The sequence below is a fragment of the Triturus cristatus genome, chromosome 1_2 (genome assembly GCF_964204655.1).
Source record: "Triturus cristatus chromosome 1_2, aTriCri1.1, whole genome shotgun sequence".
NCBI lineage: Eukaryota > Metazoa > Chordata > Amphibia > Caudata > Salamandridae > Triturus > Triturus cristatus.
The window spans coordinates 634,533,386-634,605,474 of record NC_140580.1 but is presented as its reverse complement, the minus strand read 5'-3'; positions in this window follow the sequence as shown (position 1 = coordinate 634,605,474).

Sequence of the window (72,089 nt, the reverse complement as noted above, 5' to 3'; positions counted from 1 at the left end):
TGTACGTTTGGGTGTTTGTTTATTCCTCGGTGTATGTTGTTTAGGTGAGTGTTGGCATTTGTGTTCTCTGGGTGTTGTTTTGAATGCATGTGTGTGTGAATGGGTGTGCCGTTGAGGTGCTGGGTGTGGTTGTGGTACATGTGGATGTGGTGGTGCATGTGGGTGTGGTGTCTGTGGGTATGCTGGTGGTGGTGCATGTGTGTCAGGTGGTGGGGTGTCTGGGTGTGCTGGTGGTGGTACATGTGGGTGTGATGGTAGTGTGGTGGTGGTGGGTGTGGTGTCTGTATGTTCTTTGTGTGTGTGTGCCTGTGTTTGTGGGTGTGTTTGTGTTTATGTATGGTTGTGCTGCTTGTGTGTGATGGAGTGGGTGCATGCAAAGGTGTGAGCATGCTTGGGACAGGGCTGCAAATAGGGAACTGGGACGGGGAAGGCCCAAGGTTAGAATGTTGGGAGGTTACAGTCAGGGAGGAGGCTAGACCTTGAAAAGGCCTCTGTAGAACATACATAACACTGTGAATGCCTTCTTGGTAAGCTACCATTTGCTGCATTAGGCCCTGGTTGGCATTCAGGAGTGCAGTCTGGCCTACAGTCATGTTCAATAGGGCGTCAATAGCCTTCTCATTCAGAGCAGCCGGAGGCAGGGGCAGGGGGTGAGGTAGCTGCAGTGAAGGACATGCCACCCCTTTTAGGGGGGTGGGTTTGGCCAACTGGAGGGAGCAAGAGGGAGGGAGGGTGGAGATGCGTATCTGGGTGGCGGACAAGGATGTAGTTGTTAGAGTTCTGGTAGGGTCTGCCACGACTAGGTAATGCTTGCTTGTGGAGGCCTCCAAAGAGGATCATGTTGAGCTGGAGGCCTCTATTAGATTCCCCTCACCCTCCATGGCACTGGGTCCCTCGGTGTTGGTGGTCTCAGCCCCCGAACCACAATGCCAGCTGTGTCCCTGCCTACATGACCAAAGTCTCCTTTGCCTGCTGCTGAATGTGCTGTAACGACATATACCATCGTTTTATTGTCTCTTGTCTCTCTGTAAATAGAACTGATCATGAACTTTGCACACAAAACATTTTCCAAGTTTTCATATTTCACCTGCCTCACGCTCTCAAACTTTAGTCCTACATTATCACAAGCTCATGCATGTAGGCAACCTTTTCAGAAACCATTTGGTCACAGTTTTGTTATTACCCTTGATAGCTCCTATATCATGTGTGATGTTGTCTCTTGTTAATTTTTAAATGTCTACAGAAACTGCTTAACACTTCAGAATGGTTTGGCTTTTTAATTTAGAATAGTGAACTTGCATCACCGAAAAGGATGCAAACCCAAAAAATATTTGTACAGTGTATTTAAAAGTCCAAGATTCTGTATCATTTACATTCACAAAAACTAAAATATGAATCAATGTGTGTAAACAAATACTACAATGTTGTATCAATATTTGTATAAACTGAAAGCCTGTTTCCCTTGGGCATTTCACAATGGCAACACTTACTTAAAGTGATGAAAGTATATTTCTAATGTAAAAAATATTATATGGATTCTTCACTGAAGTTGTTAATCAATATTTCACGCTCTATGTCAATACCTATGCTGTTGAAGAAATTAAGTAAAAAATGTTTGCATAGTAAATATTCCATACTCTGATTCATATAGAATTTTTTAACTTTAAAGATTCAAATGTTAATCACAATATGCAACATGTGACACCTTGATGCATTCTACATTTGCCTAATGATTTGGGCCAGATTGTGAGTTTTCCAGATGGGATACTCCTACATATATATGATTGAACATTCAATCTGCAAAAGTCCCTTTAAGTATTCAATTTTTCTCCATCAGTTATTTATCACCTGGACATAACAAAGGACACTGAAAAATTGTTTTGTGTGTGTGCTACTTTATCACCAATATGTACACATTCCTATATGTATTGTTCCTAAAATTGTATGCCTCTCACACGTATTTTCCAAAAATCAGACTGGCTTACATGCACACTTGTGAAGGAGTAAGACATCATGCAAATCTGTCACTTTTAACATGAATGCAATAGTATTTTGTAATAAAAACATGTTTGGGATATGTTTTGAAACTAAAATGCAGCCATTTAATCTGATGTTACTAGACATTTTGGCTCACTTGCTCACTCAAGTTTGTGTATGAAACCAACATACCAATAACGTTTGGAACATCCACAGTATCATGATTGCATTTTATGCTCTGTCACCTGTAATAGGGCTAACCTTACATAATTTACAACAGTGAAGGAGTATCACACCTGACACAATAAAGACTAGTGGCCTGTTTGGTACAACTCTCTCTTATAACATTAAACAAACTCTGTGTATTTGTTGTTTAGGCAGGCATGTGTCTGCTGAAACCAGTCCTCTGGTGAACAGAAATCAGGAGGTATCCTTTCCCCAAATTCATATACAAAACACATCATCATACACCTTGTGCTAAACCTACACCTTTTGTTGTAACCTGTTGACTGCCCTTATCCCTTATCATTCCCAAAATTAAATAATCCAGGCCAGTGACATCAACAAGCCCAGGGGGCTCAAACATTTTCTTTAATGAGAGCAACTTCTCATCAGTGAATATCATTTTGAAATACTGAAGGCTAAACAACGTGTGCATTGTAACCAAAAAAACCCCCACGCCCAGCTACATTGACTTGAAGCATAATGTCCACAGAGCCAGATACTATTGTTTGAACTAAATTCCATGAATACAGGCATTATGAATGGGCTGCCATGTGTGTCAATGAGAGCGTGCTCTTTAGGGAGGTATGAACATATGTGCATATGAAAGGAAAATATTTGTATGGGTGACTTAGAGCCTGTGAAATGTAAACTGTTTGTGAAATCAATAACTATATTTTTCTTCTATTTACAAGCATTCAGAAGCATCATTGTGTTCCCAGCTTCAATTTAGAGTTGAAAAGGACATTTTCTAAGAGTCCAATACCTTAGTCTTTCAGTTGCTGACCCCTGTGACTCAGCCGCAGCTTAGCTGACAAAACTGACTGAGCCCTGATCATTGTCAGGCCCTGCTATCTGCAGCCTTATCATTATGATGTCACATGAACACAGCCTACCCTTAACTATGAAAATAAATTATGACCTTGTGCTTATTTGAAAAATAACGCAAGGCTGTGAGCTACTCTGAAGGTGCCTGTGAACTACTGGTGACTCTCAAATGACTGGTTGGATACACCTGATCTAAGCTGAGTAATATGTAGGATAATACACTTAACAAACACTATTTTGATTTGGTATGTAAAAATTATACATATGAACAGTTGTAAACGAGATATAATATGTTTTCTATTTTTACATGATGTGAAATTGTTACATTTCTCATTAAATACATTCATATACAGATATATGTGCATATATGTATATTTATATATACATATGCCCGCACACAACTTGTCCGCTTTCAATTTCAAAACAGGTTCCAGCACGCTCGGGCTTGCTTTAAAGGAAGACTTTATTGTGGCTACTGGTTATATATATTTATATCACAAAATACACACCAAATAAAATATAGACCTTAAAACACACAGCCCATACTAATGTTGTTGTTTTCTCTTATCCTAAAGTGCATAAAAAAAATCACATCATCATTTCTTTATGTAATGTAAAAAATAAATGACACTTCACTTCAATACCTACACTTCACTCAGGAATTCAAAGGGATATTCTAGCCTGTGTATTAAAAAAAAAGATTTACAAAAACATATTGAACATGTACCTGTGCCTCTGTACAGAGGCAGACCTCGGTTGCCAGGAAATACAACTCCTCTGGCAAGAAGGCTAGGGCCCTGACACACTTCCTGACATTGTGGCTCCCAGAGGTCGGAAACAGCAGTTAATGTTGAGGAGGTCATGATGGCTGCAGTGTTAGGAAGCAAGTGAACTTTATTTGGAATGCTGTGTACATATGCACGACGTATGCTATAGTCAACAGTGACTGACACATTCAGTGGTTGTCATACATTGCTTTCACATGTGTTAATCTATAGCTGGGTCCATCTACAAGTTTCATACCCACTAGGCAGTCAACGTTTGCTGTGGTTGACTTATTCCAAATTTCCTGACAGCAAGGTCAGGTGGCCGCCATTCTAGATGGTTTGTTAATGTTTAGAGGGTCACCATTACTAAAAATGGTGGCTACTTTGTTTACACAAACAAAAGGCTAACGTTACTGACAGAGCAGAGATTACATCAAAATAATTTTATGGCAAAGAAATGATTCATGAAAACTTCTATGAAAACCACTGCAAACATGTGCAAGTTATTTGTTTTGAAAAGTGACACAAATATACTGAGTATAGTTACTGCATCGTAAAACCATGCAGAATAAAGATTGAAAAGGCCCCAACACTATTTAGCCTATTTATCTATGGCGCAGTGGAAGGTTTGAAGGCATGTAAACATGATGCCCCTAGAGTAGTGGGAATACCAACCCGAATACTTATGTTTGCATACGACACTCTGTTAATCTCTCGAGCCCCTATGGGTCTCCAATCCAAACTGAACACTTTTGTTAATTTCTGCAGGCAAAGAGGGCTAGAATTGAATTTGTCGAAGTCCAAAGTTATGATGATTATCCCCCCACAAAAGATGCAGAGGTATAGTGACTGTGGAGGGTTTTCCCCCTAGAGGTAGTCCATCATTTCGACTACCTTGGGGTGAGGCTAAGTGACTCCCAAGCATGGGGCCCCCAATTGGAAAAAAGCAATCCATCCTCCATCAGAAAGCCTCGGCCATAGCGAGGCGCTACAAGGCAGCATCTGGAAGACCCATCTCCCCAGTTTTAACAATTTACAAAGCCTCGGACGTGGCATCAGCATTATATGGAGCAGAGATCTGGGACTATGCCGTTGGAGAAAGACTAACAAAAGTAGAAAACAGATTTATTAAAACGCTTTATAAACTTCCCCTAAGCTCCCCTGCCACCCCTGTGCAACTTGATCTGACTCTCAATCCTATTCATCTAACAGCCGTCTTAAAACCTCTGCTATACTAGGTTAGACTGGTCCACGCACAAACTGATAGCCTACAGAGAGTGTGTGAAAGACCTCCTGTTCTGGATAGAAATTTGAACACACCGTGGCTGAAACATATACAAGACACAGCACACTTAATAGGCATGAGTGAGTTATGGTCAGCCCCTGATTTAATAGAAAAAGGTGATGCCCAAAGGGTAAAACAGTACTATTAGGAGGCAGTCTTAGCTCAACCGTGGGAAGTGCACCAAATGAACACCCTTACAGGCAAGTTTTTGAACCACAAGTGCATACCAGGGCTTGAACTATAAATGAACAGGATGCACACATACCAATCTAAATGCTTGTATATCCAATAAAGGTGCAGGGTTCTGCCCCTGAGATCACACACTTTTAAATGGCTAACGCATCTCCCAAGATCAACTCCTGTCCAAACTGCCCAAGTATGGAGGAAAGAGAGTCCCATTTTATGCTATTTTGCCCCCTCTATAGCAACCCACATGAAAAATGGCTAAAGGCGGCCTACAATCTCATGGGTGTGAGACATTATTGGGAAGCGGAGAGACTATTTAAGAGTGACACTGGAGAACTTTTAGCTTTTGCGGTCTCACAGTACGTGCATAATGCCTGGGCACTTAGAAGGAAGCCTATTCTTCATCTTGCAGTATGACAGAGATGTTGATAAGTATTAGTCTGGGCAGGATATCCTGTCCTTTCGTTGGAAATGCCTTATATCTCCTATTGATTGGTTTACCTTTCCACCTATTTAAACACATGTTAATGAAATGATGCTTCTCCTCTTCCTTTTCTCTGTCGAGTCCCCAATGATTGCCACTTTGCACACTTCCCCTGTTGTAATTATATGAATTTTCTCTGAGGAGTGGTCATAGCAGTGAACAAATTGTAAAATCGGTTGCCCTCCCAGATTTTGAATCCATTCATCCAGATGATGTTCTCGCCTCCCTTTTTATTGTTGACACATTGACTTTTAACTTGTTTTTATATTATGACAAATGTATCATGATGTTTTATGTTTTTATATCGTACAATTTCACAATGTATCAACGAGCACTTACGTTGTATTGATTGATTGCGTTTTATGGGCTGTGCCTGAAAAAAACGGTTTAATAATAATAAAGAAAGATTTGAAATATGTTACTTGTTTAACTAACTAAAATGTGATTTTTAATAAAGAAGTTATATTCTATTCATTTACATATGTTAGAAAAATGTAGAAGGGAAAAATCTAACGTCATCGAATTTATTCCTAATCAATTTGATATTTATTGTGAGTGTGAAATTAACAAAGACTAAATGGAAAACAATATGAATTTGGCTTTCATGGGAAAAGTAACCAAAACGTTATTTCATGTAATAACGTGTGCACCGAAAATGACAAAAGAAAAGTAGGTGTTACACAGTCATACTTAACTGTACTTAAATTAAACTTCTTTAGCATGTATTTTACATATGTATTAATAGATTAACACGTAAATGAAAAGTTTAGAAAAATAATTTGTTATATGTACATGTTAGTACCATATACTTACACTTATTCATTTCAATGATACTGTAATGATTATTAATGTATTAATGATATATTTGAACATATATGCTTCCTTTCCCTTTTAATGTGTGATTCATAATTAACATGAACTTGTCGTATATTAGCTTAAATTCATGTAGTCCACATTCCTTCAGTGAAGTCATGGACTGGTGTTTCCAAAGTGTATGAGAATATTTAGCTGTATTGCTAGTAGTAGTGAAATAATAATTGTTTCCTTCGCTATCACCTGTAATGAGCAGTGCACTTGCTACAATTTTTGCTACACTCTTGAACAGCTGCCTGGGAAAGTGCCCTTTTGAACTTTTATGCTTTTTCTCTCAATGTGCTATTGTTCCATGTGTCGCATGATTGAATAACTTAAGGAACTGCGTAATCGATCCACCTATTTTTCTGGATTTGTTTCTTCTTTACTGCCACATCACACCCATCCTATACAAACGGACCAATAGACTGAGTGGTCTGACATATTGTAGTGATGCCTATCTTAAGAGATTCTTAAAAGGCTGATGTTAACGCTAAGGCTGGACTGACGTGATGCAGATCGATCATTGCGGAATGAGGGGTCCCTGTCATGTTGCTGTGACTCTAGCTGTTGCGGCGGCAGACTAAGACAGATTACTGTCTTGATGGACTGAACTGGCTACTTGGAACTTTGCTGAACTCGCCTATGAGTTTTTGAGAAAGACACACCTGGCTGACTTTTCACACTAATGCATATACTGTATGTGCTTGGGGTCTACCTCGACTGAGGGAGATTGCCCTACTTACTCTCCTTATATTCCCTGAATCCAGAAGCTTTGGTATATTTCATTACATCTTTTACTATTTGAATTATAATCTAAATGCCACTTGTATTTGAATGTAAATGTTTTCCATCTTTTATCTGATAAACAAACATTTACTACTTGATCTGACTCTGCTGTTCTGTTTCATCATTACTTGTGAGGGAGCATTATTTCCGGGTTACCCTATTACTAGAGACAAAGGTGAGAAAGAAGCTTCTCATTATCAAATTATGATGCTATTATGTCTCTTAGCTATAACTGAATTCTTGGTTTGTATGATCCTTGCTCGCCTATGCTTCTTTAGGAGATTTGGGTTTGTGGTGTTCGTATTATATATCTATGGCATTTGTTTGATTCTATATCAATTTAATTTCAAGTTTGCAGACATAGTTATCCTTTTCCTGGTACTCTTTGGGTAACTGTTCATTCCCTGAATATCCAACCCCTTTCAGCACAGAGCAAGATCCATTAGAGGAACAATTATTGGTAAGAGAGTAAAGAGTAAAAAGGGCCCAGTAAACGCTACAGCGTTACTCAATAATTAAAAAAACAACTTTTAAATGTATTGCTTTATTGTGGTTTAATACGATAGTTGTGCAATGTTGTTTGCACTTTGAAAATAATATTTACACACAATTTATTGAAAATCAATAGACATGTACAAAATGATAATTGTGAAAAATATATATATACATTTTACATGTTGTGTTAAGATATGTTTGGAAACCATATATATTATTTTAAAAACATGACATTTGTATCATGTATCTAAACAAAATGTACATATTTTAAAGTGTTGTCATTTTGTTATGCAGACATATGAACCGAGAGAGAGTGACGAGATGACAGCCTCGGGTTTACTCATATCTAGACCTTGTCAACATGGAAGAACAGGACAAAATCAAGACATTCAGATTGAATTCATAAACTGACAAATCTTCTACCTCACAATAGAAATCCGACATCTACTACACCAACTGTCAAACTCATGGCAGTGCTTCATTTTGTGACCACAAGATCATTACAATACACTGTGGCATTATCTGGTGGAATGTCACAACCAACTGTCAGTGGTGTTCTACAAGAAGTTCTGTTTTCAATGACAAGGCACATCAACAGCTTCACCCAGTTTCCACAACATGAAGATTTTGCAAATGTGAAGGGCGATTTCTATGGTTTGGGTCATCTACGACATGTAGTTGGAGCATTGATGACATAGATATTGCCTTAGTGCCACCACATGCCAGGGAACAAATCTTCTTGAATCAGAAGCACTTCCATTCAATCAATGTGCATGTTGTTTGCTTACCTGATTTGTACCTCAAAAGTGTCTGTGCGCCTTTCCCAGGATCAGTCCATCATTCCTTTGTACTACGGAACAGCAGCATACCTCTGCAATTGTCACACCTTGGACCTGATAGGGCCTGGCTTGTTGGTAAGTACATCTGACATAATATTGTTTGGGTAATTTCTAGGTGAATAATCAGAAATTGTTTTACATATTTTGGCTCTTTTCTTTTTTTTCCATTTAGGAGACTCAGCTTACCCTAACTGACTATAGTTGCTGACACCGCTGAGAAATCCAACAATGCCAGGAGATGTCCACTTCAGTGAGGCCCATGGAAGAACACAGAGGCCAGTGGAGTCGGCTTTTGGGCTCCTAATAGCCAGATTCTGCTGTCTGGATAAGATTAGTGGAGCCCTACTCTACTCACCCGATAAGGTGTGCCAAATCACCATGGCCTGCTACATATTGCACAACATAGCCCTGTGACCGAACACCCCATACATCATGGAGGATGGCGACCATGAAGAGTCACTGGGTGAGGATGTTGAAATGGCAAATTAAGATGATAGTGGTGAAGAGGAAAGAGCTGACTTAGGTCAAGATGTTATAAACAACTTATTGACGTGAGTGGAAGTATACATTTACTTATTATGACATTTAGGTTAAACCAACTTTTAATCTCATGAGGAGAACAGTCTGTGCTGGACATTTTTCAGAAAGGGCAAGTTGACGAAATCCAGATGAAAGATGTTTGTTGATCAAAGTGTTGACACATTGACTACTGGGTTCATTTTGAATGTTTCTCTTTGATTGTTCTTAGCAACTGTGTCCTCAAAGTGATCATTTATAATGCGTCTAATGTGTAATGTAATTAAAATGAAGCTTTTTATTTTGATCAGTTTTACGATCCTTCACCGTGTCATCTTCATTCGGACATTTCAAAGTTGTGACATTTGCAGTTATATGCTGCTGTTGTGAAGTACAAAGGGACCAGCTTGCACAGTAATTGAATGGAAGTTTTGAAGATTGCATTGGAATTTTTTTCTGTTGAGTGTTGCCACCAAGCCAATATGTGCTGCTTGAATTGCTGTAACCACATGTGGCAGTCAAGAAAAAGCATATTAATCTCTCTTCACATTGCCAAAATATTCATATTGTATTAAGTGTACGAAGCTGTTGCTGTATCCCATTATTTATGGAAGGACTCTTTGTAGCACACCACTTAAAGTTGGTGGAGACATTCCCCCAGGTATAGGAACAGTTTTTTGGAAAAATCCACCACATTGAGTGCTGTCATGATTTTAGACTCTTGGTGTTATTGTTGTGCAATTCCTATCGTGAGGCAGACGATCTGGCTTCAGCTGATGACATAACTCAATAATAATTTTCCCATAGAATCTCATTATTTTTATTACATTTTAATAAAATACTAGTTGATGAGTTTTTGTTATTTGTATTTTGTTGTCGTAGTTTAAAATAGAGTGAAACATTACCTACTTGCAAATCAATTATGATTTAACTCATATTTTCTTTTTTACATTTTAAAATGTATGATGGAAGGGAAATTATCAATGAATAGAGCAAAGTAATGCAACACCAGTCTTTGACTTAATTAGTTTTGCTTCTATTAAACAAAACCAAATAAACGAACACAGGATGAAAACCTAAAAGCAAACAATATTAGAAAAGAATCAATCTTGGTGAATGAAACCTGTATTGAAGAGCCAAAATAGTTTGAAGTTCAATGTCCAAAATACCACTGGCATCAGAAAGGTAAATGTGTCCAGAAAGTAGTACACAATGTGAATGGTAGTTACACACTGGAGGAAATTAGGTTCTGACTCTCTTGATGGTGGTGGGGGGTGGTAGTGTCTTGCCATCCTTGCCTGGTAGTCTGTATAAACATGTACTCTTGCAGGGGCTGGTGGATCCACAGTTTCTGATATTGAGAAGAGTACTGGTGTTTCCTCTTTTCGCAGGGCCTCCCTTTCTGTAGCTGAGGCAGATGCATTTGGGCCAGATGAAGTAGAACCACTGAAAAGGGAAGATGGTGTTGGTAAAGTCCTACACATATGGGTGTAAATATCCTGCAGCACCCCAGCCAGGGAGCCCAAATTGGACTTGTGATTCTCCTTCTCTACATTGTGCGCTTTCTGCAACTGCTTCATGTCCCAGAGCTCTGTAAGGGCCTGGCCCATTATGTCTTGGAACTGATGGAGGGATTCCAAAACTTGGTTTATGGTGGCCTGGGTGACAGTGATCTCAGTAGCCTCATTATGCTAGCCCACAGAATTCCTCCCACGAATCCTAACCCCACTTACCATGTGCCCTTGACGTAGTATGCCCCATCCCACTGGTTCCTGGTTGAACTGGAGGTGGTGGTGTTGTCTCAACAGCAACCAGGACTGGAGTGCACAAGATCGGTGTGATGTTGCTTAGGGCACAGAAAGTGGTGGTATTAACTGAGGTGTTGTAACAGCTGAGGGGGGTATTGGTGTGGGCTGAGTGAGACTCACTGAAGCCATCTGCCCAGGCAGACCAGATGGACCAAGCTGCTCCTCTTCATCTGGACTTTCAGGAGCGGAGTCCTCCCTGGAGGCTTGATCCTCGGCTGGAGTGGAGGTATCCAGAGTGATAGATGTGATAGAACGGTTCGGAAGATGAACCGGTGTTGACACGTACTTGTATCAGGACCCCTGAGGAAGGGTCTTGATATCGACCCGAAATGCATTGGGTTGTGAATTCAACATGATGTAATGTTTATGGAACCGACTTTTCAGCATTTCCTATGATTAAGGAATGAAGATCAAGAATAAGTATTCCATGAAAGCAACGAAGATTTACTATTGTTGAGCAGGATTTATTGAGCGTATAACATTTCCCGCTTCGTTGTGAAGGACACTGACATGCTGAAGGGTGCTGAGAGGAGCCGCCATACCGGGAGGAACTGCGGGGGCAAGCGGGCATCGCTGCTGGTGTTGACCGGCTGGTGCACGGGACTCCACAGACCAGGAGTCCGTGCGTGGCTTCAGCTGCGCTGCGGTCCCGCCCACCCGCCCACCTTCCGTGAAATAAGCTCGCGGATCCCGCTGGCGCGGGTCCCGCTTCGTTGTGAAGGACACTGACACGCTGAAGGGTGCTGAGAGGAGCCGCCATACCGGGAGGAACTGCGGGGGCAAGCGGGCGTCGCTGCTGGTGTTGACCGGCTGGTGCACGGGACTCCACAGACCAGGAGTCCGTGCGTGGCTTCAGCTGCGCTGCGGTCCCGCCCACCCGCCCATTGGGCCACGCCTATATCATACAACTTGGTAGCCGCTGCGCGGGACGCGCCGGACGAAGCCCGGACCAAGGGCGGGCCCGTTTGAGCCCGTTAGAGGCCGAGTAAGGTCGGGTCGGGCCCACCCTCTGCGAAGAAGTCAGGAGGTCATTACCAAGGTCAGTTACGTCTATCTAATCATTTAATTGTAGTTCGCAGCCAAAGTGATTTGTAAACGATGACTGCTATTCCTGAAACGAGACGGAAGTCCCTGGTTGGCACACTAGATCAATTTCTTGTAAGAGTATCATCCATCTTGGACAAAGAGATTGACTACACTGAAAAACGCTTGTCGTTGGGCTCTCTTACAGACAAACGTTCCTCTTTGGGACATCTCACTCATGTACATTCCCCGGTGCGTAATACGGAACAGAGACTAGATAATGATGTAAGTATTATGCTGGTTGCATCGGGAAATGATGATTCTTCCCCCCAGAGAAACTCAACTCATTGCACCCCAGACTCTGAAGGAGTTAATCTTAATACCAGATTAAAAATGGGTCAATCAAAGTCATTGCGAACAACTGGTGTTACTGAGAGTGTAAAGACTCGATCTACTACGACCCTTAAAGCAAAAATACCTCCTCTAAACAACAAGGAAAGTACGAAAATTCAGAGACCTAAAAGGAAACGCAGAGAACCGTCAAATGCTGGCCTAACTGCAAAGGCAAGGAGAATCACTCCCGTGGACAATCCCGAAAAGTCCCCCACCCACCCAGGAGTAGTCTTGGCGGATGGAAAGGAGGGTGACCTAACACCATCTTTATTAGCCCCACCCAAGGATCTGCATAATGTGGGAGATGACTTTTGGGGGAAAATGGAGGCAATATTTTATAAAACTTGCCAACCAATTTATGACAGACTGGATGGGATTGAAAATAGATTGACTTGTTTGGAGCTGCTGTATTCGTCAGCACAGTCCCGGCAGACAAATGTTAGCAAATGTCAGGCATGTGACAAATCATCAGCTATGCCCCTTAATAAAAGTGTTACTATTACTAATGCTGCACCCACCACTACTCCATCTATAATAAAAACCAACCCGCAAGTGTCGGGCCAGGTAACCCGGGATACCACCAAGACCATTACAATAGGTAACATAGCAAGTGGGGGGAATGGACTGGCAGTAGTAAGCAGTAGCCCAGTATCAAAACAACCAGGAAGGGAAGCATTTAGTACCCCGGTGACAAGAAAATTCCCAAACATACACCTCCCTCTAGAGTCTAGACCCTACGTGATAGTACTGGCAGGGGTTAAGCCCTTGGGCCCAGATACTAGGGAGGATTATAGGGAATTGAAGAATAAATGTGTATACTGGTTAAATTGCATCCGCCCCTTGTCCCAGAATGTCTCAACAGAAATTCTCTTTGTGCGTCGAGTTAATTGGGTAGGCCCAAAGAAGAAAACAATAGAAGGTGATTGTATTATAATTAACTTCAGAGATACCAGGGCAGTGGAGCACATCTGTCAATGGCAAAACCTTAATTCTCGTACTCCAATTCTTTCTCTGCCATTGTCCTTCTTCTATTGTGATTACCAACAACCCAACCTAGTGGGTTGTGGCCCAGAAATCCCAGAGAACCTAATGTGCAGTATAAGGCAACTGGGTCCTCTGGACTGGAAGACTGTGATTGACGATCAAACCCTTACCGCAAAAAGAATAATATAAGTAAACCAGTTATAATCTCCGCGGAAAAACGGGTAGCACGTACTACCTCAAAAGAGGAGGGTAAGGTTGGAAATAGTCTTTCCAAGGAAATAATACTGGACCAGCACCTGATGGGGGTAAAACACCGACCAACAACTGGGCCCGGGGTAATATTCCCGTTAAGTTCCACCACAGCCTTAGATGGCTCTGATGGGAAAGTTGACTTTGGTGCTATAACTAACGTGAGAACCCCTATTAGTAACAATTTGATTCAACTAGAAAGAGAAAGCCCAAGCTCACCACGACAGAGTTTAAGACTAGACAAGGGAGACTACACTGAGAGTGGCCTATTGACCATAATTTCCTGGAATATAGCAGGTCTAGGCCCAAAAATTGTAGACCCTGACTGGCTGGGTTTTATATCCAAATTGGACATATGTCTCTTCCAAGAGACATGGTTATTAGATCCCCTTGTATGCAATGGATTTCTCAACTTCCATATTCCAGCCCTAAAAAGCATAAGAGGTCGCCCGTCTGGCGGGCTAACTATATGGTTAAAGCAAGACTTAGGATGTCGAGTGACCCAAAGACTTAGCACCAGTGATGATATCTTATCTGTAAAGATTGTCCCAAAGTCTGGGATTAATCTAGACATTTTTAATGTCTATGCACGAGGTCTACCGGGGGGAAAAAGGTCTCCAGTTGTACAATTACTGGAAGAAACAATCGATTCCCTGCCCCCCAACACCCTGCCTATTATAGCAGGTGATTTTAACACATCGTTTGAACCACTGCACTTTGATGACATATCACAGCTTACTGAAGAAGAAGATGTTAATTGGGGAATCCCACCACTTGAGATTGCACCAGCAAAAAGGTGGACGGAGGCCGCAATTCAGTTAAATGGCCTTTGCTTAGGTAATCACATGAGAGCAGGGAATGGCAGAAGTCTGTCCGATAAACAAGGTGCAAATACTTTCGACAATGGTCGTAGGGCAAATAGAATCGATTATTTACTGATCCACATTCAACTCTGGCCCCACTTTAATGACATGAAGGTAGTTAATCGGCAAGAGAGCGACCATCATCCATTAGTTTCATCATTTAATACGTCCTTGCTTGGCCATACATTACCGCCGCAAGTCACGTATGAGTCTGAGCATCTCCTGTCTAATAACACTCGCTACCTAAAATGGGACCGGATTGCTGAGGATCCAAAGACCCTACTAGCAATAAATGGAGAAGTTATTTCTGCACTAGAAGTATTGGGTGTACCGGCAAAGGGCCAAAACCTCTGCCACTTAGTGGCAGAAATTCACACCAGGCTTTTCGCGGGCCTGCGAAAATACTTTTTTAAATCCGCCTCCGGTAGAAATCCTAAACTTCACAAAAAAGAGGGTTGGTACAACAACGAGTGCAGGAAAGCCCGGGCAGAACTTGGCAGTGCACTCAAACAGAAAGACACATCACTTGTAAGGTCTGCTAGGTCACGCTATGGGAAGACATTGAAGGAGGCAAAGGCAACTTGGGATACTGAAATGTGGAAGGATCTACTCGATGCTTCCCGGAATAAGAATAGCAAAGTTTTCTGGGACACATACAAATGGGACAGGGGTGGCATAGCAGAGCGACCACAAAACAACGTGGCGCAGAATGCTTGGGTTGATCACTTCAAACCCCAGTACGCCGCACCGTGTGAAAATAGCCTTTTTGAGACCTTCCCATTTGTATTTTACGCTGAGGCCATATTTTCATTAAAAGATGTAGATAGAGCCTTGGACAAAGTGGTCGGGGGAAAAGCCCCTGGCATGGACGGAATCCCTGCAGACATGTTTGTTAATGGCAGAAGTCTCTGGTCTTGTTACATTATGCAACTTGCAAATGCAATTGCTCAGGGAGCAGATATCCTGTGCTCATGGAAGGGTGCTGAAATCGTCCCAGTATACAAAAAGGGGGACAAAACAATTGCAAGTAATTATAGGCCAATTAGTCTAATTGACTCGATCCAAAAGATCATAGGCCGCATGTTCCTCTATAAAATCCAAATTTGGATTGACGATTATGACATCTTGAGCCCAATGCAGGCAGGGTTCCGTTCCCGGATAAGTACAATTGACCAAGTCTTCCGTTTTGTCAACTTATATTGGAAGACGGTGGTCTTGGGGAAAGGTGCCCTTTACGCAGTATTCGTGGACCTAAAAGCAGCCTTTGATTTGGTTCCAAGGAGCAGGCTCTGGCAGGTTCTGGGGGAAATGGGTATTGCTCCTGAGCTTCTTTCCGTGATCGTCCGCTTACATGAGGAAAATGTTGCCCGGGTGCGGTGGGGGGGCATGGGGGAGGTGACCGAGGACTTCCCGGTCGGCAGGGGAGTGCGGCAGGGGTGCGTCTTGGCGCCGACCCTGTTCTCACTCTTTGTCGACGGGGTGGCCGGTCGCCTCTCACTGACCCCGACCGATGCACCTGCTTTGGCCGGTGTACGCATCCCTATCCTCATGTTTGCGGACGACACGTTGATTATCTCGAAGACCCCCAGTGGCCTATCGAAGGCCCTCCGGTGTTTTGAAGAATTTTGCACTGAAAGGGGTCTGGAAGTTAACACGGGAAAAACCAAATTCATGTCATTTAACGGATCAAAATCCTTCAAAGGGAAAATATACATGAACAAGTTACCTTTGGAGGAGGTTACCTCATTTACTTATCTGGGGATAACATTACAAAAAGACATGCGCTGGGGTTGCCAACTAGACCGTGCCGTGTTACAACATAAGCAAAAATCAGGGGCTCTCCTTTCCAGATTCAAAAACTCACCCACAAAGCCAATTTCTCCAGTTCTAGAAATCTATGGAACGATGGTCCTGGGCTCATGCCTCTATGGGGCTGAGCTCTGGGGCTTTGGTAACTTGAATAGTCTGAAGGTTCTAGAAAATGCTTTTCTTCGCAAAGTCACAAATCTTCCTCCTAGCACGCCATTACGTCCCCTATTACTGGATCTTGGCAAAAAATCCTTGGAACATCTGGCGAGGTTACGTCCAATATTATATTGGCGTCTACTTTGGTGCACAGACGAACTCATGCATTATAGGAGTGGCATTGTGGATATAATAGAATCCGATAGGTCCCAAAAAATAACTTGGTTGCTTGAGATAAAATCCCTTCTGGGTAGTGTAGGCCTGATCGATCTTTGGAAAAACCCTGCATGTGCAGTTTTCCCTTCCAAAGAAAAGTTGAAAATGATGTACTGGGAGTGGGTTTACAAACTGGAAACTGCCCAAGGCCTTTCCACCCACCTAACGTCCCGCTTCCTTGAGTTAAAAGTCCAACCCCTCAAAGAGAAGTTTTGGGACATTATTGAAAAAACCTCAGATCGCAAGCTATACTTTCAGCTGCGGGTGGGTACATTACCCGTTGCAGATTTTACTTCTAGATGGGGGGGACCAGGTACTAGTAATGATAGGTGTTATAGATGCGTAGAAGAATGCGAGAACATAGGACATGTACTATTCTTTTGTCCAATGTATGTAACACCTCGGAAAAAATGGATAAAACCAATTTGTAAGTCTCTGGGCATCAGAAGATATGCCATCGCCCTTCGCATTCTGTGCACTGATCCTGCACCCCCGATTTGTATAGCAGTGGCTAAGTTTATAGGGTGGGCCTGGGGCATAAGATCAAAAGCTTTGAGACAAGATGTAAACTCCTTCCCCATAAACAATACCGTATCTTGTTAACACCACCTGCTGCAGTTATCATAAGTAGGCAACTAAAGTAATGCGACCATAAAGTTATATTATGCTATCCCCTGTGCAACTTAAGCTGATATGAGCTGGTCCTATTCTCATGACTGCGATTTCTCATCCTTTTAAAAGGAAGAATTAGCTTGACGGACGTTTAAAAATTTAATTGGAATTTTATCTTTTTAGGTAATTTATATAATTGTAAGTAATGTTTGTAAATGTGCTTTTATGTCTTAATTGCCGAATAAAGCTGATTGAATTGATAGATGTGTGGCCATGTGCTCTGGCTGTTGGACCCATCATGAATGTAAAAAGAAAAATGAAATGATAAAAGTGTGGATTACACATCCAATGAGGTTTTGGCAAAATAATGTAGCACCCTAAAAGGGAAAAGGAATGGGATATCATGATTAGACCTTTCAATGGATCTGTAATTAATTACACAAACAGTTTATATTTCATAAAAAAACTATTTCAAATAAACAGATAGGAAGATGTCCTGAAATAAAAAAAATAAATTAGTAGGTGTACATGAACTGTACCAACCATTCGACACAACACAGTAGAGAGGAGAATTGTGGAATAACAATTCCAAGGCCTAGCAGGCTTAACAAAAAGAAGAATTTACACTACTTAGAGGGATGTTTAGCATTAGTCATCAAATGAACAGTGCGGAGTTAAGTTTTCACATATGCCACGTATATTCTGCATGCAAATATACATGGCTTACATTTTGTAGGTCAACAAACTTTGATTTGTGAAAATAATGACATCAAATCAATTACATGACAAGAAAAGGACAAAATACAAAATTAATCGCAAACAGTTTTCATATGAGAACATTTAAGAGGGATTGATCAATAAATAACACTTTACCATTTGTGTACACATGATAGAAAAGGAAGGGAGAATGATCAAAATTAAAATGACAATATTATTTTCACAAAACTGAAACAGGGCATCATGGTAGTTGTAGTTATTGCAATGAAACATTCACAACACTTGCAAACTCTAACTTGAACATACCTTGTGAAAATCTGCTGTAGGGAGAGAACAGACATTTACTATGTGAAACACATATTTGTTGTTTGGAGTTCAAACACTTACAAGCATTATAACATCATGTGAAATGTAATGGCTACTGAAACCTTTTATCTTAAATACAGTTCAGTACATTCAAACAAGCCAAAGAAGATGTTCCTTGTATATTTAGGTTTCTATGTAAAAACTAAATTGTACTGAACACATTAGCAGCTGCTTACTTGAAAGCAAAAAGGACATTTAGGTTTAGTGACACATTGAAAATTATAACGTACCTGTCTCCACTCCACCAGTGATTCCTGTCAAGCCTTCAGGATGTAGGATCTGCAAGACATTCTCCTCCCAGGGAAAGAGTTGTAAGGAGTCCCTGGGAGAACCACCACCAGTCCTCTGGGCCTGCTGATGATGCTTGGAGGCTAGGGAATGCACTCTCCTCCGCAGATCGTTTCACCTCTTCCTGATTTCCTCCTGTGCGTGCAGGTTGCTTGTTATAGCATCCACCCTGTCAACTATTCTGACCCACGTTTGTCTTCTCTGAGATAACGGTGTATTTTGGACTTGGGCTACAAACAATTGTGGTACTACTCTTATGATTCCATCCACCATGACTGACAATTCTCCCTCAATAAAAAAAGGGTTTCTCCCAGCCATTATGAAATTATGAACGTAAATGATTGTAATAACTCAACAAATAACAAAAGTATCAAAATGAACAAGTAATAGGAAAAGTTAGAAAAACCTGACTTAAGTGAGAAATTGCCATGGGACAATATTGTGCTGCTGCGAAATGGCAAAGGTTCGGTCTGAAATGGAGTGTTTTTAAAGTGTGGTATGCAGATGCAAACAATTAGCCAAAACGCATCAGGTGTGTGATGCTGACATCCAGCCTACAGCCGCAGGGATAGTTCAATGTAGACTGGGTCCTGCGACAGATTCAGTCCACCAGCAACCCGGCGCTTGAACACTACCAGCACATCTTTGATATCTAAATGGGCTCGGCGAAACCACGCTGCCCTGACAGCGGCTGAGGACTATTCTTCAGCGATGGAGTCCGCCACAGCCATGAGCCTCATATGTGGCGGTAAACACTCTGTTGAAGTGGGCAGAGATTCAGCCTGCAAACATCAAAATACTTGCCGGCAGGATTCCGTCAGCTTGACGGAATAGGTGGGACCACTGAACGCACAGGGATGATGGTAATCCTCGCAAGATTTAAATCACCTATCCCATAGGAAGCGATTGAATGACACTTAACTTTGCACAGGGTTATCATCTCCCTCCATAGCTCTAGTTGTTTGCTGTGCCCTCAGCACCATCAAAGACTCTCAGGTTAATCGAGAATTGAAGGGCAACCCCAGATAGTTGAAACTCTCTAGTTTAGTGAAAGGTACACCCTCTATAGTAAATGTCTTCGATTTTGTTTTCTTTGGCGCACAACTCATTACAAAAGACTTTTGATGATTGATTAGTGATCGATCTATGATTAATGGTGTATTATTTAGGTAATATTAGCCATATACTGTAGAGGTTTGACTAATGGTGGTTGGGATATGATTCAAAAGTGCCCCCTAATGTTAAAAGATGATTTGCCATACTGAATTTTAATGATTATTTTGTTTTTGGCTGTGCCTGAACTGAAGTGACATGGAGGGCAACAACAAAATAATAGATTGGGATGCAGCCCAAAGTAATTACATGTGGCTGAGAGTAAGTCAAACATTTCATTCCGTCACTTTTTGTATTTTACATTTCATGGACATTTATTGAATGTACCAAATATATAGATTTTGCAGGTACAGTTATTGGGCTTTGGTATCTTTACGCTCTAAATCTTTAATTCAAGCTATAAAGTATATTTTTTGTAGTACAAGTAGGTAGAAGCCTTTTTATAGCTTGGTAATGGAAATATAATATTGTAATATTTTTGAGATTTTAATATATGTATATATTGCTTTTATGTGTTTGTTTGGAGTTTCTCTACTAAATATAGTTCCTATTCTTCTTAAATATATATATTCTGTTTACTTCAATTAGGCTTGTAGTTCCTTCTGTTATGCAAGGTAACATTCTCCTCACACCAAAAGCAGGTGCTGGCCCACTTTGAGTGCTTGGCCTCACTTATATTTATACTCGTGAATAATTGAGTGTGAATTTCTATTTGCTAACTGTTGTATTTTGCATTTTTGGTGTTTAGATGCTATTAAGTAGACATCGATTTCAACTGATAAATGTTTTCGGTATCAATATGTTTTTAGTTGTGTTTTGTAATAAACAATAAAAATTACCCATCCGTGATAGCTTTTTGACTTGGCCCTCTCTGCAGGCTCACCCTAAATATTTGGCTTCCTCCCCTCCTGTTTTCTTAACCTATTTTTGTTGCCTTTAGGACCCTGTGCATTTTACCACTGCTAACCCATGCTAAAGTGGTTGTGCCTTCTCCTTTAAAGATGGTGATATTGGCTTGCACCCAATTAGCATATCGGATTTACTTCTGAGTCCCTAGTAAAGGAGTACTACTGGTACCCAGGGCCTGTAAATTAAATGCTACTAGAAGGCCTGCAGCACTCATTGTGCCATCCACTTAAGAAGCCTTTTTAAACATGTCTCTGGTCTGGCCATGTAGCCTGTAGGGGAAGTTTTATACTACCATTTCAATCCAGTAAAATAAGCCTTTTGCCAGGCCTAAACCTTCCTTTTTAATATATATAAGTCACCTCTAGGGTAGGCCCTAAACAGCCTATGGGGAGGGGCATTGTTTTTAAAACGATGGGCATGTATGTTTTAGTTTTACGTGCCCTGGTAATGAAAAACTCCTAAATTCATTTTTCACTACTGCAAGACCTACCTCTCCCATGGGATAACTTTGGGTTACCTTATTACATTTAATATGTGATAACGTTTATATGGGTGCAGGTGGGAATGTCTTGTTTGGTGTCTGATGAATTGTAATTTAAAATCCTCTGTAATGGTAAAGTTGAATTTTACGTCACAATTCTGAAAATGCCTCTTTCAAAAATTTTGCCTTTTCTTATCCTACTGTCAGGATCCCTAATGTGAGTCCCAAAGCGAAGCGCAAGGAATTTAGCTCAATAGGCGTTTCGGTTTCGAATGGGCTTCAATGGTCGAGTTTGTGGCATGCCTGCGATTCCAAGATGGCCGCTCAGGCGCTGGGGTTTGCGGTCTAGTTGTTTACAAATCCAGAGAGACGATGTGACGCGCGCACGCCTGAAGTAATGCGCACTTCACCAAGACAGTTCCTCAGAGTAGACGTGTTCGAGTGCGTTCCCAGTTCTGAAGTAAATTTTTGAGTAAGAACCTTTCCAGAGTAACGCTTGAGAGAAGTCACTACAGGGAAAAAACGAGTGAAGACTTCAGCCGCACCTGAAAAGAAAAACCGAAGAAAGCTAAGTGAATTACTGATAGAATTTTCGTTCACATTAAAATGTAAGCAGTGTTTGAGACGCAATGAGTAAAACCCTTACCAAGGTCAGCAGAGATCAGCATACAGAGTCCTGTAACAGAAAATGAAGAACATTATAGGATTTACTGAGAAACGGTTCCTCAGGAAAAGTTTATAGACAATACCAACAGTTAACTAGGGAAGTAAGAAGAAAGACTTACCAGAGTTATAGCAGCTCCGCAGTAACCTAAGGAGAGGAAGCAAACAGAAAAGGTTAAATGCACTAAGGGCTTAATTTAGAAAACAACAGTTTTTAGAATAAGCAAGAGGCAAGAAAAGAAGGAAGAGAAATCACGAGAAGAAAGAGAAGGCCACACACAGAAACATTAATGGTAGGTTTAAAAGAGAAAGAGTTAGAAGATGTGTTAAAAAGACAAAGAGCAAATAGGTATAATAAAAAGATATATGTTTTACAGATAATTAGCAACATCAATAACAAGAAAGAAGAAAAGGCAGAGTTGAACAAGAAGAGAGGCACAGAGTTCAGGAATCTGGGTAGGTAGAAAAATCATAAGAGAAGAGAAGAAAGGAGACAGAATAGAGTAGAGAATAAATAATAATTTGTTGTGTTCTTAGTTACCCTTAGGAGTCCTCAGAAGGCAGAGTGATAGCTGAAGAAGAATTCCAGATAGGAAAACCAGAAGGTCCAGAACCAGTCTCTTCTATCGTTTATTATTTTATCCAATTTCCCCCTTCCCCCTTGCTGATCAGTTAGAGCCAAAGACATTTCTTGGGGCTGAGTGATTAGTAGTGGGAGTCGGGAAGCTAGCGACTTCTGTTCCTGTGCAAGACAACGGTAACCAGCGAGAAGCTGGAGGTGAGCTCTGACAGAGTGAAGTGCCCAGGTATTAATCTTGCACCCGAACAGAAAAGAAATGGTTGAGGGAATAAATTTACAGACCTTAGGGTCAGTCTTAGAGGCGATACAAAAGGAATTGGTAGGAGTTAAGGAGGAGAATCAAGGTTTAAGGCAGGAGGTCATGAATTCTAGGAAAGAGACGGCAGAATTAGCACAGAGGATAAGGCAACCGTATTCAACTGGAAGGGAGGGTTCCACCACATCAATGGGAGACGCAAATAAGCTAACAACACAAGTAATCCATTCCTTATCGCCAGTGATACCGTTGGCAGCGCCAGAGAGATTTAGTGGGGACCCACAAAAGGCGCAGGTGTTTATTACACAATGTTCACTTCATTTCTTGTGTCGCCCTTCTATCTTTCCTGATGCGCAATCTAAGGTAGCCTTCATTTTGTCATATTTAAGTGGAGATGCAACGGCATGGTCGATGCCGATAGTCTCACGTGATGATCCATTATTGCAGAATTTTGATGAGTTCAAGAAAGAATTTCTGAAAATCTTTGACCGAAGACGGATCTCTCAAGCAGTAGATAACGAACTCTTGGAATTGAAGCAGGGAAATAGAGACTTAGTGGCTTATCTAGCTCAATTCAACAAACTTGTAATGGAGACTGATTGGCCAGAGAACAAGAGGACAGCAATCTTTTATCGAACCCTGCGGGATGAACTAAAAGATGGTTTGGCTCAAATACCGAATCGTCCAACTGAAATTTCCGCCCTGATAGACCTAGTGCTAGAACTGGATTTCCGGCAGGGAGAGCGAAGGGGAGAGAGAAGACGAGAGTACAGAAGTACGGTTCCGCGATTCGACCGAGCTAAGGCTGAAACAGGAAGGAGTACAGAAGGAACCACAGGATCTGAACCTATGCAAATAGGAACGATTCGGGGACCGCTCACAAAGAAGGAAAAAAGACGAGCCAACAACTTATGTATGTATTGTGGATCTAATGGACATTTTGTGCGAAATTGTCCAAGAAAGCCAAAGGGTCCATTTAAGCTGAAGGAAAACTCGCAGCACCACCTGTAGAAGGAGTTGTGCAGGTGGATGCAAATCAGAAATCAACTCCTCAGGAACATCGGCTGGCTTATACATTACAGTCGTCTTCGCCCCATTTGATTTTATCTTTGACAATCCGATTTCGTGAAAAAATAATGAAAGGAGTGGCTGTGATGGTGGACTCAGGAGCCACAGGTAATTTCTGCGATCTGAAATTCGCGGCTAAGATTGGGCTGCAAGCAATTGCCAAGGCTAGAAGCGAACCAGTTCGAGCAATCGATGGCACCAATCTAACCTCAGGGCCAATCACGAGTCACACAGAGTTAGTAGAGCTGATTCGAGAAGATGGGCATAGAGAAGCTATACACTTTAATTTAATTGATGCCCCCCAATTTCAACTCATATTGGGACTTCCTTGGCTCACAGAGCGCAATCCTTCAATCAATTGGAGCAACAGAACAATTGAAATGAACTCAGCATATTGTAGAGAGAACTGTTTTGGGGCTTACGAGGCAATGAGTAAACAGAACCCGGCTCACGCCTTATGTTCAACTGGAGTCTCCGTGTGCGTAATAAATACGCAAACAATTCCACAAGAATATCAAGATTTTGAGGACGTTTTCAACGAACAGGAAGCTGAGCAACTGCCGCCTCATCGAGTTTACGATTGCAAAATAGACTTGGAGCCAGGGGCGAATTTGCCTTGCAGTCGAGTGTACGCCTTGACGGAACAAGAGAATCATCACCTGAGGGAGTATATTGACAAGTACCTGGCCAATGGATTTATACGTCCCTCCCAATCGCCAGTGTCCTCGCCACTATTTTTTGTGCCTAAGAAGGAGCAGGGCGAGTTGAGAACGTGCATTGATTATAGAGCCATAAATCGAATAACAAAGAAGAACAGGTATCCTCTTCCCCTTATCTCTGTCTTGTTGGACCAGATCAAAGGAGCACAGATGTTCACGAAGTTGGATTTAAGGGGAGCTTATCACCTTATTCGAGTGAGAGAGAGAGACGAGTGGAAGACGGCCTTCAGGACACGCTTGGGCCTATTTGAATACCAGGTGATGCCCTATGGGTTGTGTAATGCGCCTGCAGCGTTTCAACACTTCATAAATGATGTGCTCAGTGAATTCATTGATCAATGTGCAATTGTGTATATTGATGATATACTAATCTACTCAAAGGATACGCAGGAGCATCAAACACAGGTTCGAGGAGTTTTACAAAAACTGCGAGAGAACAAACTATTCGTCAAGCTGGAGAAATGTGCTTTTGGAGTGTCACAGGTAGAGTTCTTGGGCTTTGTAATCTCGCCAGCAGGAATTCATATGGACAAACGGAAGATTCAAGCCGTACAAGAATGGAAGTCACCCACTTGTGTGAAAAAAGTCCAAGCGTTTATTGGATTCGCAAATTTCTATCGGAGATTTATTGGAGAATTTTCCCGACGAATTCTACCCTTGACACGAATACTGAAGAAAGGGACACGATTCAAATGGTCGGAGGAAGCAGAGCAAGCCTTTAAAGACTTGAAGATAGAGTTCACCACTGCGCCTATCCTCCTTCATGCCGATCCGATGGAGCCCTTTTATGTCGAGACTGATGCCTCGGACCTTGCGATTGGTGGAGTTCTTTCTCAAAGGAATAAGGTAACGGGCCAATTACACCCGGTGGCTTATCGATCCAGGAAATTGACACCAGCGGAAATCAATTATACGATTACGGAAAAGGAGTTGCTGGCAATAAAAGACGCCTTCAAGGAGTGGAGACATTATCTAATGGGGGCCCACCACGTGGTAACAGTTTACACGGACCATCGAAACTTAAAATTCCTGAAGTCAGCCAGAACCTTGACACCTCGCCAACTCCGTTGGTCACTGTACTTTGCCGATTACGATTTCGTGATAACTTATCGGCCGGGTGCACAGAATGGAAAGGCGGATGCTTTGTCCAGGTTGGGAACCGGAGAAGAAAGAAGTCCACTGAGCGCTCAAGTAATCATACCGGATACCAAGATTATAGGCGCCACAGATATAGTGAACTTTAAGGAAAAAGTAATCCAAGCTCTAACCCCAGAAGAAATGCAGAAATGGGCGCAACTAGAACCTGGGAGAGAAATTTGTGATGAATTACCATTTAAAGAAGGTGCATTGTATCTGCCGACTACAGCATTGCAGAAGCAAGCCTTGCAGGAATGCCATGATCACCTGTTGGCTGGCCACAAGGGAGAGTTCAAGACAGCAGATCTAATTAAGAGAAAATATTGGTGGCCACAGATGAGTAAAGACATAGAACAATATGTAAAGACTTGTGAGATATGCGCTCAGGGAAAATCAGAACGGCACGCTCCTCAAGGGCTGTTGCAACCCCTGCCCATTCCTCCTCATCCTTGGCATACAATCACCCTAGACTTGATTACAGACTTACCATTCTGTCAAGGAACAAATACAATACTAGTAATAGTAGATGCATACACGAAAATGACACACTTCTTGGCCTTAAAGGGAATCCCTACAGCAAAACAGTTAGCAAGGCACTTTAGTACCCAGATTGTCAGATTACATGGAATACCCAAGATCGTAATATCAGACCAGGGAACCCAATTTGTTTCGCACTTTTGGAAGGCTTTTATGAAAGGGTTAGGAGTAGAAACTCGTTTTTCCACCAGTTTCCATCCGGAGACGGATGGACAAACGGAAAGGGTGAACCAGGAATTGGAGCAATATTTACGGTTGTTCTTGTTCAAACAGGAGGGAGAATGGCCGGACTACTTGTGGACAGCAGAATTCGCTCATAATAACGCGAAGAATGTGTCCACTGGATATTCCCCGTTCTACTTAAACTATGGTAGACATCCATATTCATCAGTACAAGATGTAGAGCTCACAGTCCCAGCAGTCAAGGATTTGGTAGCTCATTTAAATTCAGTACATGAAAAAGCATCAAAGAATCTAGTACAGGCTAAGGAAAAGTATAAGAAGTACGCAGATAAGAAAAGAAAGAAACCTCCTCCACTAGAAATAGGAGATAATGTCTGGTTGAATACAAACAATTTAAGGCTAAAAGGGAACCGAAAATTTCAGCCACGATTTATCGGCCTTTACCCAATTGCAGAGCAGATCGGTCCAGTGACCTATAAATTGACTTTACCCTCCCAATTCAAAATTCACCCAGTGTTTCATGTTTCCCTTTTGAAGAAGGCAGTTCCTAATTTGAGAAAAGAATTGATTCCAAACCCAATTCAGCTAGATACAGGAGTGGAGTTTGAGGTGAAGGAAATTCTGGACTCAAAATTAGTCAGAGGTAAACTATATTATTTGGTAGATTGGAAAGGCTACGATCCAGAGGAGCGGTCTTGGGAATTAGATTCAGATGTTCATGCTCCTAGGCTAATAAAACTTTTTTATCAGCGCAATCCAACCAAGCCCAGAGTGGAAGGACTACCCTTGGTGGGGGGTACTGTCAGGATCCCTAATGTGAGTCCCAAAGCGAAGAGCAAGGAACTTAGTTTAATAGGCGTTTCGGTTTCGAATGGGCTTCAATGGTCAAGTTTGTGGCATGCCCGCAATTCCAAGATGGCCGCTCAGGCGCTGGGGTTTGCGGTCTAGTTGTTTACAAATCCAGAGAGACGATGTGATGCGCGCACGCCTGAAGTAATGCGCACTTCACCAAGACATTTCCTCAGAGTAGACGTGTTCGAGTGCGTTCCCAGTTCTGAAGTACATTTTTGAGTAAGAAGCTTTCCAGAGTAACGCTTGAGAGAAGTTCCGAGTCAAGAAACCGATACTTACTGAAGAGGTCAGAAAAGCCGCAAGAGTCCGTAGTGGGCTATTTGCCGGGAGTCACCTCGTCACTACAGGGAAAAAACGAGTGAAGACTTCAGCCGCACCTGAAAAGAAAAACCGAAGAAAGCTAAGTGAATTACTGATAGAATTTTCGTTCACATTAAAATGTAAGCAGTGTTTGAGACGCAATGAGTAAAACCCTTACCAAGGTCAGCAGAGATCAACATACTGAGTCCTGTAACAGAAAATGAAGAACATTATAGGATTTACTGAGAAACGGTTCCTCAGGAAAAGTTTATAGACAATACCAACAGTTAACTAGGGAAGTAAGAAGAAAGACTTACCAGAGTTATAGCAGCTCCGCAGTAACCTAAGGAGAGGAAGCAAACAGAAAAGGTTAAATGCACTAAGGGCTTAATTTAGAAAACGACAGTTTTTAGAATAAGCAAGAGGCAAGAAAAGAAGGAAGAGAAATCACGAGAAGAAAGAGAAGGCCACACACAGAAACATTAATGGTAGGTTTAAAAGAGAAAGAGTTAGAAGATGTGTTAAAAAGACAAAGAGCAAATAGGTATAATAAAAAGATATATGTTTTACAGATAATTAGCAACATCAATAACAAGAAAGAAGAAAAGGCAGAGTTGAACAGGAAGAGAGGCACAGAGTTCAGGAATCTGGGTAGGTAGAAAAATCATAAGAGAAGAGAAGAAAGGAGACAGAATAGAGTAGAGAATAAATAATAATTTGTTGTGTTCTTAGTTACCCTTAGGAGTCCTCAGAAGGCAGAGTGATAGCTGAAGAAGAATTCCAGATAGGAAAACCAGAAGGTCCAGAACCAGTCTCTTCTATCGTTTATTATTTTATCCAATTTCCCCCTTCCCCCTTGCTGATCAGTTAGAGCCAAAGACATTTCTTGGGGCTGAGTGATTAGTAGTGGGAGTCGGGAAGCTAGCGACTTCTGTTCCTGTGCAAGACAACGGTAACCAGCGAGAAGCTGAAGGTGAGCTCTGACACCTAACTATTTAGTGCCTACAGCCTGTTCCTGGATCACATGACTAGGTATATGGCAGTTGGGTTTTTGCATTTTCCTCACAAACAGCATCACAATAGATTGTCTCGGTATTGACAGGATGGTCCATCCTGGCTTAATGGGGAAGGGGTGGTGCTGTCACCTACCACACTTGCACTTCAAAGGTACTGGCCCAGCTCACACAGAAAAGACTTCAACCACTTCACTGCACTGAACCTGCCTGGACCTGTAACTGGACCTGCTAGAGGCTTGCCCTGCTGTCTGAGAATGAAGACTGAACCTGTGCCCTTCAACCCAGGCTGAAGTGACTCCAAGGGTCAGCTGTTTGACCTCGTGTTCTGAGATATAGGGACACAACAAGCTCCAGAGGTCTCCATGCAATTGCACATCTGATTCTGCTGAAGTGGACCTGCTGGGACCTGCATGAACCCTGCTGGCCTCTGTTGGAGTGAGTTCCTGGTCCCCAAGAGTACCTGGACCTTTGGTGTGGTGTCAGTTGAGCTCCCCCTAGAAAAAAAGGAAAAATCCCTACATTTTCTGTCTCTTTGCGCTTGCGAACAGTATAGTTTATACCTAGATCTTGCTGCCCGTGTTGACCACCACTGTGTAGCTCCAGTGAGTCCAACTCTTCACGCTACAGCGACCACCAGCAACAACTGGCAATGCAAGATCTGCACATCGCACTACAACATCGGCAGCCCATGGTAACCGTCAACGCGAAGCTCCAGCAATGAATGTCCATGGTGCCCAACAGAACCTTCATGCTACAGCAATGACCATCCGCAATGCCCAGCCTGCTCTTCATGCTACAGCGATGACCATTCACAGCGCACTTCCACCCCACCCCGAATAGAACTCTGCATGCTGGACTTTAGAAGGTATCTTTTTCAGCGGGGCTATTCTGGTCCGTGTATCCGGGCTGCACTCCATCATTTTTGGCCTGAACTTGTGACTTTTGCCCAGTCTCAAAAGACCTAATAACCGCGAGTGGCACTTTGAGCTTTTAGGCGCTCTACTTAACTTAAATCTTTAAAATTGCATATCTACAGTCGTTGGCACCAATAAGTTATTACAATGTAGTCTATTTTTCTAAATTGGTGGGAGATTTGTCTTGTTTTGTGTGTTCACTTTGTTAATGCTGAATAAATACTTTACACAATGTCTCTAAGTTAAGCCTGACTGCTGTTGTGCCATGTTACCAGAGGATTTAGCACAGGTTAAGTTAGTGACTTTTTGTGTTTCATTCTGACAAGGATTGTGGTTGTTGCTTGTGAAGGGCTCACACCCCCCTCAACCAACAGCCACATTTCTCACAGTAGTACATTCCCCTTATTATCACCCCACACACCACCGTCTTTGCATTCCCCCTGAAAAACGTTTCACCCCGGACACACCTGTCCCCTTTACACTTCCAACAATCTTTCAAACATGGTTTGAAGCCAATGTTGCTCGAAAGTGATACTCTTTAGCTGGTATCTTGCTCCTTGATTGTGGTTTAGTATAGCTCACTTCCAATTCCTCTAAAATTTGTGTTCTGAGTCTCATGGAGCTGGAGAGTTCTTTTAAGTCTTTATCAAAATAATCTAATCTGTTTTCAAAATTCTTTCTCTTTGCCTTGAGCAAACGTAGACAGTTTTCCCATCCACCAATAACCCCTGTAGTTTATCAAGTTTATCATGATGGTTGTTATGAGCTGAGCCCAGAGGGTCAAAATCGTTTGCTTCACCACTAATAATAGAGGGAATCGGTCTCCCATCTCAGTGAGATTGAATATTTTGTATATGTGTGCTGTGGCATGTCTCTCATCATCGCATGTCAGAAGGTATGTATTAAGGACATGAGAGTCATGGTCGCCTACTGGAGAGTTTGGGGATTCAAAAGGCAGTATCTTAGTTGGGTAATGTGAAATCACTTGGATTCACCAAGTCCAGATCCTAATTTTAGTTTGAATGTTTTCATCACACCTTGTTGCACCATGTCTCTCAGTGGCTTACATCCTCCTTCTTGCCACTGGCGAAAGGCTGATCTATCTAGGCATAGTTTGATGCCTTTGTTGCCCCACATGGGGGTGAAAGGCGATCTGAAAGATGAGAGTCCCTTTTTTATCACCAGACTATCCCATATTAATAGTGCAGCTTTCGTTCCTGGTGACATATATGCTTAGGGCCCTCGGGCCTCAGGTTTCCATAGAACTTCCCATAGTAGTCCGCCACTCAATGTATGGTCCATCATGCACCAACATTTCTGGTCCAATGTACTAAGTGGAGTGCATAGTAGTAATTGAGAAGATTAGACACAACAACCCTCCCTGAGATGATTTTTGTGTGCTTTGGCATTTAACCATCTTTGCCTTGTCATATGAAGTGCAAGCAATTATTTGAAGTTCTTTGATGTAATCCTTTGGGGTTTGCAGGGTGACTGTTTCAAATATATTATCAAATATTGACATTTTAATTGGTGCTATCCTACCAAGGAGGAACAATGTCTTATGGAGTCAGCTACCAAGTTCCATTCCTACTGATTTTTTTGAGTGTTGGAGTTGGCTAAATCTATATCCAAGGAACAGATTGTGGTGTCTCTTAATGGGGTCAGTTCTTGCACTTTTTGGAGTTGGTCCTTTGATATCAAGCTATTTAAAATCTCTGACTTGCTTACATTTATTTTAAAAGCTGAAACCCTCTGGTAGGCATGTAATTCTGTCATTAGGCTTGGCAAATAGGCGATGGGGTTTGTAACCAAGAGCCAGATATAATATGAGAGCATAATGAGTTTGGATATCTGTATCCCTAACTTTACCTCCTGTATGTTATTGTTGTGCTGGACCTACAACTCTACCGTAAGCGCTGAAAAACAGAGGCAAAATGGGACACCCTGCTTAGTACCCTTATTAGTCGCCACCCACCCTAGCAGAAAGCCATTGAATCACATTTTTGCCCTTGACTTTTGGTACCCTGATAGGAGCTAGCCACTTAAAATCTCCCCAATCTCACCTCTTGGAGTGTTCTAGTCTTAAAATCCCAAACTACTCTAGCACGTCTAGAGGTGTCTGGAGTGCTTTCTTATGTCCACTGCTTCCAATGACTAGCAGGTGTATGGTATTTTAGTCTTATCACTTGCCTACCTCTCAAAAATGAAGCCCAACTGATCCAGGTGAAGGATTTCTCGTACTACCATCCGGAGGATCCGTGCTGCTATTTTAGCAAAAACATTTACATCCAAATTTAACACTAAGATTGGCCTATAGGAGACACAATCATCTTGTTTTTTGCCCAGTTTTGGAATCAAGAAAACTACGATTTCAACATTGTGGGCATAACTTTCCTTTCCTGAATCATTTTGTGGAAGACCTTAACCCCTACGATTCCAGGCCTTTTCCCCTCCTGTGCCACGCCCTTTTTTGGCTATTTGGGGTAGTGCGCACTGAGGCCCCTGTAACTTTTTGACCACATAAGGTATCCACGCCAAATTTGCGTCCTTTTCTTCCAACATCATGGGGATTCTGAAGGTACTCAGGGTTTGTGGATTCCCCCGGAGGGGTCACAGAAATGAGCCAAAATACAGCAAAATTTAGGTTTTTTTGGGGAACATGAGAAAAATGGGCTGCAAATGAAAGCTTCTGGGTTTTTCCCTGCAAGTGTTATCAAAAAAGGGTTTGTGGGGCTGAAATCACCATTTTCCCAGCTTTTAGGGGATGCCAGACTTTTGTCAGAAACCCAACATTTTTTACACGGTTTTGGCATTTTTCTGGGACATAGCCTATTTTTGCTATTTTTTGTGCTTTCGACCTCCTTCCAGTTAATGGTAGAAATGGGTACAAAAGCAATAATGGATCCTGGAAAGCTATACATTTTACAGAAGTAGACAAAATTCTGAATTCAGCAAGGGGTCATTTGTGTAGCTCCATCAAGGTTTCTTTAAAGAAACTAACAGTTAAATATAGGATAAATTGAAAATTTGTTGAAAAAAAGCGCCTTTTGTGTCAACGTTTTCACCTGTAACTTCTTGTAATTATGACAGCTCTTTGAAAGCAATGTACCGTTACATCCACTGGACATTACTGGTTGTGGGGATATATAGGACTTATAGGTTCACCAAGAACCCGATGAACCCAGAGCCAAAAACTGAGCAGCAACTTGCAATGGTTTTTTATTATGTACCGGGTATATAGTAATTATTCTGTAAAAATGTGTACATGGAAAAATCGGTATGAAAGACACCTATGTATTTCTGAAATGGGAACAAAATATATAGTTTAGAAACAGTAGATATTTGCACATTTCCGAATTTGGGAATACTCATACTAGCATGAGAATTATCACTCATTGTTTCGAATGACTTCTTTTTTACACAATGTCTTTTATTTGGAAGGCAGAAATGCATCGAAAGTCAATAGGTAATAACAGTTCCTTTACAAATCTGAATTACCCTAAGTCTCCCGATAAAAATGGTACCTCACTTGTAGGGGTAGGCATAGTGCCCACGACAGGAAATGGCTCAAAACCCAACGTGAACACACCACATTTTCACAATGCAAAATTACCCTTTTTTAGCAAAGTGCCTAGCTGTAGTTTTTTAACCCTAGCTCTGCCGGAACCTAGGGAAACCTAGCAAACCTATACATTTTTGAAAACTAGACACCCAGGGGAATCCAGGATGGGGTGACTTGACTGCCTCCCACCAGGTTCTTTTACCCAAAATCCCTTGCAAACCTAAACAATTGCCAAAAAAAACACTTTTCCCCCACATTTCTCTGGTGGAAAGTTCTGGAATCTGCATGGATCCACAAATTTACACCCACCCCGCGTTCCCCAAAGTCTTCCGAGAAAAATGGTACCTCACTTGTGTGGGTCAGCCTAGTGCCCGCGACAGGAAATGGCGCAAAACGCAACGTGGACACACCTCAATTTCACTGTGAAAAATGACCCTTTTTTGGCAAAGTGCCTAGCTATAGGTTTTGAACCATAGCTCTGTCGGCACCTAGGGAAACCTAGCAAACCTATACATTTTTGAAAACTAGACACCCAGGGGAATCCAGGATGGGGTGACTTGACTGCCTCCCCCCAGGTTCTGCTACCCAGAATCCCTTGCAAACCTAAAAAATTGCCAAAAAAAACACATTTTTCCCACATTTCTGTGGTGGAAAGTTCTGGAATCTGCGTGGATCCACAAATTTCCACCCAACCCGTGTTCCCCAAAGTCTTCCGATAAAAATGGTGCCTCACTTGTGTGGGTCGGCCTAGTGCCCGCGACAGGAAACGGCTCAAAACGCATCGTGGACACACCTCAATTTCGTAGTTTTTGAACCCTAGCTCTGCCGTCACCTAGGGAAACCTACCAAACCCACACACAAACTCACACAAATTTCCTACCACCCAGCGTTCCCCCGGGTCTCCCGATAAAAACGGTGCCTCACTCGTGTGGGAGGCACAAGTACCCACGACAGGCAAGGGCCCAAAACGTATTGAGACGACATGAAAATTGCCTACATCAAAACGACCTGGTTTTGATGGGGGGGCACCTGGGTTTTTGGCCCGGTGCTCGGCGGCCACCCAGGGGAACCTACCAAACCCACACATTTCTGAAAACTAGACACCCGAGGGATGCCAGGGAGGCATGGCTTACGTGGATCCCCCAACGTTTCCTTACCCAGAATGCCCTGCAAACCTCAAATTTAGCCAAAAAATTCACCTTTTTCACACATTTTTGTGTGGGAAAGTTGTGGCATCAGTGGGCTGCCACAAATTTCCTACCACCCAGCGTTCCCCCGGGTCTCCCGATAAAAACGGTGCCTCACTCGTGTGGGAGGCCCAAGTACCTGCGACAGGCAAGGGCCCACAACGTAGTGAGGCGACATAAAAATTGCCTACCTCAAAACGACCTGGTTTTGCACGGGGGGGTCACCTGGGTTTTTGGCCCGGTGCTCGGCGGCCACCTAGGGGAACATACCAAACCCACACATTTATGAAAACTAGACAACCGGGGGATTCCAGGGAGGTATGGCTTGTGTGGATCCCCCAACGTTTCCCTACCCAGATTGCCCTGTAAACCTCAAATTTAGCTGAAAAAATCACGTTTTTCACACATATTTGTGTGGGAAAGTTGTGGCATCACCGGGCTGACACAAATTTCCTACCACCCAGCGTTCCCCCGGGTCTCCCGATAAAAACTGTGCCTCACTCGTGTGGGAGGCCCAAGTACCCGCGACAGGCAAGGGCCCAAAACGTATTGAGGTGACATGAAAATTGCCTACCTCAAAACGACCTGGTTTTGCAAGGGGGGTCACCTGGGTTTTTGGCCCGGTGCTCGGCAGCCACCTAGGGGAACCTACCAAACCCACACATTTCTGAAAACTAGACACCCGGGGGATTCCAGGGAGGTATGGCTTGCATGGATCCCCCAACGTTTCCTTACCCAGAATGCCCTGCAAACCTCAAATTTCGCTGAAAAAATCACGTTTTTCACACATATTTGTGTGGGAAAGTTGTGGCTTCACCGGGCTGACACAAATTTCCTACCACCCAGCGTTCCTCCGTGTCTCCCGATAAAAACGGTGCCTCACTCGTGTGGGAGGCCGAAGTACCCGCGACAGGCAAGGGCCCAAAACGTATTGAGGTGACATGAAAATTGCCTACCTCAAAACGACCTGGTTTTGCAAGGGGGGTCACCTGTGTTTTTGGCCCGGTGCTCGGCGGCCACCTAGGGGAACCTACGAAACCCACACATTTCTGAAAACTAGACACCCGGGGGATTCCAGGGAGGTATGGCTTGCGTGGATCCCCCAACGTTTCCTTACCCAGAATGCCCTGCAATCCTCAAATTTAGGCAAAAAATTCACCTTTTTCACACATTTTCGTGTGGGAAAGTTGTGGCATCAGCGGGCTGACACAAATTTCCTACCACCCAGCGTTCCCCCGGGTCTCCCGATAAAAACGGTGCCTCACTCGTGTGGGAGGCCCAAGTACCCGCGACAGGCAAGGGCCCAAAACGTATTGAGGCGACATGAAAATTGCCTATCTCAAAACGACCTGGTTTTGCAAGGGGGGTCACCTGGGTTTTTGGCCCGGTGCTCGGCAGCCACCTAGGGGAACCTACCAAACCCACACATTTCTGAAAACTAGACACCCGGGGGATTCCAGGGAGGTATGGCTTGCATGGATCCCCCAACGTTTCCTTACCCAGAATGCCCTGCAAACCTCAAATTTAGCTGAAAAAATCACGTTTTTCACACATATTTGTGTGGGAAAGTTGTGGCTTCACCGGGCTGACACAAATTTCCTACCACCCAGCGTTCCTCCGTGTCTCCCGATAAAAACGGTGCCTCACTCGTGTGGGAGGCCGAAGTACCCGCGACAGGCAAGGGCCCAAAACGTATTGAGGTGACATGAAAATTGCCTACCTCAAAACGACCTGGTTTTGCAAGGGGGGTCACCTGTGTTTTTGGCCCGGTGCTCGGCGGCCACCTAGGGGAACCTACCAAACCCACACATTTCTGAAAACTAGACACCCGGGGGATTCCAGGGAGGTATGGCTTGCGTGGATCCCCCAACGTTTCCTTACCCAGAATGCCCTGCAATCCTCAAATTTAGGCAAAAAATTCACCTTTTTCACACATTTTTGTGTGGGAAAGTTGTGGCATCAGCGGGCTGACACAAATTTCCTACCACCCAGCGTTCCCCCGGGTCTCCCGATAAAAACGGTGCCTCACTCGTGTGGGAGGCCCAAGTACCCGCGACAGGCAAGGGCCCAAAACGTATTGAGGCGACATGAAAATTGCCTACCTCAAAACGACCTGGTTTTGCAAGGGGGGTCACCTGGATTTTTGGCCCGGTGCTCGGCGGCCACCTAGGGGAACCTACCAAACCCACACATTTCTGAAAACTGGACACCCGGGGGATTCCAGGGAGGTATGGTTTGCATGGATCCCCCAAAGTTTCCTTAGCCAGAATGCCCTGCAAACCTCAAATTTAGCTGAAAAAATCCCCTTTTTCACACATTTTTGTGTGGGAAAGTTGTGGCATCACCGGGCTGACACAAATTTCCTACCACCCAGCGTTCCCCCGGGTCTCCCGATAAAAACGGTGCCTCACTCGTGTGGGAGGCCCAAGTACCCGTGACAGGCAAGGGCCCAAAACGTATTGAGGCGACATGAAAATTGCCTACCTCAAAACGACCTGGTTTTGCAAGGGGGTCACCTGGGTTTTTGGCCCTTTCCAACGATACCTCTCCCGTCTTTCTACGTGCTCAGGGGGCTGAGATAGCCCCCTGAGCACGTACAAAGTGAAACCTGAAATGAGCCTCTTTGCTCATTTCAGTTTCACTTTCACTGTAATGACGCCGGCGCGACGTGCGCGCCGATCGTCATTACAGTGAAAGGGGGGGGGCCTCGGGAGCTGGGGAAGCTCTTCCCCAGCTCCCGAGGCTATTTGCAGTATAAGGGAATTCCTCTGGTGCCCGCTCCAGAGGGATTCCCCAGGGAATGCCTCATGACGAGCTGGACTCGTCATGGGCACAGCGCGACTGTGCTCCATGACGAGTCCAGCTCGTCATGGGCACACAAGGGGTTAAAGAGGAGCAGCAACGGAGTGGTGCCAAAACCTGATAAATGATAGCCATAAATCCATTGGAGCCTTGCATTTGGTTCTGGCTTCGTTTAGAAATGGACTGTACTATTTCTTTCTTTTTTATTGCCTCTTCTAGCTTCATTTTGTTTTTAATGGAAATCTTACTTAGATGCACCACTGTTAGGTATTGTGCACCCCCCAGAGCACACCAGTTCTTTTGTATATAGTTGCACAAGGTATTTTTGTAAACATTTGGCTTTGGCGTCTTTGTCTGTTACTAACAAACCAACTTGATCAACTAATTCCAGAATGTGACCTTGTGCCAGGTGGGCCTTGAGGAGGTTGGCCATCAACTTGCCCAATTTATTGCCATGTTGGTAGATTCCTTTGTCTAGGGTGGCTTAGTTTTAGACTTCTTTATCAAGTTTCAATGTCCTAACCTGACATCATGATTGCCCTCCATATTTTCTGCGATTATGTACATTTATGTTGAGATTCTAGCTCTCCTAACTCTTCTCGTAATCCTGAGAGAAGAACTGTTTGTATTGTCAGCAAATTTGTTGCTTCTGCTTAAAAGCTTTCATGTATTACTGCTTTCAGTGCCTCCTACACATCAGCGCTCTAATTCTTTTGTAGTATTATGTTTAATGTATTCTACTATGCTTCTTTTATTGTTGTTCACTGCCCCATCATCATGTAAAAGCATCTTCTGCAGCTGTCACTTCCCCTGGTTATTTTGTTGGGTTGTGTGAGGTGGTGCACACCTCTTGAAGCCTCTTGAAGCTCAAATAATAGCCTTTTATAAAGTAGTACATAATTTATTCTTGCATACCGTCTACACTACTGAGTATTGTGAATAGACTATGCCTATGGTATGTCTATCCCTCCATGCATCCACCAATTCCAGATCCTCTCCTTTTTCTCTGCTCATTGGGGAAATTATATATGTCTCCCCCAGCCTATTCTGGGTTGTATCCATTTTGCCAGCCAGAACAAGTTTGAGGTCCCTTCTGACGACAGAGGGTCCTGCATTCCAAGCTGCTATAGTCTGAATTGCGGGGCTCAAACAAACCTTCCTGGCCCTGGGTAGTCAATGGAGTGATGCCACTACCAGTGGTTTCCGATTGTGACGCCCTCTGATAGCTATTCATCATCCCTCTACGTCCTTCAGACATATATCAACTTGAACTGGGAAGTTTTGATGAATTAGGAATCCAGCTCCTTTTACTTCCCTCCTAAAAAGAACTATTGTTTGGGGAACTCTCTAGTATTAAGACGTTCATGGTCTTGTCATATCACATGGCTCTCCTGTAGGAGCTGCAAACATAAGTAGCGAGATGCACACCTTTTTTGTGTCCTTAAAAATTATTCTGAAACTTAACTTATTATACATGGTAGGCGTGCATGCCAGGTAAGCGCTCCGTCCAATTGCGCCGCAATATGAACAAAACCTGTGGACCCTGTAATACCGGCAGCACAGCCATTGAATTCAATGAGTCCAATCAATTAAATCTTGTTTTCCTTATTCTTTATGTACTCTGTTAATTTAATCCATTGCTTTTCTCTGCCATTTTCTTCACATTATCTTCAATTCATTTTACTCATTGACGTTCGATAGGATATTAATCACCAACACACAGGAGGCAAGATGATTTCCAGATGTCACGTGTTTTATTAAAATACCCAATGCATTTGTTTGACTGTGGAAGGTACCTCATATTGGTCAATCTCATATCTGCTAGGCCTGTGGCCCTCATGTGTTATTGTAATCCCTCTCTTGGCACTTTCTCAAGTTTTATAGTCACCCAAAGGGACAGTGGTTTCCAATTTTGCATGTCTATAACTGGGGCAGCCTCCAGTTGTCCAGTGGGGCAGGACAGAGGTATTTTTCTGTGGGAGAAGGTAGCCCTCTTTGCCACTTGTGTGTTCTACCCATCCTTGCTCGCTCCCTCACCTTCTATGATCACCCAGGAGATGGTTGATCACTTCACTTGCCTGTTTACTTGTCTCCTCTTGTGTATCTACTGTGACCTGGGGCCTGACAAGGTTAATGGGGTGTGGGCCAGGAGGTCACTATGCTCCTTTGACCGAAACAGAGCACTCAGGCTACACATCTGTTGCAATCTTCGCCATGTTATGCACCCCTAAATATATGTTTTAAAGTGTGTTTCACTTAGACTAATGCATAAATCTATAATTTTGAAGAATAATATTTTTATGTGTGACATCTGTAAAATTTTATATATTTTTTATTGATATCATTTTTGACAATGCTTTTATTGTCGGAATTTGAACTCCTTCCATTGAGTTTTTCTGAAAGATTTGGGTTTACAGACATATTTCATTCCGCCGGCGAAATTGATGAATTTTGGAAACACCATGTTACTTTTCTAATGCAGAGTTCTGTGCAAATTCTGCCAATTACAGCGTGGCAGAATTTCTTCCCACACGCGGCTCCAGAACGGTAAGTTGGCGAGCACGAGTGAGATTTCGCATCCCCTAGCAGCAAAAATCAACTTGAGTAGCTGAGCCATCTGTTCTCTGCGGGGTGCCATTGGCACTGATTTTTCTGCACAGAAAGCACTTCTGGCGCTAAATCACAGCATGAGCAGTGCAAAGTGCCTATTTCAGCCATTAGGGGAACTCTGTAGAATTTCACAGAGTTTTTATTTGACTTTATGGAATTCTGCACAGTCGAATTCCACGAGCTCCGCCCATCCCTACTTAAAATGAGATTTGCTTTTATATAATATATTAGTAGATGTTATGTTTGTAAGATATTTTATTTGACAATAGTATTGTGGTCAATATCTTCGAAATTTACATAGGGTGTTAAAAAAAGGCAAGATGTTCAAGGTCGATGTTTCATAACGAAATTTTTATATGACAATATGTTTGTTGTCGATGTTGTAACATGGAATATATGTCGTTACTACGCATTCCGTTGCAACGCATGCCTTTACCACGCATGCGTTACAACGAAATGTTTTTTCTTCGCATTGCCCTTACCTCGATCTTGCCTTTACCCCGCTTTTTCGTTTTTGGGGGGGGGGAGACCCCCCCAAGCCCCCTTTCTTCTTTTTTTTTCCTTTTTCTTAGGTCTTCGCCGACACTAACGAAGGACTGACGCTTTTTTTTCCGACCAGGAAGACGTTTTTCCGTGATGACGTTGCTTGCGTGCTAAAGACGTCGTTGAAGCAATACGCGTTGTGAAGACGTTTACGAGGTAAGTGTACCGTTGTAAACGTATCGCGTAGAAAATGCTTCGTGGTAAAGGCTGTTTCCCGTAACATGCAACCTTCAGTACGATAGGAATTATGCCAAATATCTGTGGGGAAATTATAGGATGAAGTGGTGTTGCTTCACGTTTCTAATCTGCTTTTAACCGTCTTTCACTGGTTTCTGTTCGATCTTTGCATTGGAATAAACTAGTGTCCTGCTATGAAGAGCCAATTGCAATATTTTTAAGTCAGTGATTATGGGTTTTTATGGGTTTTTTAAAGTTTCAAATCCAACTGGACGTATCAATTCAAAAGACTTTGAAAGGTTACATTATAGAGACTAGTTTTATTCAAGATTTTACTTCAGTTATGTATACCAGATTGGACCCCAGAACTATTTAGTGGAATGTATAAACCCCCAACCAAGAGAGAAATGTCTCCATTATAGGAAACACTCTACAAACAATAAAGTTTTTTGGGAAGGGAGATACATGCCACTCAAATCGTTTTATGTCTTCTGTGGTATTGGGTCAAAAACAATTCATTTTTATCTATGTGTTCGCAGAGAAGCTTTCTGTTAAAACAATGTTTAATATGATTTTTCTTTGTGATGTACAATAGGCATTTCCTATTAAAGTGGGTATCCTAATATCGATTATTAATAAGTTATTACATTTATGGGAGTTTTTGTAACTGTTTCTGTAACTTTTTTGTAACTGTGATAGTGATTCATGATTCTATTTTTAGTTTTCCGTATTTTAAGTGCCCTGCACCAACAGCATAGAAGGCTATGAATACAGGTTTTTTCATTCCAAATTGCAAGAAAACTTTTCTATGCTATTATTTTCCATTCTATTCTTTAAATATATACAGAAGGTACAGAACATATACGCATTACTTACTTGCTAATAGTGATTGGGTCAAGGTGCAAAAACAAGTCCTGGGTATTGACCCAAGATCTTCACCCACATAGTACACTCTGGCACAGTTGAGTGAACAGTTGGGTCTGTTAGTGTTCTTGTTGACTGATGGCGGCAGCTGTGTTGTAAGTACTTATTTACCTTCGCAAAAGCAGTGCTAGTGTCCAGGATGGATGCAAGGCTAATGTAAAGCTGTACCCCTGCAGGATGGAAGGAAGCTGATTCTTGGTTGTTTGGCAGCTGACAATCACATAACATCCCTTTGCACTAGAAATGCTAAGTACTGAAGAAGTGGAAGAATTCTTAATCACACTACTGAATCATCTTGGGTGATTGTCATAGTGAAACAAATGGACACAGATAGAAGGAAATGGTTTGAGGAAAAATCTAAAATGGAGTGACACAGGGTTGAGGAGGGCCAGAAAAAACACACAGGGACAAGATACTATGAAAGGGTTGTAGAAGACAGAGCTGACCCTACTGCTTGGAGGTGTACAAGTAGGTATGGAAACAATCACTCAAATAGTGTCTTGCTCTTGAGCAGAACCCTCTAAAAAAATCAAGAAGATGTAGAAACACCATACTGTGAAGACTCTGAAACAATGCCACAGAGATCACTAGAAGTAAGTAGGGTCATTCCCTCATGCAGCGATCTGTCGAAACTCGAAAAACATCATTGGAAAACAGGCTAGCAGGCAAACTACAAGATCCTGAATACCTAACACCTGCCCTGACACTACCAACAGAGATGACATGTGCCATACACAGTTGACACCTAAATGTGTTATGTTGGAAGCTTGCAATATCTTCTACACCATAATAAGGAAAACCCTTATGAAGCAAACAAAATAACAACACTTACATGGTTCATTGAAAGGCCATTTGCCACAATCATTGAAACTCCTCTAAGGTAATCTTATAAATACAGACCTGAGTGTGTCCAAGAACCTACAACACCAAGAGATTTAGAATTGCAGAAAATGCTTTGTTTAAACGAATTGTAACTTTATGTATCATAGCAGAAGATAGTAAGAATGTTGATCTTACTAACTGTTTCCACACCTTTTCCATAGGCTCACATTAAAGTCATATTAAGCACAGGCAGCGCTTTTTATGGACAGAGAGAATTTTGAGGGCCTTTTTTTCTGGTGCGCAGCAACAGGTAATGGCCCAAAACCTCACAAGGCTGTGAAGAATCTAAGCTGCAAAATGGACTGTTTTTTTCTCTGGAGCCAGAAAGCGTGGCTTTGTAATCAGCCCATTTTTCTCTCAATCTATCAGGCAGACAGTATTGACTGTTCTAAAACACTGAAAGTGTTAACAGAGGAATCTCTCTCAATCCATCAGGCATATAGCTTTGGCTGCTGCCTTAGTTGGATCTGAATTTGACTCTATATTGCGAGCCTCTGTTTTGTTTAACGATCCTGTTATGATTGAGCACCTTTAAACCTTAAGAATAAACTTAAATTCCAACTTACAATGCTTGGCATTCCCACTCAGGCACTTGCTTAGGCTTGTTTAACTATTCCTCATTTTCACAGACAAAGAACAGGTTGGAGGTCCTTTTTTGTTGATGCCCAGCTATGTGTGAAATAATTTTACAGTCAGCTTTCCTATAATTGCCAAGTCATGAAGAGGCTGAAGATGTGGCTGTTCGTATGTATAAACACCTGCACAAAACCCAGGAAACGATTTGTGGTGTGCAAACACTTTAGAAACTGAATGTATTCAGACATAAAAGAAATAGAGCAAACAGAATTATGTATTGCTTTGGGGCACAAGACTCTGTTTTGCAGAACTGCTCTTGGACTATATGGTAGAGGCATTTGTTGGGAGAAATATCGTAAGGAAATGGTCCTGGGCCATGGGCACAGGTCTGAAAACATACAGAAGGTCCACGGCTTGAGACAAAGATCTTGAGGCACAAGTCTCAGGCTATTGGCACTCATCTGCAAACAAAGGTATTATAAGCTAACTAAGTATTATGTCTAGGGGCATTTGTCTTGGAAATGCTAGAAGAGATTGAGGGGCATATTATCAAGAGAAGTATCGCTGCTTTTCCGGCACATATTGTCGAAAAAGCGGCGATTTTCCAATCGCACTATTAACAAGGACTCGCTAACAAGCACTTGTATTCTTGAGATAGCAGCCGTTTTTTAACCGCTTTGCATGTCAGCGATATTTATCGCTAATGACATGCAAAGTAGGCGTTCCTCACTAAAACTACATGGAAACAGTCTCAAACACAACTTCCCTCTAATATCAATGCGGCCCCGGACCCGCGAAGCGATAAAAAAAAGTCGCGCTTATCGCTGGCATTTAACACCTGAAAAAAACTTGACTTAGCCATCTTGTCAATGGGAGGTGGATTGATAGGTTATGTCCGCTCTTGCCTATTAGCAAGCTTTTCATTAGCGCAGTGAAATTATCGCTGGATTTCTCACGCTATTGGTGGTTTCCACTGCTATCGCTAGATTTTACATCGCCTCTAAGCAAAGCGTTGCTAATACGCCGCTAACACAGCGATTTACCCAGCGATAGACGGCGATAAGAAAATACGCGCTATGCGCGATTTGCGATAATTATCGCACGGTGTTGATAATATGCCCCTGAGAGTACACATTTTAGGCACAGATCTTCAAGCTAATGTTTGTGCCATGGCTCTTTGACCATAGAGGCATATAGTGAGACATTAGTCTTCTTAGGGAATAGATAGTAGACCAAGCACAGATTCTGGTCCTATAGAACACAGGGTGTACAGCACAAGTCTTGAGCTATTGAACATGGTTCTTGTGGTACATATCCTGACCTAAGAGGCAGAGTATTAGGATGCATGTCTTAAACCATGGGGTACAGATCATGGAGAACAGGTATTGGGGAACAGATCTGGATGTGTGAAACAGATTTCTTGAGATACATATCTATCTTCACCAGCATGCAACTTGCTAACTACGTTGGGGTGGTCCAATCATCCTTGCCTATTGACAGAAATTTTAAACATTGGTTTCTCTTTTTAGGAGGTTCAATTATCTCTTCAATCTGTACTGTACTCTCTACTGAGATAGCTAGCAATGGACCTTCCTGATAATAATCATGATGGTATTAAACTTAGCCTATTGTCTACAAAAGTATTCTGTCACCATGATCCAGCATGTTTATGAACAATGCTATCACAATCATCAGCTGACTAGGCCAGGGAATAACATCTCACCTTTTACCAATGGAAAAGGGCATTCAATTAAAAAGATTTATATTTGACTATAGCTGTGTAGAGCTGTGTGGGTAGAGTACAAGTTTATCTTTAAAAGATCCTCCTTCAGACACCAAGCTCTCCTGCATAACTCATTAACTGAGCTCCTAATTTATGCACCTGCATTCAGAGGACATTTTGCTTGTGTTTGCACTGTTGAACATTTTTTAATTTGGCTTTCTACAAAAACAGTTAATTCATAACAGTGAAAACAAGGAGATCAGTAGAGATCAGTGATGCATGGTATACATTCATATAAATTAGCACTGACCCCAAATGTATCCTAGTTATGTATCAAATTCATTCTTTTATAATATATCTCTCCAATCAAACTTATCTTTCTTGTTTTATGTAATCAGGAATCAAACAGGAACTGATTTTTTGCTTTCAATAATCCTGTTTTTAACGATGGAAATTATGCCAAGATGCCTTGAGCTTCCTAATAAAACTAAAACTGTATCTGAGGGTCACAGTTTTCTTCATCAAATTACTTCTAAAAATCAATGTAGCATTTCAATATGTCTGTATTCTTCGACATGTCATTATCATGTGACTCCAGGTTCCATGTCCTGAGCACCTTAGTCATTGGTAAGATATACTCAGGTTTTAATTATTTAAAAAATTAGACATGTAATTCATAAGCCATTGTACAAATAATTGCATCAATTTAACATTTGCGCCTTGTAGTGCTGTCTAGACTTCCTCATCCATCCAAGAAACTCTCAGACCTTTCCCTTTTTCTAATATTTATGTTATCATTCCATTTTGTTTATTGTTGGCATTTCGAAGATATCTAACACATTGACCAATGCCCTGATGAGAAGGTTCTCTGTGAATAATATTTCGGCTACTGAACTCGAGCTTTCAATTTAATTAATGGATAAATTATGTATTTTAGCTGAAATTTGCATATACGAGGATCCATACCACCCACGTCAGTTTTGATTTAACTTGATACTTGTTCCCTCGCAACAAGATTGCGATTTTCGACCCAGCTACGAATTTCACCCATCCATTGTTTTACCAAGCAGAGTCGTTCTGTAGGATTTAATTTGTCACATACCGCTTCTACTGGAATCTCTTCATGTAAATTGGAAATGTGTAATATTCTGATGAGTTGTTTATAGCCTGTGATCAAAACTTGTAGTGGCCTTTATGTGGTTATCTGGTTTTTGCTTAAGAAAAACCAAACAAGCTTTTTTTTTTCTTTGCATCTGATGGATGAATTAATTATTATGAAAATTAATTTCTGTAATCATAGCCAGATTAATAGAGTGCAATACATAGTTATTTCTAAAATCCAGAAGTGACAATCCACCCATTTCCTGTAAAAGGTATAATGTCTTTATATCAATCATGGGCTGTTTATATTCCTGCTGGAATAAGCTAATTATGGCCTCCCCTTTTTTAAATAGTTTTTCGTAGAAAAGAGAATTAAATACATTTTTTTATTCATTTTTTATCAAAGATATTCTTCCATGTAAACAGGAGCAGCCCGTGCAGGTAAGAGTGGTGAGGCCGGGTTGGGGGGGGTGGGCTATTTGACAGACGACCATGAGGGAAAATAAAATAAATAATGAATTTTCCCTTGCCGTCATCATGTCAAAATCCCCCCCACCCGGCCTCACCGCTCTTACCTGCACGTGCCGCTCCTACAGGTAATGTAATTAGCAATCGGTTCTATTTCTCAAATAGATTTTGCACCTTTGTCAACAGTGGTAAATAATTTAGATCATAAAGATCTGTGTGTTTCTTTGAAATCCAGGAACCCAAATATTTCTCAAGGTCTTTTGTTATATACAACACCTCCTATGCAATCGCATATAAGTAAAAAACAGTACAACACAGGTTATGTTGATCATGAATGAAGACAATGGTGTTCTTATTTGTAATGTTCGGTTTAATGTTGTATTTCTGAGCACGCCAGCCAACACGTGTTTCGTCAATGGGTTGTATAAACCCTCGACTTCTTCAGGGCTGTTGCGAGACACGTAGATGCTTAGACTTTAAAACTGGTGATAATTCCGACCTGGTAGGTCATATTAATTACGCAATGCTAGTCTTAACATAGTTCTCTGTTGTTCCCCATCAGCTTCCACAACTTCTGGCAAAAATTCAAAGACATGTTGCCCCACCTTCCCTAACGCATTCAATAATAATGCTTTTTTCATTGAAGCAGGATGTGTTAAACCATATATGGTCTCCAGATAACGTTCAATGATCACCAGCCACTCTTCCCATTCTATTGAAGGTAAACACATTGGTGAAGGTGTTACAGATTGATTACTTGTCATATTAACTTAGATTCAAATTCAGACACACTCTATAAAAATATGTTCAAATGTGCAATGACCAGTCCCCTTTCTATTCAAATGCTTCTTAATACTTAAATAGTCTTTCATTTGCGTTGTGTGAAGACAAGCTCCTCCTGCTGGGTGGATACTTAGAATCAAGGCTGACTTCCCAAGCTTCTGTAAATTTGCAAAGCTGTGTCGAGCTCCTGCTGATGTCAGGTAGGATACCTTTCAAAAATATTTCCCCGAAGTAGGTTTGCATTCAAAACCAGATACAAACGTGTCATAAAGACATGAAACAGGTGCACTTCCTGACTTGCAACGTGTTAACCATGCTCACACCATACTCAATCGAGTTGTTCAGACATGGGTGAGTCTCGCAGTGCACTGCAGAGCATACACGCCATACCACAGGCTGAGCACTTGCTGAAACTTATGGCGCGCTTTACAGTGCTGTTGGTAGCCGGTAACGTTACTGCTCTGTACTTCCACTATACTGTACTACAGCTTGCTGTATAATCCTCTGGAGCTGTGCAGCATACCTGTTCTGTACAAAACTGTAATGAACTGTACATGAAATCCTGAGACCCCCCTCACTCACATGTGCTGAACATTTTTTGCGCTCCTGCCTGACTGTGCTCTCACAATTTTGTCAGGATTTCATTCCATAACACAAAGTGCACAAAACACCTGTCTCAGACAAGCAGTATACTCCCACTGGGGTTAAAGTCAAAGCTAAGGTTGAAAAGTTAACTCAAACATAAACCTGTTCGCGTGGCTGCCTTAAAGTTCACTCTTTTGTTGTTACTACTGTTGTAACACACATGCATGTCACATTTGTGCCAGTACGGAGACACTTATATTCAACTGCTGCAGATGGTGTAGATTTGCAAACAAGTTTCTTTGTGATTTTTGGTATCTTGACGTAGAATGTGACACTCCTCTGCCATGCTAGGGAGTCACTTCACAGTCCAGTGCTGGTTCTAGCCTCAGTGTGATTGGAATACATGAAACAGGCAATCGTCACCAAATTGTAGTAACAGTCTTTGCAGTTTCTCAGGTAAACATATCTTCTATATTGATCTTCAACCACAAACATGAGGCTGCCTCTCCTGCTCAACTGTCGCCTCACCTCACAAGAAGAATGTTGAAACCCCCATATTCCACTGGTAGTTAAGGCAATACGGTGTGCATGAGGGCAGCTTATGATGTCATACACTTCCACTTTAGTTGCAACAAGGAACTAGGATCTAAAGGTTTTTGCCTTTTCGGAAAACATACTAATATGTCCTTATGAAAAATAGCAGGATATCTCTCCACTCATGAGAATATTATTGAATAACTTAGTAAAAGGGTATTCTATTCATATACATATAACTTGTGGACTTCAGCTGTGAAGCCATACTTCAGCTGCATTACAATTTAGCAGATTATTTATTGCAATCACTATTTCTTCCAAATTAAATGGAGTTATTCTGCTATGTACATTGCAGGAAAATCAAGCTGGCCTAAATAATTTTTAATGTGTTCTTCTGTGATAGATGTTTGAATGTGGTATATATTGTTGTAGTGTGAGGAAAAAAAATTCTTAGAGTTGATTATGGAGTGATTAATGTCTGTCATATTTGATGTTCTAGTATGCCATGCAACAATTTTGTCCACTGCTTTTCCTTCCTTGTATACTTGTTTTCATACTGTTTTATTATTCACCAGCTCCATTTCTATTAAATATGTTTTAGCTTAATTTTAGCCTCCTTCCTTTGAGAAAAATAGTGTCTAGAATTCTTATGATGGAAAGTGCCCTCAGCTTCTTTTTGCTTATTATGTCATGAGGTTAGAAGCTGACTTTTGCCCTCACAAACCCTGCTTCGGTAGGCTATAATTCCACCCACCCAACCCAACCTTAGAAGTGCTTTGAAAGCATCCCACACCAATTCTGGGATTCTGAGGTTGAAGATTTCTTGTTTTCTTTTAATTATAGCAGTTTCCTCACTTTAATATTTTCAACAAATTGTGCATCACTTAGTAGACTCTTATCCATTGTCCACTGTGGGGCATTTCTCTCTGCCGGTGAAGACACAATATTAAGGAATAGAGCTGTGTGATCCAAGAAACTGTTTGGTACAAACTCTACCTCTCCTGCAATTTGTAATGATATTGAAAAGGTTTATCCTTAAAGTGGACCAATGGTGTTTTGAAAAGAAGGTATATTTGTTAGACTGTGAGTTTTGCACTCTCCCGGGATCACACAGCCCCAACTCTTTTTGCATGGAGTTGACAGCCGTAGCAGGTTTTTTTTCTGAACGAACTTAGAATTTGATGTATCCAACATCATGGACTGGAGGAAGTTAAAGTCCCCATTTCTAAAAATAGACTCAGGCAGTGGCATTGATGTATCTATCAAATTTAATCAGGGGGGCAGCATCATCCCTGGGGACATAATAAGAAAAAAATGTAAATTATTTCATAGGATTTTGGATTGCTATTGCGAACCAGTGCCCTGCAGAGTCCTTTGTTACAGAAACAAGAAAGCTCTGAGCTTTAAAGATAATAGCATCCATGTGAGCGGCCGATGTAGATGTGTTAAGGCATTTTTACACCAAAGCCTTCTCCATTTGGGCCCAATATGTTTATTAATGTCAGATTCTTGCATCAGTAGTATTGTCGGGTTCATTGTAAGCAAAAAAGAAGAAATAGCATTGGTGTATCTTCGGGTCGCTCTTGCTGGGACCTTTCACCGTTGCTGGGCTGCCTGGGACGGATGATCACGCTCCCGCTGTTGCTGCTGCTGCCGTTGGCTGGGACGCTGTGCCGGCTCCCGGGAGGAGGAGGCTGCGTGCGGCGCCGGACTACAGTTCCCGGCATTCTTTGGGGCACGTCATTGAACGCTGACAGCTGCAAGTGCCAAGGAGGGGCATAAAATCACGCTAGTGCTCCCGCAGCACCGACGCGCCAGGGCCAGGGGTGGGCCCGTCCGTGCCCATCAGAGACCGTAAGAGGCCAGGCTGAGCCACCTTATTAACACTTTGAACCCTAAAGTTATAAGTATTGATTTGGTTTGCTTTGGGGGGCTAGCGTTTGTGGACCAAGGGCTCCTTTTGGATCGATTGAAATAATTTGTTTGCCCGCTGACTATCCATTTGGCATAGGCTGTCATATAACGTTATAACTGAGGCATATTGATACATTGACATAATGAATACAAGAAAATCCCTTTCAGGACAGAGTGTGGTAGGGCCTCTTGATGCTTTTCTATTACAAGCCGAGTCAGCCCTTATCCATGAAATCGCCCTAACAGAGCGAAGATTGTCCTTGGAACCAAAACTCTCCCAAGGGCAGCCTGATCCGTTAGAGGCTTTTAACAGCACTGATCGCCAAGAGAGTACTTCCCCTACCAGGATAACGACTAGCAACACCACTGAAGAAAAGGACAGTGTCGTGTTGAGGGATGTCAATGCTAAAACCAAAATAAACACTAGGGGGCAGAAGAGTATGTTTAATCAGGGGATAAGTTCCCCTACCCAGCCCAGGAAAAGAAAGGGGCAGGGCACAATCAAGCTTACTCTTCCAGCATCGAAGAGAGGGCGCAAAAGTAGAACCACGAGGGAGGAGATGGAGGAGGTGGCTGAGGGGCCTCCTTCCGCAATGAATCCTGCTAATATAGCACCTCCCACAAGTCCCACAACTTCTATACAGGGAACTGAAAGTAGAGAATTCTGGGAAAAAATGGGAGGGCTGGTTTCAACCCTATTAGAACCCCAACTTCAAAAACTTAAATCAAATTGAAGCTAGCATTGATAAACTCGATCGGACGCAGCAGCCTCTGCCGAGCCAGCCAGGGCCGTTCACTAGCCAACCCCCATTGACTAATCCTTGCCACTGTCATTGTACTACAAAGGACATACAAAAAACTGGGGATGATAGGCCCTTGCTTTCACAATCAGGACCCTCAAACCCTGGTCCCGTGACTGCACCATAATCAGGTCAATTAGCTCCCCCGCATATGAGACAGATCCAGGCATGTCTACTGTGCACCACAAGTCGCAGGCCAAAAGCTCTATCCAGGAACGTTTATTAAATATACAAAATGAACCCTTAACTGGTAGACTTAGACATGGAAACATAAGGGAATCACCAAAGAAAACTGGACGAGATAAAGCATTTCACAAACCAAGAAGTACATCCGTCACAAACACCCTACACCTTCCACCGGAAGCAACTCCCTATACGATAGTGCTAGCCAATGTCCCCACATTGCCTGATGGCTCTAAGGAACACTGGTCTTCTCTTAAAAATAAAGGACTGTCCCTGCTAAGCTCGAGATCTGGATTATCCTCCCCACTCTTCACTGAATTCAAAATGGGCAGATGGGTTGGTTGGATAGGTAGCTCCAAGAAGTTGCTAGGGGGTGATTCTGTGGTGTTATCTTTTGGGTCACCCAACCTTGTTCAAACACTTCTCGACAGGGTGGGGAACTGGACAGTTGAGCAAACAGGGTTCCACATTCTACCATTGGTGTTCTTCTACAAGCCTCCTAGCCATAAGCTGTTGCCACTTAGAACGGATGGTGGTGGGGGCTGGAACCAATCTAGATATAATTAGTATTATGGAGGACATAGATTGACTGGAAACATCTAAAGATGAGCTACATGAGAGAGGGCAGAAATTAGAGGCATTGACATTCCTACGCTTCACACGCAAGGACCAGGAAAGGGTAGGGAAGATAGTAGCGGCGAAAGGAACGAGATATCGGGAAAACTTACTCTCAACAAAATCGCAGAGTTACTACCGGAAATCTACAATGTACAACAGCTGGTGAACCTACCTCCAACAACTGCAGAAGCTCACCAGTCCATAGTTAGGAGCTGTCACTGGCCATTGGATAGGGAGTCTGAAAATCTTAGCAACCCCACAAACTTCTCATCGAAGCTCAAAATACTATATTGGAACGTGGTAGGTCTCCGCTCCAAAAAGACAACCCAGAGCGGGGTGCCTTCATCTAAGACTCAGATATATGTATGCTGCAGGAAACCTGGGCCAGGGAGACTCCTAACTTTAGGACTCCTAAACTGAGAAAAATCCTAACTTTAGGACTTTCGGTATTCACAGAAGGCATTTAGGAGTCCTAAAGTTAGGACTCCTAACTTCTGTGAATACCAAAATGAGTAAGTGCCTTCTGTGAATACCAAAATGAGTAAGTGCCTTCTGTGAATACCAAAATGGTAGTAAGTTTAGGATTTTGTCTTAAGTTAGTTCTGTGAATCGGACCCTAAATTTTGGCATTGGTTGGTCAATTTTAAGATTGTTTCTAGATTCAATAGTGATCATAATGCTCTGATCCTAGAATTGGACTCTCCACATATTGGAGAAGGCCCTAAGGACCAACCGCTGAAAACATCAGGGCCAATCCTAACTAGTTGCAGGAGGAGAGTAAGATGGGGCACCCTATGTGAATCCCCGAGAGATTTTCCTCACTCTACCAAACAATTTTGCCTTATTTGGAGGTTGCAATCCAACTAAGTGAGTCCGGAGATTCTGTTCGCGCCCTCATTAAATAGCAGAAAATCACCAAGGATTAGTGGCGGCTCTGGCAGACAGCTTTGTAAAAATAATACAAGTAAAGGCAGGCAGTGCTCCTAGACATCCCTGGTACAATGGCAAATGCCATCAGGCTAAGACAATCCTGTTGACAGCTATTAAAAGTAATGATAAGCTGGCAATAAAGGGAAATAGAATACTATACAAACATGAAATTAAACAAGCTAAAAAGGAGTGGGAAATAGAAAAGTGGGATAGCTTGAGAGATGCTCTAAACAGGAGGGACATGAGGACCTTTTGGAAATTAATAAGCTTAGACACAAAGGAGGATAAACATGATTTCGAACCAAACTTGGGCGCCGAGGTCTGGAGGGCACACTTTCAGTCACTTTCCTCTAGGGAAGAGGGCACTCCTGAGCAAGCCGAAACCTCCACCTCCCTCACACACCTAGTCAGCTCGGAAACCCCGGTAATTTCTCTAAAAGAGGTAACGGCCGCAATTGCCCGAGTAATACCTGCTAAGGCCCCGGGGCTAGATAAGATTCCTGGTGATCTCTACCGTAATGAACCTAGTGTTTGGGCCCCCTATCTCTGGAGCATATTTAACGCTATACTACAGGGAATGGAGATCCCCATAACATGGCTAGGGGCTGAAATTATCCCTATTTTCAAGAAGGGCTCACCCCTCCATCCTGCAAACTATCAGCCCATTAGCCTCATTGATGTCGCACAAACAATCTTTGCCTGAGTGCTCCTGGACCGATTGCAGAACTGGATGGAGGAGTTTTCCATTCTTAACCCCTATCAGACCGGTTTTCATACAAAAACGTCCACAATTGACCAAGTTTTCAGATTGCAATTATTGCACTGGAAAACAGTAATTTTGGAGGGTGGCAGTCGCTACATGATCTTTGTGGACTTGAAATCGGCCTTTGATCTAGTCCCTAGAGAAAAAATATGGGCTATCCTATCTGATTTAGGGGTGCCTCCGTACTTATGTGAGATCTTGAAAAGATTTTATGCGAACAACTACGCCCAAATTAGATTTGGGAAGAATGTAGATCTCGCTGATCGTATACCTATAGAGAGAGGTGTGAGACAAGGGTGTCTTCTAGCCCCAACCCTTTTTTTCTCTTTATAAATGGCCTAGTGGGAGCATTGGCAGCGGGAGGGGACATAGACGCTCCAAAACTAGCGGGCCGCAAGGTACCTGCCTTGATGTTCGCAGATGACACCCTACTGCTGTCAAAATCACCGATGGGTATTTAAAGGGCACTGGATATTTTTTTTCTATTCTGCAAGAACAGGGGCCTGGAAATAAACACCCAGAAAACAAAATATATGGTGTTCAATGCAGGCCACTCAAAACGTCCCAATCCACAACTAGCGGGGGAATTTTTAGAGAAAGTCTTTGCCTGTGACTATTTGGGCCTAACCCTCAACGAGAAAATGGAGTGGTGTGATCAAATCAGGAAGGTTTTTCTCAAGCTGACGCAAACATCACGGGGCCTTGCGAAACAGCAGAGGAAGTATGTACGTAAGATGCTGGGGCCGGTGTTTGAAATCTATAAGGCGCAAGTTAGAGGGGCTGCCCTGTACGGAGCTGAATTATGGGGCCATAGGCCAACCGAACAACTTGTAAGGATCGAAAACTCATTCCTTAGACAGCTGGTGGGTCTTCCCAATAGTACCCCTTTAACTCCGCTCTGAATGGTCCTGGACGTGAGCCCAATGGCACAGGAGGTAGTGCTCAGACACCTACTTTACTGGCGCCGTCTATGGAGTACCCCAGAGTTATCCAGGTACAAGGAGGAATTGAGGGAGGTGGCCAATCTCAGGGGGGCAAGAAAAATGTCCTGGCTCGCCTATATTAAGAACTCCTTTGTAGCCACTGGAATGGGAGACTTATGGGATAGTCCGGAAGAAAGCTCTTGCGTAACACCAAGAAAAGTCCAGATAAAAAACTTTTAGGATCACCATCTCAATTTACTCCAGAGGGGCCCCAGGACAGGCACACTTACTACATCCTTTCTAGATGTCAAATTCCTATACCTCCTAGAACCTAACATTGATGATATTCAGCCCTCCCTAGCTAAAAAACTCTACATGCAGTTCAGGTATGGCGTACTCCCCTTATGTGATGTTACCTATAAGTGGGGGGTAGCCTGACGAAAGATTGTCCGTCTTGCAAAATTTGCACGGAGACAGACTTGCATGTGTTGTTTTTCTGCCCCACCTACAAGGCTATAAGGGCTTGTTGGTTAAGACAGCTTTGTAGGAACCTTGGAACTTCCCATTGCCTACAGGCCTACAGAATCCTGAAATATGATACTGGCATGCCAATTGTTTATTCTGTCTCCCGTTATTTGTTCTCAATGTGATGTGCTCACTGTGCAGTTTTAAAGAAAGTACAAGTTTAACCTGCCCACCATCTGCACTTTCCAAGACTCCGGACACCACATTTTAATTAGTTTTATCTCTTAATACACTCGACTTTGCATTTTATGATCGATATACTTAATACCTACCAAGCTATTCAATATTTTATCTTTTTAACTTTTTAGATGTTCTTATATTTTCTCATGAGTATACATACATTTTTACATTGATAAATTGTAATTAATTTGTAATTGATTTATATTTGCTTTTAAGGTCTTGTAAGGCCGAAATAAAGTATCTTATGACTTGACTTATTGCAATTATTGAGTCTGGTTGTAGAAATAGAAATAATTTTATGTTTCCCATATTCAATATGTTGGTTATTTGCCACTATGCAATTAAAATGTTCCATTATATTGCTTTTACTATAAACCCATTTTTCTCACTTTTCCAATCCCAACTGCATTCTTCTCCACTCATCCCACCCCCCGGACTTGTCCCTTTCACATTGTGAATTCCTACCTGAGATTACCCTTGCACCCTCCCACCCTTCTTATTTCTTCTTAGGTATGTGCACCTTCACTCATGAAAAAACACCTTAATAAATGTTTGGCACCAGCCTGTGCATCATCACTGCACCCCTCCCCCCCCCCCCCAAATTTCCACCAACATGCAACCTCCCAACAGCATTCATATAATCCACAATTCTTTCTTACTTTAACCAAGGACCTCCCTTCTTTTTGTCTCACCCTTGGAGCTCAATTAAGAAATCTTGTGCAATATGTGTATTGTAAAATGTTTGGAATGTGCCATTTTATCAAAACGTTCAGCGTAGTCATTTGTATTAACATTACCTGAGCACTTACAACTGTAAATCTAAGTATTAGCTGTTTCAATTCCCAGTGGCATTTGAAAGTCTCAGATGACATGTCATGGTATATTTGCAAATCATATTCATTGTGTAGCCTGAAAAGTTTCACCTGTTTTGCCGTATTCATGATTTTTTCTTTATTCTAAAGTTCCCAAAGTTTACCAATATAGTTCAGGGCTAGAAATGGTCTTAGCGATGGAGAATGGCACACAATTAGCTCACCACATTAACAAATCTTTAGCAGTTCCAGTAAGAATATTAGATCTTTTGATTCTATTAATCAGCTTTGTAGTTGATGCCTCACTCTCATTAAGTTCTGGGATATCCATAAACCTCAGATTGCTTCTCCGGATGCACTTTCTATAGTTTCATTGCTTTGCTTTAAGCTTTACAAGTTATTTTGATTCTAGTGATAGGCCACGTTGTACTAAGGATTTAACATCTGCAACCTGCTGTTAAAACTTTTGCATTTGTTCTCCAAAGCTGTTCATTATTGCATCGAAAGCATTTATCTGTTGTCCTACATTATTGCAATATCCTGTTGATTACTTTTTTATTGTCTGTATCTTTTTTAGGATTTTTGTTTAACATAAAAACCATGGTTGCATCTGAAGGATCCTGACACAGGGCGTACATGATTAGGTTGGGTTGGAATTGAAGGGTATATGGACGGGCCCGTAGTTTGTGCTAATTTATCCTGAGTTCATTAGTCTTATTAAGCCCACCCTGATAGGAGTTTGTAAAGTTGACAGCTGGGAGCTATTTTTTTCTAAGCTTGTCTGTTTGAACATGATGTCGGTTTTGCTAGAGTTATGGAGGTCCTTTTGCAAAGCCTCATATCGTTTGGACTTGTCTAATTCATCCGCTGGAGTTGCTAAATCCGTAGAGGATTTCAAAGACTTGCGTGGCATTTTACTTTTAGCGCCTAAAGGAATAATACGTTATCACTGAGATAAAACAGAAAATATTTCAACCTGTGGATCAGAAGGTGTTTTATCCTCCCTCTGACTTGATTGCAAGTTTGTAAACTTCTGTTTCTGCTTGAGTTGATTTCTACGATTTATCTTATTACTATGCCAGCTAAAAGTGGATTGAGGTAACTTTGCTTCGTGTAGGTTTTCAATTCCTCTGGTAAAATCTTTGATTCAGCATTTGCTGTGTCTATGTTTGCTCGGGTTTGGACAAAATTGTGTGAGTTTATGGCTGAGTGCGCTATCTTCTACCAAAGCCCCATTATCTTCTTTCCCCTCTAGTACTGGTATCTCTTCCACTGCGTATTAAATGGGTAGTCAGGCATTTTTTAAGTGGGCTAGGCTCCCTAACGTCCATGACATTCATAGTTTTCTCAGCTATAGCTAGCTACATTTTATCAATCTTGGTTTCTGTCCTTCCTGAATATCCATATTTGACAGAGCTTTTTAATAAATAGGCATACATCTCTTCTAAGCACAATAGTCTGTGTCTTATTCCTCCTTATTGAGGACTATGCAGTAATTTATATTGCTATTGCCATCAAAATCATCTTTATTCGCATTTGATAAACACATAAAAGTACAAATACACTGGCCATCTGTGGCTTAAATTCTAAAAACGAGGCACCGGCATGGACTGTGATCAAAAATATCACTACAACAGTACACCTACAATTCATTAAAATCAATGTAAAAGGAATCTGAATCAGATATGACGACCCCTCTTGCAGATGACTTCTTTCTAATCTGTAGGATAGATTGCAAGAAGCATGCTGTCATAAAACATATATATGGAGTTTCTAGAGAGTTTATTACAGCAAGAGCATGTGAATGCGAATTTAAACTCTGTTTTTTTCAGCATGGGAATAATATTTTTTTTCCTTTCTAGCTTGTAAAATAAGCAAAATAATAAAATATGAGAAATGGATTGGGTAGCTCTCTCATCACAGGGACAAGGAGACAATTGTTTAAATGAATAGGCTTGGGACGGAAGATATGAGACAAAAGGTATTCAACTGAAAGGCACAGGACATGGGGAAAGGTCTTGTCTCATCAGCCACCAAATTAAAAAAAAATCTTTATTTCGGTTATTGCTAACCATAAAAGACATACATAAAATATACAATTCATTATCACATAAAAACAACCAACCTTTTCAATACAAAAAAAAAAAAAAATAGAGTGCTATCAGAGTATGGACACAAAACGAGGGGCATGGTTTCACTGGTCCAGGCAGTTTCTCAATCTAATACAAAGTTTTAAAAATTCCTTAATTTGGAGAACACTGTCACTGTGCAAAAGCTGCAAGTACAAAAGAGCCGGTCTGATTTGTTTAAAACCAAGTTTTTTTAAAAGAGTCACTAATTATAATTTACGAGGAAATTCATAAAATTTGCATAAAAAGATAAAATGCAGCATATCCTGCGGAGACTTTCCGTCGCAGCCGCAGGGCGCTGCCAATTTATTAAAAATATCACATTTAGGTCGAATAAGCAGGTGATGGAATTGATTAAACCTAAATCTGGTCAGTAAAAATTTCTCGTGTGAAGAAAAAGACCCTTCCAAATATGGTTCGATGGCCACGGTAGTCTTAAGCATAACAAACTTTCTCACACTTGGTTTCTGGAGCTCCGCATCTTCTCTCGTAATCTTCTTATCCCACAGAAATGATTGTTTAATTTGCTCCAGATCTCCCCTTGTAATTGATTGTGGTTTGGAAAAGAGTTCAGGGCGACCAAGTTTGTCAAAATTTGATTTTAGATAGCTTAGCCAAGGAGAGCTCAGTGCCTTGTCCAGTGACAAAAAGTCCTTCATGATTAAGTGTGTTAGGGGTATGTTCTCATTTAGCCAAATTTTAAGCCAAAACATCAAAGGGCGTAAGGAAAGCAAATCACATATATATTGGGACCCCAACTCCTCATGAACAGCAAAATTAGCCGTACCAGATGGGACACACAATAAGCGCTTCATAAAACGATTTTCAACAATCTGTAATTGCTCTCCATTAACATACCCCCAAAGTTCACTACCATAGGATACAGTTGCCACAGACTTAGCATTGTACAATTTCAACATTGCACAGATTGGCTTTTTTCCCAATTTGGTTGCAAAATTAAATATTGATGCATTAACCCTCACCATTTCACCTTTTTTCTTTACAAGATGAGGTTCCCAATTTAATTTTGTGTCGAAGAGAACTCCTAGGTAAGAAAATGTTTTAGTTAAAGGGATTATTTCTCCGCCAATCCTAAATTGGAAGGGTTTTCTTGGTTGCTGACCAACTTGTAATACAAAAGATTTAGTGTTATTTACCAAGAGGTCTCTATCTCTCATAAATGTATTAAATGCTGTTAACAATGATTGCAATCCCCTCTCGGTCCTAGATATAAGTACTGCATCATCTGCATAAAGAAGTATTGGAATTCCTCGCCTACCAACTCTAGGACAGTCAGCATGAACATCTTGTAACACCCCATCTAAGTCATTAATATAGAAGTTAAAAAGAAAGGGGGCCAGGATACAGCCCTGCCGGACACCCTTTCCAATGCTAAAATTGTTAGATACACTCAAATCCAGGGAATATCTCACATTGGCACTGGTATTGTAGTGTAGGGCAACCAAAAAATCAACCAAACCGCTATCAACCCCTTTTGACCTCATGGACTGCCACAGCTTACACTGGTTGACACAGTCAAACGCTGAAGACAAGTCCATAAAGGCAAGATGAATGGTACCTTTCTGTATTATGGTATATTTACTTAAGATCAGGAAGAGGTTAAGGCATTGAGTAGTTGTTGATCGGCCTTTACAAAATCCGTACTGCGAGGGAGACATAATGTTCTTTTCCTCCACCCACTCTACCAATCTTTGCAGTACAATTCTTCCTACAATCTTGACCATAGAATCTAATAAAGAGATCGGTCGATAGCAGTGTGGGCTGCCCTTGTCACCCTTTTTAAAAACTGGGACAATTGTGGAAACACCCCAAGATCGTGGACATCCTTCTTTTACAGCTGCATTAAAAACTGACTCTAGAATCGGTGCCCAAAAGCTAGGATCAGATTTATACAAATCAGGGGGGATCCCGTCCGGGCTGGGAGCTTTTCCGCCTGTAATTCCCTGTATGCCCTCCAAAACTTCAGCTCTATTAAAAACAATCTGTACACCAGTTTTACTACAGGCAGTACTAATATCCATGTCCTCTGTGCAGCAGTATAGTTTTTTGAAGTGCACTTCCCACTCCTCCTTAGATATATAACTTTCAGTACCATTTCCCGGGTCCTGTGTCAGAAATGGTTTTCTCATCAAGGCCCAGAAAGCTGTACTACTTCCAAGGGTGGCAGGATCTAAGATCGCTAGCCACGCCTCTTCCCTGAGAAATTCCTTATGTCTTGCGATAGTTTTTTTGTAGATCATTCTACATTGCTGGACATCAGCTTTTATCCTAGGCTTGGATGATAATGCTGCTCTTAGATTTTTAGCTGCTAAAGAACAATCCTTGTTAAACCACCTTGGACCTTTTAAGGAATCCGAATTTTTTATAGGTACTGATAGTAGTTGAGATACCTTCACCGCTAAACAGTTGAAGGCATTTAGAACAGTGTTTGGGGGTGCATCCACTTGTGTGCATAACGAAATTTCGTCAGCACAAGTAGTTTTTATTTTGGTATACAGCTGATCAGGGGTTACCATGGACCATCTCAGACGGCGTCTGCCATCAGTGGTATTCACCCTACCGATAAGGGGTTCCACTCTTTCTTTTGCTATCAGTGGACCCCTCATAAGAGCAGTGAGAGGATTGTGGTCACTGAATTCACTGACTTCAATAGAGAAGAATCCCACAAAAGACTGCATTACAGATGTTAACAAAATAAAATCTATAAAAGTTGCCCTACCATTCCCCTTAAACGTTGGGGTATCAAAGCGCTTATTTGGGGCCATCAATGCCATCATAGGAGTTAATTCTAACTCATTAAGCATATCATTGAGGTGTTCCCCCTCAGTTGTGTGCTCAAAATGGAAATTCTCACAGTCCGGGCAATTAAATTCTGTGATCATTTTAAAAAGAGGGTCTCCACAGGGATGAACATTAAAATCCCCGACCACCATGAGGTTATGAAGACAACCCTTCATGGAGTTACTAATAAAGGAATGCAATGTAACTATCTGACTAGAGTTGGTACTACAATTAGTGGAATTATAAAAATTGACCAGACCGGCCATACAGTTATCTCCATTTAAAACTAAACCAATAATGCCAGTGTGGTTTGTTGTAATTCTCCGAACCTTACAACATAAAACTATAGATATAAACACAACCAAGCCCCCCTTAGGTCTACCCCTGTTAGTTGCTACTGCCGGTACGTAGTAGGCCTTATACCCTTCCAGGAAGTAATTACAATCGATTGACCAAGTTTCCTGTAAACAGATAACTTGGTACTTTTTAATATACTCAATCCAATTGCAATCCTCCATTTTGGAATCAAGACCCGCAATGTTCCAAGAAATTATATTATTAGAGTTATTGACAGCCAAAATACATTCCGAACATTCCGTATCCATTAAGCCACGAGTTTCCTGCCCACCGGATACCTCCTGTCAGTCACATAGCTCTAATCCCGAGAGGACATCAAATCTGTTGTGGGTTGCAATGTTGAAACCGTTACCTCTCTGTAACCCCACATTATGAACATATTCCTCATTGGGAGGCAGTGACTGTGAGGGTATACGTGATCTAAATGGGCCAGGGGTTGGTGGATTTCTAATAAAATGGGAATAAAAAAACCCCAGTGGACGTATGCAAATACTGTTGGGAGTGCTGGCCAGTGCAGCAGCTCTGAGTAGAACTGTAGCAGCATGCTGAGGATGCCTAAAATTAATAATAATGCAGTCACCATTTGTTGTCTTGCTAGATGATCCAATCCAGCTCACCCTTCTTGTTGTTAATATTTGATCTGCATACTTAACGGGAAACCCACAATTCTTGTTAAGCCAGAAAACCGTCCTATTCTTTAAAGAGTCGTGATTTTCTTCAGACACCTGATGTGCTTGGGGCTGAATGGGAGGGACATTCGTAAGTACAGCCACATAAGGTGCGCAATCAGGGGGAAGATTTACATGACGATTTTTCTTTATGTGGGTATGGGTCAAATTTCCCTCAAGAGATCCCGTATTAGTGGTATTCTGCATTGTTAATGTCGTGGGATCCGATAAGACAGGATCAGCAACAACCACTGTGTTCTGTTTGTTAATCTGCCTGTTTAAATGAATATTGGATATACTTCCTTTTGATGATCCCGGGTCATCCACAGTTGGTCTAATATTTGCTGCATCTAATTTGCCTGATGCTCCAGCCAGGTGGGATTTTAACAAACCACCTTGTCTTTCTACTTCTGAGGCCATAGTATCTAATTTGGCTAGCAATGGTTGCATCAACTCTACAATTTTTGCCTCTAATTTTCCCTCCAGTGAGTGAAATAGAAGTGTTAATGGTTCAGGGGCGATATTAGAACTCAATTCGCCCATGCCACTACCCTCTCCTGGATTCTTTTGCAATCCCCCACTGTTAGAGACTCTATTGCCCCTCCCAGTTTTACTCTTACAATAATTGCCCATGCGCTTAGCTTGCACCTTCCTGCACAGTCTTATTGGTCTTTGCTGGGGCGATAGGGGTGATAAGGGAGATGACTCTGCCTCTGTTAGTTCAGATACAACTTCAGGGTCATCTGTAATCTGATCTATGTGTGTTTGTGCTGCAATAATTACAGCAGCCCCGCTTCCCCCGTCCAGTCCATCTATAGGAGCTGTGACTATCAAAGGAGACGATAATTCAACACACCCGGCAGAATCATTACCCCGCCCTAGGGAAGCTCTGCGGGTGTTGTTAATTTGAGTCACCTTTTGCACCAGATAGCTATCCATAGAACCAGCCCCCTTGGTAGGTTTATTCGTCTTGACCTTAGACATATTAGCAACCCTAACGGTAATCCTTGGAACCAGGCACGTTTTTCCCGGGGACTATACAACCAGCTAACTTCGCTGAGACCCTGCAGATAACCACGTTACACAACAAAGTATAGTAACTTCACAGGGTCTGTATTATATACGTACAAAGTCCGTGGCCCAGTCCTGTCTCTTCTGTCCTCTGAGGGCCTCAGAGGGCCCGCCCTTTGCCCGGGCTTAGCCCGGCGCCGCCCGCGCGCGTCCCGCGACGCGGAGGGAGCCGTGATCTTTTAAGCGCCTCCGGGCGCGTAGATGATGTCAGCGGGCGCTAGGGAGGCTGGGAGCTGTAGTCTCCCCCTGCTCACGGCCGCGAGATGAAATGGCGGCAGCAGGGGAGACACACAGCGTGTGGATCCCAGGGACAGCGGCGATAGTGCAGCAGGGCAGGGCAGCAGCAGTGAACTCCAGCAGGTACGTGGGCCAAGCCTGTAAGACTGATTCCCGCTCCACCGAGGGAGCCGTGATCTTTTAAGCGCCTCCGGGCGCGTAGATGATGTCAGCGGGCGCTAGGGAGGCTGGGAGCTGTAGTCTCCCCCTGCTCACGGCCGCAAGATGAAATGGCGGCAGCAGGGGAGACACACAGCGTGTGGATCCCAGGGACAGCGGCGATAGTGCAGCAGGGCAGGGCAGCAGCAGTGAACTCCAGCAGGTACGTGGGCCAAGCCTGTAAGACTGATCCCCCACCAGTCCTGGGGTAAAACCACTATGCATAACATTGGTTGTATTGCATGGATCTTAGAGCGTAAGCCTGGGCAATATATTATTTGTGCAATAATGTGCATGGACCATAAGTATACGGGTCACAAGTATTAGAGCATGTACTACAGATTGGTGTTCAGATACACATTTTTGCTCAAAGCTGTAGGGTAATAGGGCACAGGCATTAGGACATGAGGTTCAGCTCGACTAGCATATTGCTTTGGCCAATAGCCATGAGCCATGTTGCGCAACAGGATAAAATGAGGCATTATGCACAGGTCTTGGGGCACATGCCCTTGGGCTCAACTATTGAGATGTAGATCGTTGGGAGCAGGTCTTAAGGCACATGCCTCTAAAGAACTTTCAAACTAGATCCGGGGTTGCTAGATTGCTAACATCTAGCAGTCTGGGTCCTAAGATGGTCATAAGAATTCACGTTCCCTGGCTTACCTTTAGTACCTTTCTTCCTCTGCTTTGCAGAACATGGAAGCAAATTCCCATGAACCTCAGCTATTTTGTGAAATGTGTTACACTTAATAGTGCAAAAAAACATTTTATATAATCACCTGCTCACTAATACTACTATCACGTTTTTTATACCTAGGAAGTCCATAATAATGAGTTCTATATCCTTATACATTAACCACAGGGTCCAGTATGATGTTATTTTCCCTTTCAAAATATTCTCCAGCCAATATGTGTTTCATAAATTAGTCAGTTGCCCTATGACCCACTCAGGGCTGGAAGAAATATTTAAATAGTACCATCTACAACTACATAAAAATAATTAGTACACATCAATTTGTGAAAAAATATTTTAAAATAATGTTTAATGTCAATATTCAAAGATCATTCAATTTTATTCATCAGTAACTGAAAGTTAGAAACGCGAGAGACTCATTGTGGGCAAATCATAAGTTAGAGATCTCAGTATTATTTGAGGTGGCTCATGTAATGTAAATTCAAAATTATCAACTTGTATTGAATTAAGGAAATTCCACATAATAGGCCCAAAAACAGTGGAACATATGTTATCTCTACAATTTACCTCAATAATTAATCTCACAGTTCTCTTCGCATTGTCAACTAATTGCATTAACTAGATTTATAATGTTATGATGTACTGACATATGCAACTTGCTATATAGGGGCCGATTCCGATTCCGGCCGCAAAACATACCGACCGACACGGACCCGGACCGGAGACCGACCGACACGGACCGGCGCCGTATGACCCGTGCAGTACGATACAATGCGTGTGAATTACAACCGACACGTACGGAATACAAGCCGTGCGACCGAGCCGTATGGAAAATAGTGATCTGGCCGGAAAACCAACGCGAGTTGCACCGACCGACACAAACCCAGAATGAACCCGACCGACACGTACCGGCGATGTCCGATCCGCGCAGTACATTGCAATGCGTGTAAACCTAGACCGACTCGCACGGAGCACAAGACGAATGACTGACACGCACAGAAAACAGGGCCCACAAGTAATAGAGATCTCCGCGACCAACGTGTATGAAACACAGAAGAAAGTCAGCGTGAACGAGGTGGAGAAGCCCGCACGAGCCAACATCAGCGTCCGTCTCGGTCAGAAGAACGTCTCCTTCATGCCTAGAAAACTCAAAGGAAAAAAGACAAAAAAAGGACCAAACAAGCAATGACAAAGCCAATAAATATCCCCCCAAAAAACCGGGACAAAGACACACCCACAACTGCACCTATATATAGGACATCAATCACTACCATGATCCTTTGCAAATAGGAGACACAGCCAGCAGCAAACACCATCACACAGCAACCACAGACACGCTCACAACTCACCATCACACAACTCACACACCATTAGCACCTCACCAAAAGCACTCACACATACAGCTAGCTAAATCAACACTAACCCACCCTCACTTGCACCCTCACACACACATCACTCAGCACCACCACCCATCACTATGCCCCCAAAGAAGAATCCAAAGTTCACAGATGATGAGTTAGAAGTGCTGGTAGATGAGATCATCAGAGAAGAGCAACATTTGTTTGGTAAATTGGTCCAAAGGACCCCCATGCCACAGAAAACCAAGATGTGGGTGAGGATTGTGGACAAGGTAAACGCACAAGCACCAACGTTGCGCACAAAGGACGATATCCAGGACAGGTGGTATGACGTGCGCAGGAGGGTCAAGAAATTCATCGAGAAAGATCACGCCTTGAGTCAGCGCACCGGCAGTGGCCCTCCTACCACCAGAGAGCGTCCATGGTCCAACAGACATACCAGAGCCTGGTGAGTACACAAACAACATACTCAATATTGTGTGGCAAGGGGACAGTGAAACCATGCACCATAAGCAAAGCCACAGTAACCAATAGATAATCATCCCAAGATGTGTATGCTAGTCAGACAAACACAATACCTGCTATCTCATAGTGACTTGGAACTGTTTCATGACATGTACAAACCTAACAACTAATAGAGCAAGGCAGTGGCACAAAGCCAAATAAACACTGTCAGACAGTTTGCCACCACAAACACACTACCTCACAGTGCAGCTGACTGACAGGAAGGAATAGTGGGTATGCAGGTGAAGTGAGTGTATCCAAAAGCATGATGGGGTTTGTAGTCACAGATAATGCTCCCCCTCAAAATTGTTCCATCAAGACCTCTCTGAACCATGCCCACATCACAGGGAGTGGAACATGACCGATAAGATAGCTGACACTGACAGAGTCCTTCTGTGGGGAGCACAAGGCACTGGTAGGGGTTGTGTGCAAATCAGAATCAGGCCACCACTGACTGACATCCTGAAAGACAACTTGCCCGCCCTCCAATGGAAGCACGTTTCATGGTGGGATGTCTGGCCGGGTGGGAATGAGGACTGACAGCTCTGACCATACTTACCAGCATGTGGAGACACCCCCCCCAACACAAACTCCACACAACTCACCGGGTTGAATGCATTGACCCACACCTCAGTGAAATATCAGCAAAAGATACCCCGTACTGGGTGCTGCTGTGTGAAGCACAGGGGCTCTCTTTGGACTTATAGCCAAACAAACAAAAGGATTTCACTGTCAGCCATTTTGCCATTACTGTCACACTCCCTCACAGGGAAGCAGAGTCAAGAGGAAGGAAGTATGGGCATGCTGGGAAGGGGGGTGTAGCCAAGAGCATGATGGGAGTTGCAGTCACAGCCAATCCTCAGCCACCCACATGGCCCAATAAGCTCACACTGAACCATGATCGCCTCACAGGGAGTGGGAAGGGACTGACAAGATGTCTGACACTAGGCTCTGTTGTGGGGAGCACAAGGCCATGCTGGGAACTGGGCAACAACAAACACCAGGACTTCACAGTCAGCCATCTTGCCATTGCTGTCACACCCCCTCACAGGGAAGCAGAGTCAAGAGGAAGGAAGTATGGGCATGCTGGGAAGGGGGGTGTAGCCAGGAGCATGATGGGAGTTGCAGTCACAGACAATCCTCAGCCACCCACATGGCCCAGCAAGCTCACACTGAACCATGCTCGCCTCACAGGGAGTGGGAAGGGACTGACAAGATGTCTGACACTGGGCTCTGTTGTGGGGAGCACAAGGCCATGCTGGGAACTGGGCAACGATAAACACCAGGACTTCACAGTCAGCCATCTTGCCATTGCTGTCACACCCCCTCACAGGGAAGCAGAGTTAAGAGGAAGGAAGTATGGGCATGCTGGGAAGGGGGGTGTAGCCAGGAGCATGATGGGAGTTGCAGTCACAGACAACCCCCGGCCACCCACATGGCCCAGCAAGCTCACACTGAACCATGCTCTCCTCACAGGGAGTGGGAAGGGACTGTCAATATGTCTGACACTGGGCTCTGTTGTGGGGAGCACAAGGCCATGCTGGGAACTGGGCACCAACAAACACCAGGACTTCACAGTCAGCCATCTTGCCATTGCGGTCACACCCCCTCACAGGGAAGCAGAGTCAAGAGGAAGGAAGTATGGGCATGCTGGGAAGGGGGTGTAGCCAAGAGCATGATGGGAGTTGCAGTCACAGTCAACCCCCAGCCACCCACATGGCCCAGCAAGCTCACACTGAACCATGTTCACCTCACAGGAAGTGGGAAGGGACTGACAAGATGTCTGACACTGGGCCTAAGAAATGATGTGGCTGACAATCACACATATGCACTGGCCAAACTAAACCCGGTCGCACACACAGCCATTGCAACCATATGTTCTCAATCATTGTCTGGGGATGCAGTGTCCAGGGGTTCCCCCCGGCCCGGCAGGGGAGGTGTGTCTTGCAGATGACAAATGTGGTAACCCATATATGGTACATTACACAAAACACACAGGAACTCACCTATACATCATTGACAGGGGACATCTGACAGTGAATGGAATAGACACACCAATATAGCCGACACCATAGCATGTTCGCATTCACACTCGGTGCTGTTGTGATCTGCATCCCACTTCCACATCGTGCTGAAACATAGGCATCCTAAACACAACACACCACTCACTGACATAGACACTGTAGATACAAGGTCAAACCTGGACAGCATTGGAGGAGACATGCTACTCACAGCCGCCAAACTGCAACACACACACCACTGGCCCTCACTGTCATGAGCATTGATAAACCAGAGTGCTACATTGCCCAATCCATGTCACCATGGAGAACATTCACAAGTCAAATCACATATGCACGTACAAAACTCAGCACCAGACTCATTAATGATGGTGACATCATCACTTGCATGAAATGAGATGGGAACTAGGAACACTGTAAAGAAACACTTCATCCAAAGAGATCACAGGCATACCGGACTGTGACCAGGTCGTACCAATACACCAATGTGGCACACAAAGACTAGCAAACTCTGCTACCACACATGCCCCAATAGTACAAGATATCCCCAGTGGAATAGCACGTATTTCCTTGTTAAATCTCACATGTGTACAGGGATGACACACCTGTGTCAGCAACGTGATGGCCCTTGAGTAGTAATGGTCATGTACAGACAAATTCATCCATGAGCTGGGCATGCACACACTTCAACATTCACATTGAACGGTTTCATTTTGGCTGGGCAATGTGCAACAACAATATCAATCTCTGTCCGTGACAACTCGGAACAAAACAGTGTACAGGCAGGCATCCGATCGTACAGTAGAAAATGTCATGTTTATGAACCATTGATTCCTGCAGAAACATAACTTACATCGTGTGTCTCTACCAAACACAGGTGGTGCTGGTGACACTGCACCAAATGAAGAGGATTCCCAGTCCCAGACTCTGGTGGACACTCAGCTCTCTGGTTTGACTCTGTCTCTGTCCTCTTCGGATGACGAAGAACAACCTGGCACCTCTGGTGTGAGTCATCATGCAGCACCAGCAGCACCAACATCTGCACCCCCTGTACCCATGCCTCCAGCATCTGGAAACCGACAGGGCACCCCCGCCAACTCGGACAGACCAAGGCCACAGAACACCCACAGCACAGGGACACAGGACCCCCCGGAAGCTGCAGCCAACACCACCAGCAACACCACCCAAGGGGTCCCAGTGTCACCTGTGTGTGCCGCTGCTGGTCCTGCCCGTGTGAATAGGGGTGCTGTGAGGGGTGGGAGGCAGAGGGCGCGCCTTGCAGAGGGGTCTGGACTGCATGATGACCCCCAACTGGCACGCATCATAGATGCGTACCAGGAGAGCACCGGAGGATTTGGCCAGGTAGTGGGGATCCTCAAGAACATGCAACAGGAGCAGGCTGCCCACCATGCCCGCATGGAGGTAAAGTGGGATGCCCTTACTACAGTCCATTGGGACATACTCCAATGCCTCTGCCAGATCACCACAAACATGTCCACACCTCCCTGTTTGGCCACAACATCTGTTGTCACACCATCTGCCAGTGCCACAGAGAGGGAAGAGGACTCTGGCGGAGAGTCCCCTGCACCGCAGAGGCCTGCACCTGAGGATCCCCCACCCAAGAAAAAGAGGGGTTGTCCGAAGAAGGACATGTGAGATGCAGATGTCCCTGCACATCCCCCAGGGCCTCAAAACCTGTTTTGGACAATGTTCTTTGTGCGCAACCCATTCACCTTGTCCAATCGCACACAACTCGCCCACATGACATGGAGGGTTCATGTTGGTCGAATGTAGCAGATGACTGTGGACTTTACTCTGGACATTTCATCTACCAACACTTCCAACTCTACTGTGAACTTTGGATTCAAACCCAATGTACAGCACCCACCATCCTGTGCACTTTCCTCACACATGTTCGAAAATAAACTCACCAGTACTCCATACTTGCCTCTGTTGTGATTCCAACTTGTCATGTGTGATTGAGATGTTGATCTGCTAAACAACACAGTGCATGCCAAATACTACAACAATGTGACCACCGTTAGGTGAGTCATGGTGATGTGACACATGTGAGGGAGACACCACTAAGGCAACACAACACATACTCACCGTGGCCATGTTACTCATCCCACACAATAATGTTGACATGAAACACATTGGTATGCATAGACACAACACCTATCCACAGTCAGTGGTAACAAGTCCACAGGTGAGGTAAGCAAATGTCACTCAGCTGTGGGAAGATAGACAACGCACCTAACAAAGCATAGCACAGGTTCATTACACATCAGCAACATGTTTATTCTAAAATAGTTGCTAGGCAATTGTACGTTACAGTGGACACACGGTCACAGAGTGTCCAGGGGTGTGTGCCACATCACTTGATGGCAATTGACTACTCCCACACTGGTGTTGGATTCTGGGTGTTGGGGGTCAGTGTTGACCAAACAACAGGCAAAGTACCCTGAGAAGGACAGACACAAGACACAGTCAAAAGCACAGCAGAACAGGAGAGAAATGCAATACACATGCACAAAATATGTCACAAGAAACCTACACAGAAACAAGTTAGCAGTACTACCCTATTGTGGAGTACAGACCACCTGAATGGTCACATCACTGCACGCATCCAGTCAAGTGGCACACAGACACACTCAGACAGCAACCGAGCAGCCACAACACATTTCAGGCTAATCCCATACATTGACATAACAACCCTGTAAACTCACATTCAGGTGAAGAAGTTGTTGATGAGCTGTGTGCGGACGTCACCCTCATCTTCATCATCACTGGCATCGTGGCCCAGGCTGGGATCCTCCAAAGGTGGCGGAGGTCGGTCATCGTCATCCTGGATGAGAGGCACCTTCTTCCGCACTGCCATGTTGTGTAGCATGCAGCATACAAGGATAATTTTGCACACCTTTGCAGGGTCATATGGGAGGACCCCTCCGGTCTTGTCCAGGCAGCGAAAGCGGCTTTTCAGGAGGCCAAATGTCTGCTCAATCACCCTCCTGCTCCGACCATGTGCCTCATTGTAGCACATCTCGGCTGGTGTCACAGGATTCCTGAGGGGTGTCAGCGACCACGGCATGTTGGGGTATCCGGAGTCACCTACACACAAATAATTGAACAATTAGCTGAGTTTTGTAGGAGTGCGGAATACAACATTGCCAAACACACACAAGGGTAAACAGTCAGTACACACCTACAAGCCAGGCACGCTGGTCTGGCATCTGTGACATCAGCATTGCCATGCGACTACTCCTCATTATGTAGGCATCGTGCGCAGAACCGGGGAACCGTGCACACATATGTGTGATACACATTTCTGCAAGACATACCACCAGAGCATTGATCGAGTGGAAATGTTTCCTGTTCCGGTATGCCTGCTCATGTGCCTGTGGTGGTATCAGGGCCACGTGTGTCCCATCAATAGATCCAATGACGTTCGGCATCCTCTCCAGTGTATAAAAGGCTTCCTTTATTTCAGGGAGTTGAGCTGGGTTAGGGAACTTGATATACAGGTCAAGGAAATGCAACATCCCCTCCAAGACATTGCGTAGCACACGACTAAACATAGTTTGCGACATACCACCAGCAGTAGCCACAGTGTACTGGAAGGTACCAGTAGCAAAGAAGTGCAGGGCTGACATCACCTTCACCTCTGGGGTCAGTGCTGTAGGATATGTCCAGCCAGGTAACAGATGTGGCGCCAACTGCTCCGCCAACTCCTCAATCAGTGGCCTGGTGAAGCGGTACCGTGAGATGCAGTTGCGTTCCTGCATGGTTTCAAGGTCTGGGACTGGTCGATGGACAGCTGGTGCCCTGCAGAGAAGAGATGCACAAAGGAAGATTGTCGGTTCATCCAACCATGTGGCCATCACCTGGCTAAATATCACATGATACATCATGACATTACACAATGTACTGAGGTGTGTGCTGTTGGGCATGGACACATATGTCACCTACATGACCATCACCTCACATCTCAATTCCACATGTCCACATAAGTCCCATGTAGTGCAATGGCCAATCATTGGGCTGTGTCACCCTACCTATGTACTGCTGTGACGTTACAAACACACACCACAGTGACAAGTGAGGCCTGATGTCTCCCAGGCATCACAGATCTTTGCCATGCAGATACCCAGTGTCCCTGTATTGCCACATCGACACTGGCATGACATGGTGTATCACGTACACGCCACAAGGCAAGCGTGAGTCCCACAGGTAGTGGCCACTGTTGTCTCTGCAGGCCTTACATGGACGTCTCTTAGACACACACACACCATCAAGGTTGCTACACATACCACATGGATGTGGAGACTGTCTCCCATTGGGCACATTTGATCATCCACATCTGAGACACAACATGCACACAGACTGTGGGTGCACATCAGAATTGTGGCTACAGGTCTCACTGTGACGTACATGCCATTACCCCCAGGACTCAGGGTGTATGTGACATGTCCTAAACATATCCAACCTGCAACTGT